This window comes from Phascolarctos cinereus, unplaced genomic scaffold, assembly GCF_003287225.1.
Source record: "Phascolarctos cinereus isolate Bilbo 61053 unplaced genomic scaffold, phaCin_HiC Scaffold_4;HRSCAF=312, whole genome shotgun sequence".
NCBI classification, from domain to species: Eukaryota; Metazoa; Chordata; class Mammalia; order Diprotodontia; family Phascolarctidae; genus Phascolarctos; species Phascolarctos cinereus.
Genome location: NW_027555847.1, coordinates 89,143,072 through 89,214,763, shown reverse-complemented (window position 1 = coordinate 89,214,763; position 71,692 = coordinate 89,143,072). Strand labels below are relative to the sequence as shown.

Below are 71,692 nucleotides of genomic sequence, written 5' to 3'. Positions count from 1 at the left end.
GCTTCCCGCTCATGTCGCCGCAGGACCTCATCAACTACGTGCAGGCGGTGGACTTCATGCGCGCCGACAACACGTGCGTCAACCTGCTGCTGGAGGCCAGCAACTACCAGATGATGCCCTACATGCAGCCCGTCATGCAGTCGGAGCGCACGGCCATCCGCTCGGACAGCACGCACCTGGTGACGCTGGGAGGCGTGCTGCGGCAGCAGCTGGTGGTCAGCAAGGAGCTGAGGATGTACGACGAGAAGGCCAACGAGTGGAAGTCCCTGGCGCCCATGGACGCCCCTCGCTACCAGCACGGCATCGCCGTCATCGGCAACTTCCTGTACGTGGTGGGGGGCCAGAGCAACTACGACACCAAGGGCAAGACGGCCGTGGACACGGTGTTCCGCTTCGACCCGCGCTCCAACAAGTGGATCCTGGTGGCGCCCCTCAACGAGAAGCGCACCTTCTTCCACCTGAGCGCCCTCAAGGGCCACCTGTACGCCGTGGGGGGCCGCAACGCGGCCGGGGAGCTGGCCACCGTGGAGTGCTACAGCCCGCGGATGAACGAGTGGAGCTACGTGGCCAAGATGAGCGAGCCCCACTACGGCCACGCGGGCACCGTCTACGGGGGGCTCATGTATATTTCGGGGGGCATCACTCATGACACTTTCCAGAAGGAGCTCATGTGTTTCGACCCGGACACGGACAAGTGGACTCAGAAGGCTCCCATGACCACCGTCAGAGGGCTGCACTGCATGTGTACTGTTGGAGAAAAGCTTTACGTGATCGGAGGAAACCACTTCAGGGGAACCAGCGACTATGATGATGTTCTCAGCTGTGAATACTATCTGCCGGCCCTGGACCAGTGGACCCCCATCGCTGCCATGCTGAGGGGCCAGAGCGATGTGGGCGTGGCGGTGTTCGAGGATAAGATCTATGTGGTGGGGGGATACTCTTGGAATAACCGCTGTATGGTCGAGATAGTCCAGAAATATGATCCCGAGAAGGATGAGTGGCACAAAGTGTTCGACCTGCCCGAGTCACTCGGCGGCATCCGGGCTTGTACCCTCACCGTTTTTCCTCCCGAGGAAAACACGGGGTCCCCTTCCCGAGAGTCGCCTCTCTCTGCCCCTTAAACCAGTGCTGTGGATTCACTTCACGTGGCTCCTCTCTGGGTCTGGGGGAGGTTGGGGGGTCGGGGGAGGGGGGGAGATGCTCCGTTATTGTCCCTTGTTCTTTAGTAGTTCTTAGCTTAGCTTACGGTAGTTGCGACAGTGACTGAAAATGACGTCATTTGTGATGTTCGTGTGTTGTAGAATGCTTCTCTGTGGTTAACAAAAGCATCCTGAATGTCTCTTCACCAGAGATGAATGTTTAACCAATGCAAAAAGCAAGGTGTTGTCTCTAGCAGATGTTTCGTTGCTGTGCATCCCTACTTTGTGTGACCGGGTGTTGGGTGGGAGGCTTGTAGGTGGGCCGGCTTATGGGAGGAAGCCCAGTGAGTCACCTTGCCATTGGGATGTAGTTTATGTGTGACCCTGTCCTGTGTGCTTCCAGGGGGGACCTCTTCCCTTTTGTTTTGTCACTGCTAGTTGTTCAAAGGAGGCACTTTGGGATGAGCTGCTTCCCTCTGTTCATTGGCTACTTCGGCCATCTCTCTCAGCCCACCTGACTAGGTGCGATACATTCCAAGCAGAGGAAGTTGCTTAGACAAGAAAATGTCATTGCAGAAATACTGTGAAAGGCAAGGCCTTATATCTCTGCCCAGGGCCTGCCATCATTTGGTATTGTTTTTGGTTTGTTCCTTTTCTCATGTAGGCTCATACAAGAGAAATAGTAAGTTTTAAGAAGTTGATAGTTACAACAAATATGAAATTTTAAAAAATCCTTTCCCAACCAACAATTTTCATTTACAGCAACAAGTAATTAAAGGATTAATTATTAATGAATTTGGGGAGGTGGGGCAAAGAGCAAGTTCAGCCTGATATACTAGATTTGACCTAGCCCGCATGTCAACAAGTACCAATGTCCCCATGAATTCTGTCTGTTCTCCTTGACTATTAATGTAACTTAAATGTCATGTCGTCTTCAGAGTTGCTGTTACTTAGCACAAGATGCACCTTCATCAAGAAAGTGTCTTTGTTTCATGAATTAAGAGTTTCATGTTTTATCTTTTGTTCAATAAAAGTTTTAACAGAAAAAAGTATGCCTCTTTCTGCATCGGGTTTGTCACTTCTCTTCCCAGGCTTAGGTAGCTGGCTTCATCACAAATCCTCTGGAATCATAACTGGTCATTTTACTGATCAGTATTAATGTGTTTTTAAAAGTTGTTTGTCTTTACAATGTTGTTAGGTATGAATTTTCTCCTGGTTCTCCTCACTTTACTGTATATCAATTCATGTAAGTATTCCCAGGTTTCTCTGACAGTGTCTCTCATTATTTCTTACAATATAATAGTATTCTGTTACAATCATATACCATACTCTTTCAGCCATTCCTCAATTAATGGTCACCTCTTTAGGTTCCAGTTCTTTGCCACTAGAAAAATGTTATTGTAAGTATTTTTATACATATGAATCCTTTTCCTCTTTCTTTGATCTCATTGGAATATAGGTCTAATAGAGGTTTGAATGGTCAAAGGTTATGCACAGTTTAGGTACTTTGGGGTCATAGTACCAATGGTTTCCAGAATGGCTACACCATTTTACAGCTCCACCAAATAGTGCACTATGTACCTATTTTCCCAAAGCACCTCCACCATTTGTCATTTTCCTTTTTTTGGTCATCTGTTCCTATCTAACAGGTGTGACATAGAACCTCAGAGTTTCTTTAATTTCTCTCAGTAATGGCAATTTTGAGCTCCACCTCCACCTCCACATGGTTTTTTTCTTCCCTTGAGAACTGCCTGTTATAACCTTTGGCCATAAATTGACAGCTTATAAATTGGAGGGGTGGCATTTATTTTTGTAAATTTTATTCATTTCTTATACAGCTTTGAAATGAGACTTTATCAGAGAAAATTCCTACAAAGATTTCCCCCCCAGATAACTATTTTACTTCTAATCTTAGCTGACTTGGTCTTGATTGTACAAAAACTTTTTAATTTTATGCAATGCATTTTATCTTATTTTATCTTCTTTATCCTTTGTTTGGTCAAGACCTTTCCCTCTATCCATAGGTCAGAAAGAAAATTGCTTCCTTGTTCTATGAGGTGACCTTTATTTTTAAGTCATATAGACAATTTGGATAATTCTAGTATATATTATGAGGTGGTGTTCTAAATTTAACTCTGCTAGGCTGCTGTACAATTTTCCCCAGCAGTTTTTGTCCATTAGTGAATCCTCATCTATGTAGCTGGCTTATTTGAATTCACCAAACACTAAACTACTGCATTTCTTTCCTTCTGTATGCTTTGAACCTAATTCATTCCACTGATTGATCTTTCTTTCTCTTTAAACCATTACCAAATTGTTTGGATGATTTCCTTCCTTATTACTGCTTATTTTCATATTTTGTATTATTTCCCTTAAGATTCTAGATATTATTTTTAGTTCTATAATGTAATGCTTTGGTAATTTGATTGTTTTAGCACTAAATAAACAATTTAGGTAAGATTGTCATTTTCATTATATTGGCACGGCTCGACAATGAGCAATGCATAGTTCTGCAATTATTAAAGTGTGTCTTTATTTCCTTAAAGAATATTTTGTAGTCGTATTCACATAGTTCCTGCGTATATCTTTCTAGGTAGACTAGCAAATATTTTATAAATTTAAGTAGTTATTTTAAATAGAATTTCTCTTTTTTTCCTTGCCTGCTGGATTTTGTTGGTAGTATGCTGAAATGTTGATCATTTATGTGGATTGATTTTATATGGTGCAACTGTGCCAATGTTATTGTTTCCTTTAATTTTTTAAAGTTAATTCTGTAGGGTTCTCCAAGTAAATCAATATATAATGTGTAAAAAGTGATCATTTTGTATCCTTTTTACCTGTGTTTAGTCCTTCTGTTTCTCTTTCGTGTCTTCTTGCTGAAGCAAATATAATGAATGGTAGTGGCAGCAATGGTGGAGAGCCTTGCTTTATCTGTGATCTTCATCCATTTTCCTCAGATTATTTTTTTAAAGATTATTTTCATATGTCAGGTGTCCATTGGGACCTTTTCCTGGGCATGTGGCATAAGATGCTGGTCTGTACCTTTTCTGTGCCAAATAGCTATCCCATGTACTTTACATACTTAGGTTTATCAGTCTATATCAGTGAGGAGAATAGGGAAAAGGTAGCAAGGTCAGATGGCCTGACCTTCAAAGAAGAAGGAAGTGTTGGATAAAGGTGGGCAAGGGATGTTGTAGAAGTAGCCATGGAAAAGAAGGAAATATGGCCACTGCTTCTTCTGGGTCTGTGGAGAGAATGATAGGAGTGATAGGGGTGAAACACACAGCATTTTTTATAGAGATGTCCCATGCAGAGACTTATTTGAAATTCCAAAAAATTGAACTTTTTAGAGTAACTGCTTTATGGCAAATCTTTCCTTTTTTAGGGTAACTCCTTAAAGCTCCTACCTGTGAAGCTATACCCAAGTGTGAGGTTTTCAGTTTGCCTCTAGTGAATTCAGTCTTACTAAATGCAGGCCAATGGGTGGGGAGCCTGTGGTCTTGAGGCCGCATATGGCCTTCTAGGTCCTCCAGGGTGGCCTTTCAACTGAGTCTAAGTTTTACAGAACAAATCCTTTTATTAAGATTTGTTCTGTGAAGTTTGAATTCAGTCAAAGGGCTGAACTTGAGGACCTAGAGGGCCACATGTGGCCTAGAAGCCACAGGTTCCCCACGCCTGGAGCCTGTCATGATCTTTTGATGACATGATCTGTAATGATCGACAGAGTCTTTCTCCATTGTCTAGTATGTTAGCTAGCCTTCCAGGTTTGTTTCATTTTCAATATGGATGAGCACGCCATGTATACTTTTATTCAAATCATTGAAAAACATATGAAATACACAGAGGGCCGACATAGGTCACTAAGGTAGTCTACTGGAGACTTCCTGTCAAGCTGACATTGAACCCTTAACAGCATGCTTTGATTGTCCTGTCATCCAACCAGCTCTGAAAATTATATAATCATTTAGTCTATGTCTCTCCATTTTATCCACAAAAATAACATGAGGTATTAGCAGCTTTGCCAAAAATCTGCCAAAGACATGGTATTTTAAGAAGTAATAACCTTTGATTTTCCAACTTCAGAAAGATTGGAATAAGTAAGGGACCATAGAGAGCATTGGATAAAAGGTCTTCATTTGAGAGAGAAGTCAAAGGAGTTGCCCTGCCCTCAAGTGGAAGTAACTTATACAAGATGGCGGAACCAGCAGGGGTTAGGCCCCTGGGTAGGGTTGGAGGGGGCTGTGAGAAGGCAGGTGAGTGCCTGGTAGAGAGTCAGAGAGATGTCTTCACCTTGCATTCTGGCTGAATGATTCAGAGGACAGATGGCAGGTCTTTGGTTTGGGAGCTGGAGGTTCACTTGGTTGGGAGGGATGCAGGCTCCTGCTTCCTGCATCTGTCTGGTTGCCAAGGGCAACAGGAGCTGACCTGTGGTGCAGCTGAATTCTTGGTCAACCACTGTCTTGAGTCCTGTCTCCCAGCACCTAAACCATTGCAGAAAGTCAGTCTGGGCTGTTTCTGCAGGAACATAGTTCCAAATGGACACTCCAAATCTCAAGTCATGCCCAGCTTTTTTGTACTCAGAGTCTTGGGTCACTTGGGAAGAGGAGACAGAAACACTGGTGTCCTTCCTCTTAGTGCCAGGACTTCTTTCTGATTGGAGGAAGCACAATATGTCCAGGAAAAGTGTCATCTCCTGTGTCCCTGGATTATTCAGTGTTCCCTTGCCCCTTTCAACTCAAAGACACGGGATTCCTATCAGTACCTCTGGGGTGGTGGTAGTAATATTTGGGGAAGGTTACCCACCACCAACCCAACCGCTCTCCCCCACCCCCCAGGAACTTTCTGTTGAGACTGGAGGGATGGGAGCAGATGGAGTGAGGATTTGAGTTGTAGGGAGTTGGAGTGGGATTTACTTATGTGGGCATAATACGATTGCCTCTGGGCTGGGAAGTGCCTGGTAGGGCCTCTTGGGAGAATGTGGGCCTTTTCCTATTGGAGAAGATGAAAGGGTGTTTCCCTTGGGAATGGAAAGAATGGGATGAAAATCAATTGTGATCAGAGACTATTTGAGGGATGAGGGAAGGACAGAAAAAAAGTAGCAGTTTATGAAAGGGTCTCACCAAAGCCAGCAGACTGAGAATTCTATGAGGGCAGGACTTTTGCCTTAGGTGTATGTTTTTTCAGGATCTGCCCTACCTTCAGTATGCTGCACAGGGTGGACTGTGAAGTTTCTTTTTGACCACTCAGTTGGAAGGAGTGAAAGAAGGTTTAGAAGATACCCCAGGTATTTTTCACAACTTCAATCTGGCTACTATTGACCTAATTGCTTTGAAGAACTTTGATGTGTTTGAGAGTAAAGGAGTAGAAGTAGTAACCTCATGTAGTGTAAATGAGGAGAGTTCTATGATCAGTCCCTAAGATAGACCCTCGATGGATGCATTTGGGAAAAGTAGATGACTCAGGATGGGCCCCTTGGAAGAGGAGTTAATACTTCTTGCTGAAGGCTCTCTGGATTAAATGGATTCCATTTTGGCTGAGGCAAGAAGGAAGACAGAAAGAGGTAAATGGGTTTCAAGTGGGTATCAGGCTTGCCAAACATGCCCTATAGTACCCTAAGCCTTAGCTATGAGAGTTCCTTAAAGATATAGGAGTGATTTAGAATGATAGAATTAAAAGTTGGAAGGTACATCAGAGAACCTCTCCTTTTAGAGATAAGAAGTATCCTGATTTGCTCTAAGGTCAGTCACATAGTTGTAAATAGGAAAACAGGGAATTTGGACTCTTCTGATTCAAAATTCAGAAATCTTTTCACTACAACTGTCTTCCTGCTGATCTGTCTCATTAGCTCCTCAATGAGGAGCCTGGTCCTGAGGCCAGGAAGAACCGCAGGAGCCTAGGGGGCATACCAGAGGCCTAGTGGCCCCCCAGGCCAAGACCTTGCTCCACAATGCCAGATTATTTTCTGTCAGAAAGTAGAGAAGGTGGTTGGGGAGAGATTCATTAGGTAAATATACAAGTTTGGACACCTTGATTTTGAGGGGCTAGTGGGATAGCCAGGAGGAGATGTTCATTAGGCAGATGGATATTCAAGACTTTTTTTCAGAGAAGGTGGGACTGGAGATTTAGATTTAGGAGACATCTTTTCTTTAATTAATTCATTCTGATTTATCGCTTCCATATGCTTTTGTGTTTAAAATTTTTCTCCTCCTTCCTCCCCACCACCCTCCCCAAGACAGTGCCCAATCTGATATAGGCTATATAGGCTATATATACATTCTTATTAAACATATTTTCAGATTAGTGATGTTGTAAGTAAAAATTAGAACCAATAGGAGCAACCACCAGAAAGAGGAAACAAAAGTCAACAGAAGAGAAAAAAATATAGCAAATAGTATGCTTCAATCTGCATTCAAACTCCATAGTACTTTCTTTGGATGTGGATAGAGTTTTCCATCATAAGGCCTTTGGAGATGTCTTAGATCCTTGTATTGCTGGGAAGGGTTAAGTTTATCAATATTAGTCATCGTACAACGTGGCTGTTATCACATACAACGTTCTCTTGGTTCTGCTCACTTCACTCAGCGTCAGACCATGCAAGTCTTTCCAGGTTTTTCTGAAGTTGTCCTGTTCATCATTTCTTATAGCATAATAGTATTACATTACATTCATATACCATAACTTGCTCAGCCATTCCCCAATTGATGGGCATCCTCTCAATTTCCACTTCTTTGCCACCACAAAAAGAGCTGCTATGAATATTTTTGTACATGTGGGTCCTTTTCCCATTTGTACGATCTCTTTGGGATATAGCCCTAGAAGTGCTATTGCTGGGTCAAAGGGTATGCACATTTTTATAGCCCTTTGGGCATAGTTAGGAGACATCTTAAAGGTAGAAAAATAAAAGTAAAGGTCTGATGTTAGAGAAGAGGGCCCTTTGAGAGCAGCAGCTGAGGCAGGAAGGGAGTATTACCCAGATGTGTGGACTAATGAGACAAGCCCAGTAAAATGTTAGGGATGTAAGGGATTCCAGAATGGAGGGGAAGGCAGAATTGAAATGGCCATATCAGGGGGTCAGAAGTTCAGGCTCTGTGGAATGGATAATTTGGAAGGTCTACCACTCTCTGGGTAGCTGAGGAAGATCTTATCTAGGGACTTGAATTTACCCAGCTGTGAATCCAGGGACTTAGTAAAATCATGGAAGTAGAATCTTAAAGTCTCTGAGGGTGGTGTTGGAGAAAATGGGATGAAGAATTCTGTGAATCAGCTGGCAGAGTTCTTGAGCATTATGTCCTGGAAGTCGACTGCTGTCAGTGAGAAGGCTAGAGAGAAGGGAGCGATATTAGATACCATGGCAATGCAAGGAGGAAAAGTCATTAAAGGAAGTTGGCAAAGGAAGGGTCTAGAAGTGGAGATAGGAAGCACAGAATATGCCCAACCCTGCTTTTGGACCTGTTGGAAGACTAGTGAGGAGGAGGGGAGAGACACAGCAACCAGAGTTGGAAAAATAGCAGATGCACTCAATCCTTCATAGAGTATGTCTGAGACATCAGTGTGGTAGATGCCTGAGAATTTTCAGCACCCCTGCCTTGTGGACAAGGAAGCTGAGGTTCTGAGCAGGGATGCAACTGTCAGAACTGCCTCTGAAAGGTAACATGATTAGTGACATTAGACACCCAAGGACAGGAGGCTGTGGGGACTGAGAGGTCACTAAGGGCTGCTGCAGCATATGGGAAAGCTTTTGGGGAGATGAAGAACCCTGACTGCAAAGGGGACCACAAAAGCATGGAGCACAGTAGTTCACTTTGGCTGAGGGGAAGCAGAAGTAGCTCGGGGGTGTGGAGATGCTTCTGACTGGACTTTGGGCTTGTCTGCTGACTCCCTCTGCCCCTCATCTGATAGATATTGAAGCAGCTTAGGATCATAGGATTAAGTGTTCAAGAGAATTTGGGAGAATTTCTATTCCAAACCTCTTTAGCCAAGGAAACCAATGCCCTTAGAGGTGGTCATGTTCTCAAAGTCACCTTAATGTGTCAAAGCAGCAGAGTAGAGTTTAGGTCTTCTATACCAGGCTACCTCCTGAGCTGGCCCCCTTACTAAGGAGGCTGAACCTTAATTCAGTGAGGGAGATTTTGGGAGACACTGTAGAATAGATTCTTGCGTCACCTCCCAGATTCCTCTCCCCCACCCCTTTTTCCTCTCTCCCCATCCTAGACTCCTAGTTTCATCCTTCAATCAGTTTTCTTCTACCTTCAGGCTCATCACCTCAAAACTCTCCACAACCATGATCTTAACTCTGATACATTCTTGGTGACTCAGCAATTTGGGGTTTGATTTTTCTTTTTCAGAATCATGTATCTGACTTTCTAGTTCTATAGGAATCTTCAAGTTCTTTTTCAGGTGTCCAGTCTTTAATCTTAGCTGATGACGTCAGGGAGAGAATCTAGGTCCTGGAGCCTGCCCTTTAATGTTATGGTTGGGAAAGGATCCCAGAAGCCAGAACCCACCCTTCAGGCTCTGTGTTCTTACCTATCAGATGCTAATTCGTCTACAAAGGTGATCAAAGTGAATCCTAAGGTTCCTAAGACTGTGTTCTGGCCTCGCAGGTGTGCATGTCCTTGTCAGGGTGACCAAAAAATGGAAACAGTAGAAGGGAAGTTGATCTTCCATTTAGGGGGTTGAGGGGGACTGTGTTTCACTTTAGCCAGGAAATGGGCTGAACATTTTAGGGACTCAGAAAATTGAATCCTTTGTTGATGAAGGAAAAGAGGTACAGAGAAATGCAGGAATCTGAGTTTTTTCTTGCTCTTTTTTCCAGCTCAGGAGGGCAGGATTTTTTTTTTCTTTTTTCCCCCAGCCTGTGAGATCTCTGATACTTACTTGGTAGCAATAACCCTGAGGGAAGGACTTTCCTTTCCCCCTCTTCTGTCTCCTAGTGATAGTGTGCTTCCTGGTCTCAGGACTTGGGTCTCCTGTTAGGATTTCCTCATTTTTTCATTTATAAAGCACCTAGTATGTGCCTGGATCTATGCTAAGCACTGAGGATACCAAGGGGAAAAAAAAGGCAAAAAGCAGTCCTGCTCTCAGAGAACTCACAGTCTAACAGGAGACAATATGCAAACAAGTCTGTACAGAGAAGATCTAGACAGGATCAGTTAGGAGTACCCTCAGAAGGAAGGCACCGAGATTCAGGAGGGGAAAGGCTTCTTGCAGAAGAGGAGATTTGAAGGAGGCCAGGGCAGCTAAAAGGTAGAGATGAGGAGAGGGAGTGTTCCAGGCATGGGGCAGAGCCAGTGAAAAGGTAGAGGAGATGGAGTATGGGTGGTGTTTTAGAGTTGGAGCTGGAGCTCTGGGTCCAGTGGCAAGATTTAGATCAGGACAACTGGAGATGGCCCCTGTGTATCCTGAGATGTGTTAGGGCAGTGCATGACTGCTGATTGGATGTGGCGGGTAGGAGAGAGTGAATAGTAGAGAATGAAGTCTAGCTTGCAGGCCTGGTAGACTGGGAGAATTGTAGTATTCTCTCTAGTAAGAGGAAAATTAGGAAAGAGAGGAGGGTTTGGAGGGAGAACAATGAGTTCAGTCTTGGACATACTGAGATAGCACATCCAATTGGAGATGTCTAAAAGCCACATAAGATCAATCTTGTGTTTCTACTTAACTGTCATTCAAATGTTTGAATACAACAAGTGTTTTTTGGTCTCTAATTCAACAAGCATTGATTAAGTGTGCCTCTATATGCTAAGCACTGAGGATACAAAAACAAACTAAAGTAGTCTCTGCCCTAAAGTAGTTTGCAGTCTACTGAACAGCTTTAAGAAACTTCCATAGATAATAGCTAGCATTTATATAGCCCTTTAGGGTTTGCAAAGCACTTTAGAAATATATCCTGTGAGGCAGGTGTTATTATTCTCCCCATTTCACAGGTAAAGAAATGCTAGCATTCCCAAGCCCTAGATCACAGAGCAAGTGAACGTCCGAGTGCAGATTTGAACTCTGGGCTCCCTGACTCCAGACCCAATGCTCCATCCACTGTACCACCTAGCCCGTGGAACAAAAGCAGTAGAAATGATTTGAGGTCACATGTTCAGGAACTTAAGGGACCTAATGACACTGGGCTGTGGGAGAGCAGAGGAGGGGAGACATCACTGAGTCTGGAGAACATGTGAAGATTTGGGGGGAAATGGTGGCTTTTGGAGTGCTAAGGATGTGGAAGATCAGTTCACTGAACAGCAATATTTTACATGGGGATGACCCTTTATTTGAAAAATTTCAAAGGGGGAGAACACAAAAGATTATAGATTAAGAGCAATTGAGAACCTCAAGAGTCATTTAGAATTTCCTCATTAGAGAGAAAAGGAAACTGAGGCCTTTAAAAAAGGGGGGGAGTGTTAAAGTCAAGGTCACAAAGTCTTTAAATGGCCTAAGCAAGCCAATATAGAACCAGACTTTTTTGGGGGGAAGCAATTGATGTCAAGTGACTTGCCCAGGGTGATATAGTTAGTAAATGTCTGAGGCTAGATTTGAACTCAGATCCTCTTGACTCCAGGGCCAGTGCGCCAGCCACTTTGCCACCTAGCTGCTCCAAGAATAAACTTTTCAGGAGCTGATTAAAAGTCAAAGACCAGTCTTCTGGAATACAAGCGTGGCTTGGGTGAGTGCCTGGGTGACCTGGAGGCCAATCTTTGACTTGCTAAATCTAGGACCACCTTTATGGGAGGTACCTGGCCTCCTGCCTCCTCGATCTCACGAATAATATTGACTGCCTCCTGGAGCCGTCTTTTTGATGCTTCCTGGAACTCCTTGTTGATCGCGGCGCTTGGGAGGTAACCTGTGGCCCAGCTGATTTCTTCATCAGCTACTGATGTTGGTCCTGTCTCCCAGGGCCTCAACCATAGCACAGGATTAACATATTCTGGCCCTATAGAAGCATAGTTCCAGATGGATACTCCGAATCTCAAATGGGTATCCAGCTTTTTGTACTTAGAGTTTTGGGTCACCTGGGAAGGGGAGAAGAGACATAGGATCACCACTTTCTCTTAGTCCCAGAACTTCTTCCTAGTTGAGAAAACACCATATTTATCCCGGAAAAGTGTCACCTCCCTGAGTCCCAAGATTATGGGTGCTCCCCTGCCCTCCCAATTCAAGACACCAGGGATTCCTATCAATATCCTCTGGGGTGGTGGTGGTGGTAAAGTGGTGTGTGGGTAAAGCTACCCACTGCCCCCTTCTCCCCTCCATGGGAATTTATTGTGGAGGCTGGAGGGATCAGAGAAGAGAGGGTGGGGATTTAGCTAGAGGGTGGGAAGTTGATCAGAGGGTGGGGAATTGGGTGGAACATCCTTACCTGAGTTGGGAAGTGCCTGGCGGGATTTTCCTGCTGGAGAGCATGAATGGGTGGTTCACCTGTGGATGGATATAGAGCAGGTAGTGAAAGAGATTTATTGAGATGGGGGGGGGGAATGGGAAACCAACCCCCAAAAAAGGGAGCCTATAAAAGTGTCCCAACAAAAACAGCAGAATGCTAACTCTATGAATAAGGCTTTTGTCTTAGGTAAAGATTGTGCGTTTTCCAGGGCCCCAAAATTCTCCCTCCCACCTCCTTTATTGCTTTCTCCCTCCTTTCCTCCTTTCCTTCCTTCCTTTCTTTCTCTCCTTCCTTCCTTTCCTTCCCTCCCTCCTTCCTTTTTTCCCTCCCTCCTTCCTTCCTTCCCTCCCTCCTCCCTTCCCCTCTCTCTCTCTCTCTCTCTCTCTCTCTCTCTCTCTCTCTCTCTCCCCTGCAATGAATAGACTCTTAATATAAGCTTGATATTTCTTTTTGACTCCTCTGTGGAGGTTGGAAGGGTGTGGTTAAGAAAGTAGTATATGTCTCAGTTTAGGGAAACAGATACCACAGATCATTTTTCAGCCAAACATCAATCTAACCATTGTTGTGCCTAATATCTTTGAAGATCTCAACAAAGAATTTGGATGTTTGGGGGTAGAATAGTAATCACAATCCCTCCCTGTGGTATAATTGAGAAAACTCAGTGACCAGTTCCTTCGTTGAGTGCTTGAGGTGCAGATGCAAGCAAGATGGGGAAAATGGGCTCAGGGATCCCCTTGGGAGGGAGGTTGGTGATTTTTACCTGAAGAAAGCAGTAAAGGTTGGAGGCCACAGAGTGTTCCAGTTTGAAACGAGAAGGAGCTGGTCACTTTCTCTTTCCTAGACTCCCAGTTTCTGGATACTTCCTCGGTTTCCATCTGAGGAGAAGAGAAGATTACAGATGGTTCTGAGTGGGTCATAGGTTTTTAGATTGTCACTTTCTTCTATGAAAGTAAGTTACAGAGATGAGAATGGTTTCAGATAATGGGATGAAAAGTTGGCAGATACTTGAGAATCTCATCCAATCCCCTCATTTTAGAGATGAAGAAAAATGAGGCCCTACCAAATGAGATGATTGACACTGGTCACAAAGGAAGTTGTAAATTGCAGAACAGGGAGTTTGGAATCTTCAGATTCCAAATTTAGATAATTTCCATTTCCCCAGGCTACTAGCCCTCCTCAGCCCAGCAAACCCCTCCCCTCTGAAGGATTGGATGAGGATTTTTAGACCAGGGAAATCAGCAGATATCTGGGGGGTCTCATGGGAGACCTAGGGATAGCCCAGGCACCCCCAGATTCATTTCTGCCCACCAGTTTCTAGTTTTTTCCCCATCCAAGTCCAAAACCTTCATCCCTCAATAGCCATTCTTCTGTCTCCATATCAAGTATTCTCATTCCCTTGAAACTTCGACTTACTTGTAGGGGCAATGAGCCCAACCTTCACCAACTTTAGTATATTGTCAGAGTTCCCGGCTGCCTCGGGCTGCTAGGTCTTCAGGGATCTCCAAGTGTTTTGTCAGAGCTTCAGTCTGAGCTCTCAGATACCCAGTGTAGCCTTCAGCCTGCTGGCTTTGGGAAATGGATCCTGGTGCCTAGATAATGTCTTTAATATCCTGAATTAGAGGGTGGAGTCTCAGAGCTTTTTGTTAGCCCCCAGCCTCTGAGATGTCACTTAGTAGGTGTTAACTCTTTCACAAAGTCAACAGAGCATGAATGACATGTCCTTATAATACCTCTGAATGCACACCTCTCAGGCACTACATTCTTAACTCGAGCTTGAATTCCCCTGTTAAGTGACTTGGGTAGTAAGAACCTGGATTACTTATCCCTGAGCAATGAATTCTCACCCGGCAGTCTCCAGCTCCCAATCACAGTTACCTGAATGAGTAATAACCCACCATCTGTGACCTGGGGACTAAGAGAGGGCAAAGGGAGTTGATCTTTCCTTGAAAGGTCTTTGGAGAGGACGTGTTTGACTACAGCTAGGGAAGGGGGCAGGATGTTTGATGAACATCCAAGAGTGGGGGTTTCTAGGACTGAAGGAGAAGGGGTACAGAGAACCACTGGGACTCAGCATGCCTCTCCTTTGTTCAGAATAGGAAGTGGAACATCTTACTGGATTAACAGACTTCTTAAAATCTAGTGTAACCAACATCTCCCTACCTGGAGAAACTAAGGCGCCTGTTCCTGGGGAGTTGCCATAACCTGGAGTGGATGGAGAGAAATTGTGGATCATGGACATTCTATAACTATTCAATAACCATGTGGCAAATAGGAAACTCTTAGACTGACTCCAAAGGCTTCTTCGATGCATCTTGCCTCCGTCCTTCAGGCTGCTCTTGTTGATTGGTCTGTGGCTGATAAGGTCCCTAAAGGTCAAGAGAGCAAGCTACAGGAATCCAGGTGTCATTATCCAGGCCAGGTTTTACATACAACCCAGCACTGACACCCTGAGTGACATTAGAAAGTGACTCCCTGGACCCACACCAGGAGTAGCTGAAATTAGGATTCATCCAAATATCAGGCCCCATCTAAACATGAACTTGATAATACCCAATGTCATATAGAAACCGAACTAAGGATGTGTGCCTAGGGTGGTGGGGAGAATGTTTGGACTTGAGGGATAGGTGTATCTTTGTGGAAAATGTTGTCGTTTCCTGCCCTAGTCACTTGTATGCAGGTCAAATCTGGGATCTTGGGCTAGAAAGATGACTTTTTCAATTTCCCCATCACTATCAGTGAGGTATTCTTCTTAGAACCTTGGAGCAATTGCAGGGCTCTACTGCATCCTCCTGCTCCACTATACTGGCTGGTCTTCCTTTCTCTGCATTCATTTATTTGTGCAAACACTTAAAAATAAGATAAAAGATAAAATTATCTCTTTTTATACCTTGTTTGGTAAAGAACTCTTCCCTTATCCATTGTTACATAGAGTATCTCCTTCCCTCTTCCTCTAATTGGTTAATGATACAACCTTTCATATCTAGAGTTTCTTGTGGTATATGATATGAGCTGTTGGTCTAAATCTGATTTTTGCCAGACTCTTATCTTCTTTTCCTGCTTACCCAGCAGTATTTGTTGAAAAGTGAAGGCTTATCCTAGGAGATGGAATCCTTGGGTTCACTATGCTAGCATGTTCCCAATGGGATTTTTTGGGGGTCTTGTGTACCCAACTTGTTCCTTTGATGAAGTTTTGTGCTTTTTAATAAGTACCAGGTAATTTTTGATGGTTTTTGCTTTGTAGTAAGAAGCCTGAAACTCATAACTCCGTAGATAGTACCCTCTACCCATGGGGTCCCACCTTCTCTCTGATTGGAGGGGGTAGAGGGTAGATAATAGCAAGCTGCATTCCTGGCTTCACTTCTGGACTTCATTAAAAATCTTATTATCTTACACACATACTCAGTACTTCCTAGCCCATCAGAGCTCCTCCCTCTCTCTGAATGGAATGGATGGAGGGTGGGTATTGAAGAGCTCCTCCCAAGTATTTAATGTAATCATTTCCCACCAGCTACACTCCTCTGGACTTCATCATGATCCACCTCAACCCTCACCCCATTTTCAGTTTTTTTGGTGTGTTTTTCTTTCCAGTTTATTTTTTCTCCCATGCCAATATAATAAAATGACACTACCTAAATTAATTTACAGGTTAAGTTCCATACCAATCAAACTGCCAAAGGATTATATTACAACCCATTTATTTAGGACCTACTATATGCCAGGAATTGTGCTAAGCATTCTACAAATATGATCTTATTATATCCTCACAACAACTCTGAAAGGTAAGTGCTATTATTGTCCCCATTTTACAGTTGGGAAAGCTGAGGCAGATAGCAGTTAAGTGACTTGCCCAGGGTCACATAGCTAATAACTGTGGTTGGGTCTTCCTAATTCCAGGCCCAGTGCTCTATTCACTGTGCCAACTAGCTGCCTCAAAAACAATTTATTACTCTACAAGCATTCTGCTTGGACAGAGACCAAAAAAAGGAAAAATTCTCTCTCTTCTACCCCCTCCCCAACTAAATGAAATATTCTCAGACTGAAACAGTGTTTACTTTTAAAAATTTTTTTATTTTAACCTAAATGCCAAAAAAAGAGCATTTCTATATACATAGCAGAGCACAAAAAGAAAATTATATATGAAACCTTGAATGTTTATTTCCTATAGTTTATTTTTAAAGCACATACAGGCACATCTCAGAGATACTGCAGGTTTGGTTCCAGACCACCACAATAAAGCAAATATTGCAATAAAATGAGTCACGAATTTATTTCGGCTTCCCAGTGCATGTAAAAATTATATTTATACTGTACTGTAGTCTATTAAGTGTGCAATAGTATTACATCTTAAAAATGTACATATCTTAATTCAAAAATACTTTATTGCTAAAAAATAAATGCTAGCCATCATCTGAGCCTTCAGTGAGTTGTAATCTTTTTTTTTTTTGGGCTAGGCAATGAGGTTAAGTGACTTGCCCAGGATCACACAGCTAGTAAGTGATACGTGTCTGAGGTCACATTTGAACTCAGGTCCTCCTGAATCCAGGACTATGCTGTATCCATTGCACCAACTAGCTGCCCCTGAGTCGTAATCTTTTTGCTGGTGAAGGGTCTTTTCTCGATGTTGATGGCTGCTGACTGATCAGGGTGATCAGTTGCTGAAGGTTGCTGCGGTGGGGGTGGGGTTGCTGAGTGTATGGCAACTTCTTAAAATAAGACAACAATGAAACTGGTGAGTTGCTGCTGTCCAGTCATTCAAGTCATGTTCGACTGTCCATGACCCCATGGACTACACAGCACACCAGGCTCTTCTATCCTCCACTATCTCCTGAAATCTGTCTAAGCTCCTGTTCATTGATTGCTTCCATGACATTATCTATTTGTCTCATCCTCTGCTTTCCCCTTTTCCTTTTGCCTTCAATCTTTCCCAACATCAGGGTCTTTTCTAATCAGTACTATCTTCTCTCATTATGTGACCAAGGTATTTAAGCTTCAGTATTTGACCTTCCAGTGAATGGCCTGATTTAATTTGTTTAAGTATTGACTGATTTGATCTTATTGCTATCCAAGAGACTCTCAAAAATCTTCTTCACCACAATTTGAAAGCATCAGTTCTGTGGTGCTCAGCTTTTCTTATACTCCAATTATCCTTTTTTTTAAAAAAAAAAAAACCAAACAAACAAAACTGAGGCAATGAGGTTAAGTGACTTGCCCAGGTCACACAGACAGTAAGTGCCAAGTGTCTAAGGCCAGATTTGAACTCAGGTCCTCCTGACTTCAGGGCTGGTGCTCTATCCACTGTGCCACTTAGCTGCCCCTTATGCCCTAATTCTCACAGCTATACATTGCTACTGGAAAAATCGTAGTTTTGACTATATATGGACCTTCCCTGGCAAGGTGATGTCTGCCTTTTTAGTGTGCCATCCAGACTGCCATAGCTTTCCTTCCAACAAGCAAGCATCTTTTAATTTCATGACTATAGTCACCATCTACAGTGATCTTTAGTCCTCAGAATACAAAATCCAACACCGCTTCCATTTCTTCTCTATTTGCCAGAAAGTGATGGGACCAGTTGTCAAGATCTTAGGTTTTTGTTTTGTTTTGTTTTTTATGTTAAGCTTCAAGCCAACTTTTGCCCTCTCCTCTTTCACCCTCATCAGAAGGCTTCTTAATTCCTCTTCACTTTCTGCCATCAGAGTGGTATTGTCTACATGTCTGAGATTGTTGATACTTCTCCTGGCAATCTTAATTCTGACTTTTGATTCATCCAGTCAGGCATTTTGCATGATGTACTCTGCATGTTAGTTAAATAAATAAGGTAATAATATACAGCCTTGTCGTACTTCTTTCCCAATCTTAAACCAATCAGTTGCTCCTTGTTCATTTCTAGTTGCTACTTCTTGACCCATATACAGGTTCCTCAGGATAATGAGTAAGGTGATCTGGTATTCCCATCTTTTTCAGGACTTGCCACATTTTATTGTGATGCACACAGTCAATGGCTTTAATGTAGTCAATGAATTGGAAGTAGATATTTTTCTGGAACTCCTTTGCTTTCTTCATAATACAGCAAATGTTGGCAATTTAGTCTGTACTTCCTCTGCCTCTTTGAAAACCAGCCTGCTCTCCTAGTAATTCTTGGTTCACATATTGCTGAAGCCTAGCTTGCAGAATCAAGCATAACTTTGTTGGCATGTGGAATGAGTACAATCGTTCAGTAATTTGAACATTCTTTGGCATTGCCTTTCTTTAGGATTGGGTTGTAAACTGCTCTTTTCCAATTCAGTGGCCACTGTTGAGTTTTCCAAATTTGCTGGCATATTGAGTGCAGTACTTTAACAGTGTCATCTGTTAGGATTTTAAATAGCTCAGCTGGAATTCCTTCTTTTCCACTAGCCCTGTTGTTAGCAATACTTCCTAAGGCCCACTTGACTTCATTCTCTAGGATGTCTGGCTCCAGATCAGTAACCACACCATTATGGTTATCAGTGATATTAAGATCTTCCTTATAAAGTTCTTTTTCATATTCTTGCCACCTCCTCTTAATTTCTTCTGCTTCCATTAACATCCTCATATTTTTGTCTTTTATCACACCCATTTTTTTGCATGAAAGGTTCCTTCGATCTAGCTAATTTTCTTAAGAGATTGCTTGTCTTTCCCATTTTATTGTTTTCTTCTATTTCTTTGCATTGCTTATTTATGAAAACCTTTAGATCTCTCCTTGCTATTCTAGGGAATTCTGCATTCAATTAGCTATATCTTTCCCTTTCTCCTTTCCCTTTCCCTTTCCAACTTTCCTCAGCTATTTGTAAAACCTCATCAGACAGCCATTTTGTTTTCTTGCTCTTTTTCTTTGGAATGTTTTTTTGTGGCTGCCTTCTGTAGAGTACTGTGAACCTAATTCCATAGTTCTTCAGGCACTCTAACTATCAGATCTAATCCCTTAAATCTACTCATCACATCTACTTCATATTCATAAGGGATGTTATTTAGGTCATACCTACTCGGTCTGATGATTTTTCCCTACTTTGTTCAATTTAAGTCTGAATTTTGCAATAAGAAGCTCATGGTCTAAACCACAGTCAGCTCCAGGTCTTGTTTTAACTGACTGTATAGAGCTTTTCCACCTTTGGATGCAAAGTATATAATCAATCTGATTTTATCATTAATAGGGCAGTTAAAAAGAGTTTACATACTCAGAGGGCAAGGGTATGAGTGGATTATATCGGACCGATGTCCAAAAAAAAAAAATGAAGAGATGAGAAAAGAGGGATGTACTAGAGAAGGAGGAAGGGAGAGGTAGAATGGGGAAAATTTTCTCACATAAAAGAGTTATTCAAGAAAGAGCTTTTACAATGAAAGGGGAAATAGAGGTGTGGCTAGGTAATGGGGTTAAGTGACTTGCCCAGGGTCACACAGCTAATAAGTGTTATGTGTCTGAGGCCAGATTTGAACTCAGGTCCTCCTGAATCCAAGAAAGCAATATGGCTGAAAAATGACCTAGAAGATTTCTATCCTTGTGGCCAGTGTGGGAGGGTCATGCTGCCTTCAGATCCTACCAGGATTAGTCTCCACCTGCTCCAATCTTCCTAGGAGTCTACAGAGTAGAAGAAGATTGGGGCCACTAGGTGGTGCAGTGGATAGAGCACTGGCCCTGGAGTGAGGAGGAGTGAGTTCGAATCTGACTTCAGATACTTGATGATTATTAGCAGTGTGACCCTGGACAGGTCACTTAACCCCATTGCCTGGCCAAAAAAACAAACCAAACACACACACACACACACACACACACACACACACACACACACACACAAAACAGAGTAGAAGAGGATTCCTCTCTCTATAAGGTCTTCAAGTCTATCTTATAGCCAAGTCTTGGGTTAGGAAACAGTTGGAACTCTCCCTCCTCTTACCTATTTCTGTTTCTGTTGTCCCACTCCCCCTCCGAGGCAAAATAGAAGTCAAGAATCTGAAGAAAGGTGGTGAAAATAAGATGGAAAAAAAAACTCCATCTGGAGAAGCAAAGTCTCCTCCCTGGATACTTCTGGTACGAAAACCCGATCCTTTTCCCAAACCCTTCCTTCTTCCAGACTCCTATTCTCCCATTCTGGATCCACCTTCTCATCAATGGCTGTTCTTAGGGACTGGTTACCATCTAAACTCATTACCACTCCAGGGGCTTAAGGTGAATACTCCCTTGTCCCCCAAAGAGGCAAACAACCAAAGTTCATTGACCCTGCGTAGAGCCTTCTTTAAAATAAATCCATGATTTAGGTAAAGACACAACTGGCATCCTTATCCAATTTACAAATGATTCAACACTAGGACAGCCAGTTCATACACTGGCTGACAAGAATGAAGATTCAACTCTTGTGCTATAAGAAATGATGAGCAAGCGGATTTCAGAAAAATCTGGAAAGACTTGCATCAACTGATGCTGAGTGAAGTGAGCAGAACCAGGAGAACATTGTATACAGTAACAGCAACATTGTGCTATGAACAACTAGATTGGCTTAGCCCTTCTCAACAATGCTATGATCCAAGACAATTCCAAAAAGACTCATGATGGAAAATGATCCACATCTAGAGAAAGAACTGGTGAAGGTCTGAATGCAGATCAGAGCCCACCATTTTTACTTTCTTTGTTTTTTTCTGTTTAGTTTTTTTCTCTTGTTTTGTTTCTTCTTTCACAACATGACTAATGTGAAAATATGTTTTATATGATTGCACATGTATAACCTATATGAGATTGCTTGCCATCTTGGGGAGGGAGGGAGGAAGAGAGAAAAATTTGGAACTCAAAGTCTTATAAAAAATGAATGTCAAAAATTTTCTTTATGTGTACTTGGAAAAAATAAAATACTATTTACATTTTAAAAAGAGTCGAGATTTAAAAAGGTCTCCAGTAGATGGGCTAAATCTAGGTTGGGCTAAATCTAATGATGTGAAATTTAATAGTCATATATGTAAGTCATCAATGAGGGATATAACAATTGAGTTCACAAGGTCAAGACAGGAGAAGAAAGGAAAGATTGAAGTCTGAATGAGAAAGAATTGGGATACGTGTGTCCCTATGGCCAGTATGAGAATGTTTTAGTGAGAGTTGCCTTCAGGTTATATGTAGGATGAGTTCCCAACTGTTCTGAGCATCCTATAAGTTTCCATTATGAAACATGCTTTTTTCTGTAGCAACCATAGAAGGCCTGGCCTGTGAGCCATCCTCACCCTTTTAACGCATTCCCAAGCCCACTGAAGGGTGCAAAAGAAGCACTGATGAAACAGGTCTTGAACTTATAGAGGTCATAGTCTCCTAGCTTTGCTGGATGGCCCCTTTCATAGGCTGATTTTTTTCTTCCCCCTACACTATTCTCTGACCTCATATTTTCCTAACCAGTTATTCTCCCCATCCATAGGTAAAATGCTCCTTGATCTATTCAGAGGGGAAAAAGCCCAGATCCCCCCCAGCTGGTCCCACCACATGCTTCCCAGCCCAGAAAGAGACAAATTATGCCTAAGTAAATAAATCTCGCCTTTCACCCCTCCTTAAGTTTTGCTCTGTTCCCTCAGGTCACCCCACTAAGGCCTTAGAGTGGATGTATAATCTGTAGCCTTCCCCACAAATTGGATCTTGGGCACCCCTCCCTGGGACTATTGGTAAGGATCCCTAACTGGTTTGGGGAACTCAAGAGCAGTGGCACAAAAGAATCTGACACTATGCCAGGATAAATCTGATCCTTCCTTCCACTAAGAGGAAATGTTGGGGTTTGGAGAGAGAATATATGTCCCTCCCTGAGCCTTCTGACCCCTGTCTCCTTGCTCCTTCACAGATATTGCAAGTTTCTAAGAACAAGGAACTGGACTCCCAGTTGGGGTTAGGAGTGTCCATCTGGAACCAGGCACTCCAGAGGCCTCTGTACCAGCTCAGACTACCATTGTGTTATACTCTCGGCACTGAAAAAAAAATCAGGGTTCAAGCAAGGAACTCAAGAGAGCTCTGGCTGGTCTAGGGGATCAGCCTTTGCCTGACTTGGGGCTCAGACCAAGGGCCAGGGGCCTGTATCCCTCCCAACCAGATAGACCTACAGACCCTAAACCAAAGATATGCCTCCTGGCTATGTAGGTGCTCAGCCTGGACCCAACCCAAGGGCAGGTGAAGACTGACCTATAAACCTACATCAGCCCCCTCACCCAACTGTCTCCTAAGAGGTCTGGCCCAATGCTGGTTGCCTCTGCCCAGTACTGACTATGGGACCCTGACTTAGTCATGTACCATTTGTAGGTCTCTGTTTGCTTCTCTCTAAAATAAGGGGCAAAGTAGAAAATTGGGGAAAATATTTTATAGACAATAAAGGCCTCATATCTTAAATATATAGAGTACTTTGTCAAATTTATAAGAATATGAGTCATTCCCCAGTTGATAAATGATCCAGGGATATGAATAGGCAGTTTCTTAAAGAAGAAATCAAATCTATAGTCAAATAAAAGTGCTCTAAATCATTATTGATTAGAGAAATGCAAATTAAAACAACTTTGAGATACCATCTCACACCTATCAGATTGGCTTAAATGATAAAAGGGAAAAATGACAAATGTTGTAAGTAATGTGGAAAAATTGGAATGTGTACAATGTTGGTGGAACTGTGAATGGATCCAAATATTTTGGAGAGAAATCTGGAATTATGTCCAAAGAGTTAGGTCTGTTTCCCAAGGAGATCTGGGAAAAAGGGAAAAGTCTATATATTCTAAAATATTTATAGCAGTTTTCTTTGTGGTAGTAAAGAACTGGAAATTGAGGGGATGTTTATCAATTGGGGAATGGCTAAATAAGTTGTAGTTTATGATTGTGATAGAATAGTATTACGCTGTAAGAAATGAGCAGGTTGGTTTTAGAAAAACATGGAAAGACTTGCATGAAATAATGGAGAGTGAAATGAGCAGAACCAGGAGAATATTGCATACAGTAATAGCAATATTATTTGAAGAGTAGCTGTGAATGACAGCTATTGTGAGCAAGAGGAATGTTCAAATCAACTACAAAGGATTTTTGAAACAAAATGCTATCCACCTCCAGAGAAAGAACTGATATATAGAAGTATGTATTGTCTGGTTTCACGTATACATGTGTCAAATATTGACCTTCTCTAGTGGAGGGCTAGGTGGGAGGGAGGGAGGGAGACTGCTTGGAACTCAAACTGTAACAAAGAAAAAAAATCAGATAAGCTCTCAATAAAAAGAAAATAAAATAAGAGGTTTCTACTAAGTGATCCTCAAGCTCTCAAACCACTCTGAATCTATAATCCTCTGTATGTCCATATTTGAAAATTATAAAATGAATGGATATCCTCTTTGGTAAATATTGTGTGTTGGTGAATTCATAAGAGACTCTTGACTCCATCTTCACGCCATCCAGCTCCCAACGTTTATAACGACCTAGCCTTTCTCCATGCTCCATCTTACAGGAACATCTCCCTCCTAGAAGACCCCAAAACTTTTTCAACTTTCCTATTACTGTCCAGGCTCAGTGCCTGGCACATGATGGGTGCTTAATAAATAGTGATCAACTCACTAACAGGCATCACATATGCCATCTGGACTTCCCATTGTAACTCACCCCATAGAGCCAATCTGTTGCTAAATCTTGTACTTTTCCCCTTCAACACACCACTACTCCGTGTCATCTTTTATGCAAAATCTCTTGTTTTGATTTTGCCTAAATTTCCCATGTACGTCCCTGTTCAGTGCCCCAGAGAAACCATATAAAAATAATTTTTAAAAGGGAAAGAGAAAAAAAATCACTGAAATTGATCTGCGACTTTAAAAAACATCTGAAAAAATATAAGTAATTTATTAGACTTGTGACCTGGAGTTCCGTCTGGACAACAGTATGGAAAGAGGCTGCCTTCTCATATTTCTTCTTTGAGGCCATGCTCATTCTTTGTAATTTTGAAATATTCATTTTTCTATTATGTTGTGGTTGCTGTATTTTGCACTGTACTGTCCTTACACCTGGACAAGTGGACCCCTGCCCAGGGCCCAGTGCTTTGGAGAAAAGCAGGTGAAGCTTTTCTGAGCCCCCAGTGACTTGACCTGCAGTCATTCAGAGACCCACCACCAAACTTCAGTTTTAGAACTGGCTATGTCCTTGACCTGACCATGGAAATTCATGCCCCTGGTGCCAATTGGGTGGCTGAGAGAGGAGAATCCTAGATATCCTGGAACCCTGCGGGTTTTGGTTTGGACCCTGGGGGATGGCTACAGGAGCTGCCACCAGGGTCCTCACCAACTTCCACCACCTTTGAAGGGCTCTGCCTCAGGGAAGGAGCTCTTCACTTACACTTGACCCATTTCCCCCCAAGATTTCCTGTTGGGAGTGGAGGTGAGAGGTGGGAAGATTCTTGCACTCCCCTTGACAAGAACCATAGAAATGCTCACCTGCTGGGATCCTAACCTGGCAGCTGGGAGCCCTACCCACCAGCTGAGGGACAACTGAGATACCACCACCACCCAACTGGGACTGCCCTGCCCTTCTCCGCCCCCACCCAGCAGCAGCTTGAAGTCCCACCCACCCCACTGGACACTTCCAAGAATGTTCCAATGATTGGATGAAAAACAAATAGAGAAGTACCTCTTCTCTATCTATTATTCTAAATCTTCATCCGTAAAACAGTACACATCATATGAATTTCACAATATATTTTTAAATCAAATTGTTTTTTATAGACAGGAGCCACCATAAAATATATTTGCCTTGCCCTCACACTCACACTAGGGAAAGTCCTGATTTTCTATTAATATTATTGTAGTCATTGTGTGGGGCCAGCAGGTGGCGCAGTGGATAGAGTGCCTGTCTTGAAGTCTGGGAAACTCACCTTCCTAAGTTCAAACCTAGCTTTAGACACTTACAAGCTGTGTGACCTTGGGCAAGTCACTTAACCCCGTTTCCCTCAGTTTCCTCATCTGTAAAGTGAGCTGGAAAAGGATATGGCAAACCACTCCGCCCTCTTTGCCAAGAAAACCCCAAAGAGGGCCAAAAAGAATCGCACATGACTAAGGAACAAAAGTCATTGCAAATATTGTTTTGTTATTTCTGCATTCTCAATCAGCTCATGTAAACCTTTCTCTGCTCCCAATTATTCAACATATTCATCATTTCTTATAGCACAGTAATATTTCATTATACTCATGTACCACAATTTGTTTAGACATTCTCCAATCAATGAGCATCTTGCCTTGTTTTCAGTTCTTTGCTCACACCAAAAGGGAAGCTATATAGGAACTTTATCATGACTTTCTTAGCAAACTTCCATGGATCAATTTGCAGAATAGGGTAGAATCAGAAAACATGTATGAACCATCTTCTATGTTCCAAGCAGTTTGTATGAGGAAGATCATGGGGTTTTATTGGGTTGCAATCTCCAAGTAATTAGGGCAGTGGAAAGGGCAGCTCAGAGAAGCACTAGACTCCTCTAGGCCCTCACCACCCCTCTAGGACTGCCCTGCCCCTCCCCTCCCCCTAGCAGCAGCTTGAAGTCCCACTCACCACACCTGGGCTCTTCCAAGAATCTCCTATGCCCTGATTGGACAATCAACAAACACAGAAGTGCTCTCCACCCTCCAGGGTCCTGGGATTCTGGAGACAGGAATCAACCTCTTTTCTCCCTGGGCACCATTTTTAGGGCACACAGGTGTTGCTCTACTAGAGAATCACTTTGAGGATGCCTGAAGACGGACAGAATATCAGGGATCTCAGGGGTTAATAGTCCCACATTTTCCTGAGTGTTGTCAGCTGTTCTGAGCACTCCATCTTACTGAGGACCTGGATAAGCTGGAGAGCTCCCAGAGGAGAACCAGGATGAGGAGAAGCCTCAAGGTCTTTCCATGGAGACAGTGTGTTGGAAGGATTCAAGATGTTTTTAGCCTGGAGAAGAGAAGACTGAGGGAGAACATGATATAGCTGTCTTTCAGTGAGTGTAGGGCTGTCATGTGGAAGGCCCCACAGCCTAGGGTTTTGATGGCTTCTGAAGTCCTGATAAGTTCACTCTTGGTCTTTTATACCTCTATCAGATCCCCTCAAGAGACTCAATTTCTTTATCTTTAGGGCCAGGATGATCATATTTATCAGGCAAATCCTGGGCAAGTGCCTACAAGGAGCACCCTCTGTAAAGGGCTACATGCTTACATCAAGGGGAGCTGCTGAGTCTCAAACCTCCCAACATCAACACTCCCTCCTACAAAGCCAGGAAGGGCTCTGGGCCCATTCCTTCTGTTTGTAGGCACTTCCACAGCTTCCCTTTAGCATCTTTGAATCAAGCGAGCAATGGGCATTTCAGTGTCATCGATGTTGCAGGCACTGTGCTAAAAAAAACTCAAATCCAGACACTGCCTGAAGCAGACATTTCTTTGCTCAGTCACTAATGGTTTATTGGTATTTTGGTGGGAAAAGCCCATCCTCAGAGTTGCTAAAATGTTAGGGTGCACCTCAGTCATTCAGGGCCCAGTTCATCCATAAAGCCAGTCTTCTGAGAGGGGAAAGGACATGTAGAGAAGGAGCTTTCTGAGGGCAGCCATGTTCCCAACACAAGGCATCCTCCATGAGAGATTTCTTATAGAGTCATCAAAGGAGAGGAGATTTTTGGAGCAAATGAGACAGGAGGCAGTGAGCCAAGGACCTTTTCAAGCTGGAAGATTGCCTTTTGTCCTTCACTCAGAAAAAGCCCTGCTTTTCAGGGTTCTGTCAAGTGTCCTGCCCATTCCACAGCTGGAGTCAAACAGCTGCCCATCCTCTGGCTTACAGTTTGTGGGGTACCTATTAATCACTCAGATGACTGGGAACTGGAGATGGCCAGGTCTACTCTAGGCTCTGACTTCTCAGGTCCTTGCAACACAGGAATTCACTCTTGTCAGGTGAGAATTTAGTTAGTACCTGAGAAGTGTATATTCAGAAGTTGTCTTCATGTTAGTCAGCTTTGGAAAGGAATTAACACCTGCTAGGTGTGGACTCTAGGTGGGGCAGCTGGGTGGCCAAGTGGGTTGAGTGCTGGGCCTGGAGTCAGAAAGATTCATCTTCCTGAGTTCAAATCTGGCTTGAGATACTTCCTGGCTCTGTGACCCTGGGCAAGTCACTTAACTCTGTTTGACTCAGTTTCCTCATGTGTAAAATAAGCTGAAGGAGGAAATGGCAAATCACTCCAGTACCTTTGCAAAGAAAAGCCCAAATGTGGTTTTGAATGAAACCACTGAATGACAACAACAAATTGTTTTCTTCTGTTAGATTTTGTGCCTCCTTCTCCCTTTGGCCAATTATGCTCTTTAAGGAGTGGTTTTCTTCAGTGTACTTTTTTGTCCCAGTTGGCCAATTGTATTTTTAAGGATTTGTTTTCTACAATTAATTTTTGTCCTTGCTCTTCCAAGCTATTGACCCTGTCTTGCATATCTCTCACTTCTTTTCCCAATTTTTCTTCTACCTCTCTTATTGGACTTTTGCTTATTTCCTGGTCTTTAAAGAGATTGAGCTCTCCTGCTGGGGAGCAGGGGGCACTGACCCAAGCTTCCTGTGTTGGGAGCCCAGGGCTTGGTCACTGGCTGTGTGTGCTGGGGCCTCTGATGCCGGCAGTTGGAGGCTGTAGGCTTCTGGCAGCTTCCCTGGTGCTGGGCTGGAATCAGCAAGGCTGGAACTCTAGGGGTAGGATTGGGTCATGTGGCCCCTGCAGGCTGCCTGCTCACCTGGGCCTTGCCTTCCTTTCACTTTCTTCAGCTCCTTTCAGATGGATGTTTACATGCTTTGGGATGTTTCTCCACCTGGGGGAATCCTTAGAGCACTTCCCACAGTTTTGCTCAGGCACTGGGAGATTGGTTGCAGTATAATGCTGAGGCATGTGGTGGTTTTTGAGCAGCTTCCACTGGTTCCCCTGCCCTCACTGAGGTATTCAGGGGTCCAGGTGTTGGTGTTTGCCTGCTCTACCACCTGGGTTTCAGGATGTCCTCCTCCTGTGCTCAGGTGGGGCTTTCCCCTAGCTTGCTGGGATATCTCCCATTCTGTACTGCTCCCTAGGGCAAGAGGGGCCTTTCCCATTAATCCCTCAAGCTACCTGGGCTACCAGACTGCTGCATCTCATCTTTTTGCTGGTTCAGCTATTCCAGGATTTTTCCTAAGGCGATATTTTCTAGGCTTTCAGAGGTTAATAAGGGATGGTGAGAGCTACTTACTTCTTACTCCACTATCTTGGCTCCCAGGAAACTAGAACTCAAAACAACAACAAGGTGAGAACTCAGAGCTGGCCATTCCCACCTAGACTCTGAAGCTCCACCCCCTAACCCTTGGTATAAAAGACCAACTCAGGGCACAGGATTCGTTCCCTCCAGGCAACAGGCTGAAGATTACAGTGAGCATCAGAGAGCTAAGACTGGAGAAGACTCTTAGAGATGAGTGAACATCTGGAAGCCCCACGTTCTGACAACACAGTGGAGCTCCCTGGACCCACTACCCCCCCAGTAAGTCAAGGCTTCAGGGGAATGGGTTTTTTGTGGTTGAATTAGAGGGACCAGAGGTGTCTGAGGGATGATGGAGGGAGACTTGGATGGAGACATAGAGAGAAACTGAGAGATCAAAAAGAATCTGAGAGTGGGGAGCAAGGTCTTAGCCTGGGCTGACATTAGGCCTTTGGTGTGTCCCTTGAGTTTGTATTGTTCCCCCGGATTACTGCTCTGGATCCTCTTTATGCTGGAAGAAGTGGGGGAGGGGAGAGAGGAAGGAGGCCCTAAGGGGGCCTCCAAGGCTGGAGCCTGGGATAATAGAAAGTCCCTGCTCTGCCATTTTCCACTGTCTGTGTGACCTTGGGCAAATCACCCCACCTCTGAAGGTCTCAGCTACATCATCACGGAGAGGACCAGAGCAAGGATCTCTAAGGTTTCTTCCCATTTTTCATTCTGTAATTATGAATGGCTTCGATATCTGTAGTCTTTTTCACAGCCAAGTGTGGGGGGAAGGGAAGCAGCTGAGAAGCCCAGGAACCAGTCAGAACCACAACCAAACCACTTATCTCTGGTGTCTCTCTTTCCCCTTAGAAGTAATGAATCCTGAGATTCTCATCTTGAAAGACCAGCCAGAAATCGTCTTCTGTCATCTCTCAGACCCTCTGGACCAGTTGTGCCCCTCAGGTAAGAAACACCAACCCTTCTTCCAAGAGCCCCACCCTCAGCCTACCTTTCCCCCCTTCTGCATCCATCTGCACCTCAGAGGTCCACCCCAGGGCTGCTTAGGAAGCTGTCCTCATTTATACTACTGGAGCTTACTATGTCTACCCCTTTACTCAGATACCCAAAGTTCCTGTTAAGGGTCTACAATGACACCTGGTCAACCTTGGCTGGAGTGAAAAAATATCTGAGGACTTTGTGTCACTGTGGTCATTGTGGGGGAGACCCTTGGACGGAGAAAGAGGCCTTCAGATTATCCCCAGAGTAAGGCTGTACCTTCTGCTGGCTGACGTTCCTGACACTCATTCATAGACTGTTGTTTCCTCTGCTCCCCACCCAAGCCTCTGCCCTCACTCCATCTTCACCCTATTTCAAAGCTATGTCTGGCCATGGGGTGGGCAGCTTGTAAGCCCAGAGTCCAGCCAGAACCACATACAAACCTTTCAACCTTCTCTTCTCTCCATTTCCCTTCAGAAACAGAGAATCCTGAAATTCTTGTCTTGGAAGACCAGCCAGAAACCTTCATCTGTTATGCTGAAGCTCCCTCACACCTCCAGGGCCAGATGCACCCCTCAGGTAAGAAACCCAATCCCTCTCCCAGGAGACCCACCTTGAACCTCCCTTTCCCTAGTGGGCTTCCATCTGCACCTCAGAGGTGCTGACAATCTGCTGACAAGCCCAAAGTCCTACCAGAACCACATCCAAACCACTTACCTCTTGGGGTCTCCATTTCCCTGCAGAAACAGTGAATCCTGAGATTCTCGTGTTCCAGAACCAGCCAGACACCTTCCTTTATCATGCTGAAACTCTCTCAGACCTCCAGGGCCAGATCAACCTCTCTCCCAGGAGATCCCCCTTGAACCTCCCTTTCCCCACTGGGCTTTCATCTATACCTCAGAGGCTCACCCCAGGCCCAAAGTCCTACCAGGACCACATCCAAACCACTTACTTCTTGCTGTCTCTCTTCTTCCTAGCAAGGCAAATACAACTCAACAGCCTGGCCAGAAGCTGGGAGAATCAGGAAGAGCCAGAGGTGGGCTTTATCTACAGCCAGACAGCTAAAAGCTTTTACCAGATGCCCCAGGTGTTTCCTCCAGGTAAGAAACCCTTGTCCCTCCCCCAGAGATGCCACCTGGGTCTCCCTAGTCCCATTCTGCATCCATTTGTGCCCCAGGTACACAATTTCAGAGATGGGTCACAGCTCCCCTCATTCATAAGCAGGAGCTTTTGATCTACTCCTTTCTACACAGGTACACATTCTTCCTTCAGAGGTCTTCAATGACACCAGACTAGAGGGACCTGCATCTGAAAAAAGACCGGGGGTATTTTTGTCCCTGGGATTAATGGGGATCCTAGTATCCTGGGCAGAGATACTTTTCAGCATCCCCTGAGCCTCAGCTCCCACCTACTTGGAGCTGCACTGCAGAGGAACATGCCTCTTCCTATAGGGACCCTCCCTATAAGACCTCCTGCCTTTGCCACCCCCAACCAAATTCAGGGGTCAAAAAGAAACATGAGCTTGGATTCAGAGACTCTTCTGTTCCCAGCCCTGAAGGCTGCTGTTCACCAAAGAAAAAAAAAAAGACTCTGTCCTCATATAGTTCATAAGTCTTCGGGATTTGTTGGGACCATTTCACAGACTGCTTTTTTTTAGTGGGGGAGGTCTTTCTATCCCACTGCCCCGTGCCAGTCTCTGACCTCAGTATATCCTCACTCTGATCTCTCCATCCACAGGTGAAGCATTCTTTCAGCTACTCCATATAATGCCCTTCCTCCAACTGGCCACATCAGGCACTTCCCAGCCAGGAGAGGCACAGCTCACACTCCGGTAAGTATATTCTTGAAAAATCCACCACCACCAGATCCCTTCCTCCCCACTCCCTGTCCCATACCCTTCCTAAGCTGTGATTCCTGGAGTTCCCATTGCAAGACTGTATAGAATGAGAGTTCCTAACTTAGGGTCTGTGAACTTTTTAAAAAATGATTTTTACCTGGAAAGACTTGCATGAACTGATGCAAAGTAAAATGAGCAGATCCAGGAGAACATTGTACCCTGTAACAGCAATATTGTACAATGATCAAATGTAAATGACTTAGTTATTCCCCCCCACATAAAGATCCAAGACAATTCTGCATAATGTACGATAAAAAATGCTATCTCCCTCCAAAGAAGGAATTGATGGAGTCTGAATGCAGCTCAAAGCACACTATTTTTACTTTATTTTTTGTGTGTATCTCTTGTCTGTGTTTTCTTTCACAACGTGACTAATAGGGAAATATGTTTTGCATGACTACATATGTATAACCTGTATCGAATTGCTTTCCATCTCAGGGAGGAGGAAAGGGAGTGAAGGAGAGAGAACATTTGAAACTTCAAATTAAAAATTAATTTTAGAAATTGTTTTTTCATGTAATTGGAAAATTTTTAATGAAAAAATTATATTTTAATAACTATTTCAAAAGAATTGATTTCTTCTGTAATCCTCTATATTATGTGTGTGGAAGGATCTTTACCAGACTTTACCAGGCTGCCAAATGGGTCCATGAGAAAAAAAAGTTAAGAACCCCTCCTGGAGAATAGGTGGATGTTAGCCCCTGTGCTCTCTGTCCCATAGGAAGTGATAGCAATCCTTGGTGTTTTAAATTGCAATGGGGACACACCGGAATCTTTCAGTTTACCAGGACCAATGTGGTGCTTCCTTCCTCAAGGAGGAAGTGTTGGGACTAGGAGGGAAGACACATGTCCCTCCCTGGTCCTCTGATTCCTTCTTTCTTTTCTTCCCTTCACAGATGCTGCAGGATTCTGAGAATAAGAAACTGGACTTGAGCCAGCAGGTCTTCCAGAACGCGCACTGAAGATTTGCCTCCTTAATACAAAGTCAAAGGTGGCCCTTCCACAAGCTCCCCTCCACTGCCAGGAGAAGACTCGTGTATAACCTTTGAGCAGCCCTTCCCCAGCTGAGCCTGAGGAGGCCTGGCCCCAATGCTGACTTCCTCTGCCCATCACTATGGGACCCCACTTTGTCACTTCCTCTTCCTAGGCCTCTGTTTCCCAGCTCTCTAAAATGAGAGGCTTCCACTCAATGTTCCTTGAGCTCCCAAACTGCTGTCAACCTCTGATTCTTTGTATGCCCCCATTTGAACATTTATAATAAATAGATTGTCCTCATGGCAAATGTGTTTGTTTGGTGAATTGATAAGAGTTGCTTGACTACATCTCCACGCTGTCTCCTTAGTGCTTGGAGTAGCTCAAAAGCCTTGCCACATGCTCCATTCCACAGGGGGCTTCTCTCTCCTATGAATCCCCAAAGCCTGACATCCTTGGGACCCTTAAGGCCTTGATGATGTTACCTTTGGGCTGTGGTTCTATTAGTCACACCCTCCATCAGAACCTTAGTTTCCTAATTTGTAAGGCCAGGGGTGATGAGAATTCTCATGAAACTGCCACACTGGTTTCTTGTGAAACATGCTCTCTAAAGGACTGAGCGCTTATATCAATGGGACCTTGTTACCTTTTCCAGCTCTGGCTGCTGCTTCTCAGGCCTCCTACCTGCACCAGTCATCACATAGGCCCAGTAGCAACAGTGGGCATTTTCCTTGCTTTCCTATCTTCCCTCACTTGAAAGTCATCCTATCTGCCCTTGCCTTCTTCTCCTGGATGTAGACTCATCATCCTTGGAGCCAACCACTCATGGAACCTAGTTTTTGTACTTCCTCTTCTCTCCTTGCCCTCTTAATCTGCTATCATCCTCAGACATTTTCATATCTACTTTCCAACCCCTCAACTCACAGCTGGGCAAACACCACACACCCCTCTCCTTTCTTCCACCACCCGTAGTTGTACCCACACATTACTTGTCAAAAATAACCCACCTCCAACAAATCCCCCACAAGCAAGGGCTGGAAACATTGGAATTCCATAACCTGAGAATGTAAACTACTTTGGAAAGAGCTCCTGATATGACAAGATCTACAGGGAAAACAGGAAGCTGTTTCACACGGAATAGATATAGAGCAGCATCTTATTCCACACACCCACAAGAAGTTCTAAATGTATACTTGACATATATGAAAGGCCTGTGTTTTTTTTAAATTGGAGGGAAATGGTGGAAGATCAGGGATCAATGAAGGATGTCCATTATCCATTACTATTTTATATAGTGTTAGAAATGCTCGCTATAATGATGAGAAAGGAAAAAGAAATTGAGGGAATAAGCACAGACAGAAAAGAAACGATCACTTTGTACAGGTGCTGTGAGAATTCGCTTTGAGAATCCAAGAGCTAAAAAAAATTTAATTGAAACAATTTCAGCAAAGCTACAGAATAAATTTAAGTAATTCATTCATATCAGCATTTAGAGAGAAGGGAAACAGAGGAAGTGACTAAATGGGGGTCCCATAATCCCAGCATCTCTGTCTATTAACCAGCAAAACCCAGCAGGAAGAAGTAGAGAAATTGTATTTAAAATAACTACTGAATGTATAAAATACTTGGGAATCTCCCTACCAAGACACACACAGGAACTCTATATATACAACTACAAAATACTTTTTATGGAAATGAAAACAGATCTAACTAATTGGAGAAATATTTATTCCTCACATGTAGGGCAAGCAAATAGGATAAAATGTTAATGCTACTTGAATTAAATTATTTATTCAGTGCCATAACAAACTACTGGAGGATTATTTTATAGCACTAGAAAAAAAATGAAATTCATCTGCAAAAACAAAAAGCCAAGAATCTTAAGGGAAATAATGAGGAAAAACAGGAAGATGAGGGGTCTAGAAGTACCACCTCTATTCTACCCAACCATAATCCTCAAAATTATTTGGTATTAGTTTAAAAATTAAGAGGTCTATCAGTGGAATGGATTAAGTATACAATATACAGAAACAGACCTAGTAACCCTAGTGTTCAATAAACACAAAGACCCCAACTATTAGGGGAATGACTCACAACTGCACAAAGACTGCTGGGATAACTAGACAGCAACATGGCAGAAGTTAGGTTTAGAGTAATATCTCCAGTGACATTCCAAACAATATATGATTCATCCTAAACAAATCAGGGAAGCAAGAGGAATCTCCCTCTTTGATATATGCCTAGGGGGAGAGTTTGTAACCAAACAAGGAACAGAGAGGACTGCAGAAAATGGACATTTTTGATTACTTTTTTTAAAATATTGCACAAACAGAACAAATGGAGCTAAGAGAGAGAAAGTTAACTAGGAAAAAAATCTTTGCAGCAAAATTCTATGATAAAGGACTCATTTAAAAAATCTATATGTATATATATATTATACATATGGAAGGGATTGCAATTTATATAAATAGTAGTCATCCCTCAATTACTAAATGAATAAAGGATATTAACACACTCTTTTCAATGGAAAAAAATCATAAATATATCAACAATGCTATATATATATATATGTATATATATATATTTATATATATATACCCCCATACACATATATGTATGTATCTATATGTAGACAGAGAGAAATGGAAATCAAAGCAGCTCTGAGGTTCTAGCTCATATCCATCAGATTGCCAAAGTTGACAAAAAAAAGGAAAATTATGAATGTTAGAGATTCGTGAGTATAACCGGCACATTGGTGGAGCTGGGCCAAGCACTCTGGAAAGCAATCTGGAACTGTGACCTCAAAGTACCTAACTGCGAAAACCCTCTGACCCTTCCATGACTCTACTAGGCAGACATCCTAAAGAGGAAAATGACTCATATCTACAAAAATATTAACCACAGCTCTTTTTGTAGATGAAAAGAATTGGAATCCAAAGTGGGAGGGGGAAGGCTTATCAATTGGATAATGGCTGAGCAAATAATGGTATATTAACATAATGGAATATTATTGTGATGCATGACAAAAGGGATGGTTTCAGAGAAATCTGGGAAGATTTGTATGAATGATGCCAACTGAGGTGAACAGAACCAGGAAAACAATTTATCCAATAACATGGTTAAAAAAAAAACAAACCACCCAAGCTACTTTGAAAGACTCATGAACGCTGCTCAATGCAATAACCAGTCATAATTCTAGAGGACTAATAGTGAAATAAGCTACACAACTCTTGGAAAAGAGGCAATAAATTCAAGATTCCCAGCGATACACAGTTTTTGACATGTAAAGTTTTATTGAACAAAAAATAAAAAATGGAATTCAGAGTTCACAAAGCAAAGTAGTTCTGCTGAAAGTGAATCTTGTGCTATGTAACCTTATTAACATCAACTATGGAGAAGGCATGGAATGTGTGAGTTACCTTAACAGCCAAGGAAAACAGGGATAATTTATGGGGACTGAAAGAAAATGGGGCCAGGTAAAATCTAGACACATTGAACATGCTTCCAGCTCTTATTCCCCTAAATTCAGTAGAGCTAGACTGAATTCCATAGATTCACAGCTGGTATTATTGGAAATTGTTTCTTGGGAAAAGCTTTTTTAAAAAAAAAATTTCCTATTCCATTGAAGTACCATCGAATTTTTAAAATTAAGTATTTTTATGACTGTGCCTAAATAAAAAAAAAAATCAGAAGCCATAACACCAATAATCAAAACCCAGAAAATGGGCATAGGGATGAGGTCATGCATTTTTTTCTGGCATTATTATTTCTGCAATGACATTTTCTTGTCTAAGCAACTTCCTCTGCTTGGAATGTATCTCACCTAGTCAGGTGGGCTGAGAGAGATGGCCGAAGTAGCCAATGAACAGAGGGAAGCAGCTCATCCCAAAGTGCCTCCTTTGAACAACTAGCAGTGACAAAACAAAAGGGAAGAGGTCCCCCCTGGAAGCACACAGGACAGGGTCACACATAAACTACATCCCAATGGCAAGGTGACTCACTGGGCTTCCTCCCATAAGCCGGCCCACCTACAAGCCTCCCACCCAACACCCGGTCACACAAAGTAGGGATGCACAGCAACGAAACATCTGCTAGAGACAACACCTTGCTTTTTGCATTGGTTAAACATTCATCTCTGGTGAAGAGACATTCAGGATGCTTTTGTTAACCACAGAGAAGCATTCTACAACACACGAACATCACAAATGACGTCATTTTCAGTCACTGTCGCAACTACCGTAAGCTAAGCTAAGAACTACTAAAGAACAAGGGACAATAACGGAGCATCTCCCCCTCCCCCGACCCCCCAACCTCCCCCAGACCCAGAGAGGAGCCACGTGAAGTGAATCCACAGCACTGGTTTAAGGGGCAGAGAGAGGCGACTCTCGGGAAGGGGACCCCGTGTTTTCCTCGGGAGGAAAAACGGTGAGGGTACAAGCCCGGATGCCGCCGAGTGACTCGGGCAGGTCGAACACTTTGTGCCACTCATCCTTCTCGGGATCATATTTCTGGACTATCTCGACCATACAGCGGTTATTCCAAGAGTATCCCCCCACCACATAGATCTTATCCTCGAACACCGCCACGCCCACATCGCTCTGGCCCCTCAGCATGGCAGCGATGGGGGTCCACTGGTCCAGGGCCGGCAGATAGTATTCACAGCTGAGAACATCATCATAGTCGCTGGTTCCCCTGAAGTGGTTTCCTCCGATCACGTAAAGCTTTTCTCCAACAGTACACATGCAGTGCAGCCCTCTGACGGTGGTCATGGGAGCCTTCTGAGTCCACTTGTCCGTGTCCGGGTCGAAACACATGAGCTCCTTCTGGAAAGTGTCATGAGTGATGCCCCCCGAAATATACATGAGCCCCCCGTAGACGGTGCCCGCGTGGCCGTAGTGGGGCTCGCTCATCTTGGCCACGTAGCTCCACTCGTTCATCCGCGGGCTGTAGCACTCCACGGTGGCCAGCTCCCCGGCCGCGTTGCGGCCCCCACGGCGTACAGGTGGCCCTTGAGGGCGCTCAGGTGGAAGAAGGTGCGCTTCTCGTTGAGGGGCGCCACCAGGATCCACTTGTTGGAGCGCGGGTCGAAGCGGAACACCGTGTCCACGGCCGTCTTGCCCTTGGTGTCGTAGTTGCTCTGGCCCCCCACCACGTACAGGAAGTTGCCGATGACGGCGATGCCGTGCTGGTAGCGAGGGGCGTCCATGGGCGCCAGGGACTTCCACTCGTTGGCCTTCTCGTCGTACATCCTCAGCTCCTTGCTGACCACCAGCTGCTGCCGCAGCACGCCTCCCAGCGTCACCAGGTGCGTGCTGTCCGAGCGGATGGCCGTGCGCTCCGACTGCATGACGGGCTGCATGTAGGGCATCATCTGGTAGTTGCTGGCCTCCAGCAGCAGGTTGACGCACGTGTTGTCGGCGCGCATGAAGTCCACCGCCTGCACGTAGTTGATGAGGTCCTGCGGCGACATGAGCGGGAAGCGGATGTTCTTCATCAGCTTGGGCGCCAGCTCCATGCGCGGCTCCTCGTGGCGCAGCCAGCGGCACGCGGCCTTGAAGAGCTCCAGCTCGCCGCAGTGCTTCAGGCTGTTGCTGGCCAGCGCCGCGGCCAGCCGCTCGAAGGGCAGCTTCTCGAACTCGCCGCTGTGCAGCAGCGCGGGGAAGTTGCGCAGGATGAAGTTGTTCACGTACTTGTCCACCTCCGTCAGGTTGTACGTGTTGGCCAGCCGCCCCACCTCCACGCAGTTCTCCAGGGACACGCCCGAGATGAGGAAGACCTTGCAGAAGTCCAGGGCCGGCAGCACCTGCAGGAAGCTGGCCGCCTCCAGCGTGTCCTGCAGGTTGTCCATGGTCAGCGACAGCTTGGCCGTGTAGATGAAGTCGATGATCTTCTTCAGGCCCACCTTGTTCACGCCGTGCAGCTTGATGCACTTGAGATCCTGCTCTTTCATGCCCCCCGTGAACATGGCCTTGAAGTAGTCGCTGGCCGAGGCCATCATGGCCCGGTGCACGGGGAACGCTTCATCGCCGTCGCCGGGGACCAGGCTCACGTCGCACAGCAAGCCCTCGCCGCGCAGCTGGTCGAAGCCCCGCAGCACCACCGAGCTGTGCGTGTTGCTGCGGAAGAACCGGGTCGTGCCGGCCTTGGACGACTGCAAGTGGGCGGACACGCCCATCTCGCCGCCGCCGCCGCCGCCGCCGCCGCCGCTCCCCAGAGACGCCTTCACGTGAGCCTCCTCGTCGGGCCCCAGGCACCGCTCACCGATGGCCGCCAGGAGCTCCCCTCCGGGGCCGCAATGGTCCATCCCCCCGTGCCGCTGCCCTCGTCCGCGGAGAGCCCGGGACGGACGCTGCTGACGCTGCCGCCGCCGCCGCCGCCGCTGCCGCTGCTGCTGCTCCGGGGCTCAGCTCGGCTCCTCTGCGGGCGGGGGAGGAGGAGCAGGAGAGGGGAGGGGAGGGGGCTGCGCGGCTCGCGCGCCCGCGGGCTCGGTTTGGGGGGCGCGCCGGGGGGGGCGCGCTGGCGGGCTCGCGGCCTCCTTCCGAGGCCCCCGCCTTCCGCGGCCCGGGCTAGGCCGCTGAGCAGCTCCGGCCGCCGCTCCGGGCCCTCCGCCGGCCTCGGGATCCGCGTGTCCTAGCCTGCAGGGCGGTCCCTGGGGGTCTTCAGGCCCCGCCGGAGCTCGGCCCTCGGAGCCCGGGCCTTCCTCCTCGGGCAGAGATCCGGCCGCTAGGCCCCCAGCCTGGGAGCCGCTGGTGCAGCTGGAGCCGACTCTGCGGCCGCCGGGGCCCCGGCCCCGGCCGCTGCTGCTGCTGCTGCTGCTGCCGGGGCTGCGGCTGCGGCTGCTGCTGTTGCTGGGGCTGCTGGGGCTGTTGCTGGGGCTCCTGCTGCTGCCGCCTCTGCCGCCGCCGCCGTTGCAACTGCAGAGACGTACATTTCTGGACTGGGAGAACGTGGAAATTTGTTTTGCTTGACTATGCACATCGGTTACCGGGGGGGAGGGTCGTTGTGTTTTAATGGGGGGGGCAGGTAGGAAAGAGAAAAAATAAGTGCTTGATCACTGAAAAATAAAATGTTTTGTTTTTTTTAAAGAAAAAACGGATGGAGGTCGCTTTCGTAGTTATGCATAAGAGAAAGAGTGATTTTTCTCCTCTTAAAAACTGTATCCGTATCTTTTTTTTACCTCCCTTACATTCCCCAAGGCATCCCTTCCCCCCATCTACCTCTCAGACAGCCTTTGTTTTTACAAAGGATGAAAAGAAAGAGCAAATATTTCAGCAAAACTAGCCAATAGACCCACCAATTCAGACCGGATATGGAGTGTTCAGAACACACCCATCATCCTCCCCCTCTGCAAAAAGGTGACAGAAGAGCATCTTCCTACCCCTTCTTTGCAACTAAGCTTGTTTGGTCTAATTGCCCAGCATTCTGGTGATTTTGATTTTGAGTTTTTGGTATTTACTGCGCATATCCATTTCCCCTTTGTTGCAAGCATTTTGTGTGAATACCGTTCAAACTGACCTGAAACTGACAAAATGAGCAAATTATTTGGTGTAGCTGCTTTGAAAACGCTTGGCTATCCTTATCGTTCCCTTCCATTACCTGAAGCCTCCAATCTACTGACCAAACTAATCAGAAAATCTTTTGGTAAATATATTTAACATTTTTCTGAGTGTAATCAGACCTATAGTCAAGGACAGATACAGATCTTAGAAGAATTTCTTAATCCAATAAATGCATAGACAGGTTAAAGAAAAGGTAGTGGTTTGTCTAATGAAAAAGGACAGCACTGAAAACCACTAGCATTTATTCAGGGTTTATCACATGTAAGGTAGTGTGCTAATTGCTGTGGATGTGAAGCAGCTCTGCAGCATTTGAGGGTGATGTCATCCCCACCAGGAAGAGACTGTAAGGCCTGTTTCCAGAGAAGCATGGTGATGTGTAACAAGAGTGACCAGATCCCTGATTTGGAGTATTCACAGACATTGTCTAACTGTTTCCAGTCTGCTTACCATATGAGGAAGAGAAGGATTGTACTGATTGACTGCAAAGGCAGAATTGGGGTCCATTCAAAAGACAAGTAGCTAAAGAGAGGCCTAGTGCTCAGTCCTGTCTGGCTGGTTTGAGAGAGAGAGAGAGAGAGACCTCAGGCTTTTGTATCTGCACTAGGATTATGGGGCATGGCTTTGCTATTGCTTCTATCTCTGTTGTGTCTAACAGTGGGGTGGAGATGACTCACTGGAATGGGAGCTTGAAGTGTCCCCGTTAGAGAAAGCCACTCTACTGGCTCTCAGGAGTACCCCTAGAATCTTCGGAGGGGTGGATGGAGCTAGCAGCAGGCAGAATGAGCCCAGAGTATCCCTCCACAGGTCAGGGAAGATGTGACCAAGTGTCAAAAGCTGCGGAGAGGTCAAGAGGGTTAAGGGTCGAGAATGATTAGATTTGGCAATTAGAAGATAAGGAAAAGGAGCTAACAAGGATGGAGGAGACCAGTGAGTAGGTGTTTATGGTCAGAAGGGAAGGAGCTAGAATATCAGGAGGGATTGAAGATAAGAGAGAGAGATAGTGGGGGCAGTCTGCTAGATAAAACTAAAGGAGAGGAAGCTGAGAGTGCATGTAGTGGCACTGGCCTCAGCAACTCTTCTGTTAGGGGAGTGAAAGAGCAGATGGTGGGGAAGATATGTGAGTGATAAGAGATGAAGAGGAAAAGAGGGTGCTATGGGTGAATGTCCTCATTTTTTTTCAGTCAACTGTGACAAAAAGTATTGAGCAAAGGAGCTTGGAAAAGAGGGTACCTAGAAAGGCTTGAGTATAAGTGAGAAGATTTGGAACTGATAGTTCAGAGACTCAGATGAAGAACAGGGGTCAGGGTGATAAAGAGGCAGAATATAATGGATTCTTTCTCCATTTCCTTACTCCTGAATCTCCGGCAGAACTTAAGAGAACCTGGGGGGGGGCTTATTTTCTTTTACTTCTTTTCATTTCACAAGCATTTGTCCCTTTTACCATCACCCACCACTGGGGGGAAAAACCCCTTGTAACAAATATGCATAGTCAAGTAAAACCAATTCTTAAGTCGACTGTGTTGGAAAATGCACATCTTGTTCTGCATAGTTAGTCCTTTGCCTCTCCATCAGGAGGTGGGTAACATCTTTCATCATGAACCCTCTACAATCATGGTGGGTCAGATTATGGTTAGGTGAATCAGAATTCCTAGGTCTTTTAAAGTTGTCTTTATAATATTTTTGTTATTATATAACTGCTCACTTTTCTGTATTAGTTTAGTACGAATTTTCCCAGGTTTCTCTGAAAGTGTCCCTTTCGTTATTTCTTATGGAACAATAAAATAAGATTACATTCATATCCTATAATTTGTCCAGCCATTCCCCAACTGGTTGGCAGCTTCTTGTCAAAAAAAAAAAAAGAATTCTTATAAATATCTTTGTACATATGGGTCTTTTCCCTTTATTTTCCCCGTTTCTCTGGTATAGAGGACTAGTAGCATTGCTGGGTGCAAAGGGTATGCACAGTTTAGGTTTTTTTGGTGTCTTTGTTTTTGTTTTTTTTTTGCTCTTTGGTGAGGCAGTTGGGGTTAAATGACTTACCCAGGTCACACCAATAATAAGTATCAAGTGTCTGAGGCTGGATTTGAACTCAGGTCCTCCTGACTCCAAGGCCGGAGCTCTATCCACTGCTCTATCCACGTAGCTATACCCCCACAGTTTAGTTTTTTTAGGGGGCTTTCCAGAATATTGGGACCAATTCAGAGCACCAGTTCGCTAACAGTTCACTGCTAAGCCTATCCTTTACTCCACCCTCAGCTCCCACCATCATCAAAGTCCTCTGATATTTGTCATTCTCTCTCTCTTTTTTTTAATCTGTGCTAGTCTAAGAAGTAAGAGCCATAACCTCAGATTTGCTTTAATTTTCATTTGTCTACTTAATAGGGATTTGGGTCTTTTTTCATATGATGACTATTTTTTCCCTTGAGAACAACCTGTGTATATCCTTTGACTATTTATAAATTGGAGAATGGATCTTATTCTTATACATTTGAACAAATTCCTTGTATATGTAACAATGACCTCCCTGGGTCCCACTTCCTGAAGGTCAGGTATGTTACATTTCACTCCAGGTCCTTTTATAACCACTTAACAGGTTAGTTTTTATAAAGGAATATTTACTTCAGAGGTATAGCAAGTACAAATATATAAATATTACACACACACACACACACACACACACACACACACACACAGAGGCATAATCCCTTTAATACCACTTTAGTCTCTAGGAAAGGAAGGGGTATTAAGTTCACAGCTTAATTCGATTCCTGTAGAGCTTGGTTCCACCAAGTTCCAAGTCCAAAGCCACCCTGGGCTTACATCTTTTGGTACACTGCATTCTTAGTGTATACCTGCTGGACTGACAGCAGCATCCAGCCCCTACTCCTGCCTCCAAAGTCACCGTGGCTCATTGCTCTTCGTCCAGAGATTCCATTGCCTACACCTAGAACCAAAAAGGACAGATAAAATGGACCGAAACCCCAAGCCCATTTGGAGGCCACAGGGCCCCACCCAGCTTAGTCCCTGGTACTCGTTCTGTGAGTGAAAAGGACCTTCATACCCTGGATGCAGCCCAAGAGAGATGCTATGTCCCAGTTTGGTCACTTTAAAGATGCAGCCTGTTCTGGCTCTGAAACCAATAGCAAGAGGCTGCTCCAGCCCTCATGGTACAGGATATCTTCTCCCAGAAACAGATCTGTAGTGTCTTCAGGTGGGTGCCTCCGGCCTAGGCGGTAGTGTGCTACTAACTGTTTAAGAGCTAGCTCTCTGAAATAAATGCATGTGTGCATATATGTATATGTGTATACTACATATATGTATATGTGCACATATATTTTTGTTGTTAATTATAAATTATGTAAAGGATGTATGGCACACAGTTTACAAATAATAATAAAATATATACTTTTTATTATAAATTCCATATAGCCAATTGATTCTCACAGAATACTTTCATTGATTTTTGCCAACCTTTTGTATCTTTAGCCAATCTAGAGTTGTGGCGTGAAAGAAATGGAGTTGCTTCCCAATTAACCAAACTCCTTTCCTAATAAAGTTATTGACATTAAATTTGGTATGTGATTTAGAGTCAAATTATTTTTCACCCTCGTACAAATTATAGTAATTAAACTTAAACTTCTTTGAGCTTCAGGACTGCCAATTAAAATAGTGCTACCTCTTCAGCCTTTTGTATAGTTGTAGAGATTGGAACATTGTTTGATTCAACATTCTTACCTTTAAAATGCTAACAATTGTTCAAATTAGTTTCATGTTTTAAAATTTCACCAAAATGATACAATTTTTTCACCAGCTATCTATGGTTAAGTTAGTTTTTCATAAGGCCAAGAAGATGGTTTTAATAAATCAAAATAAGTAAAAACACCTTCTTCAAAGCAGCTAGGTGGTGAAGTAGATAAGAGTGCCAGGCCTAGAATCAGGAAGAACTGAATTCAAATTCAGCCAAAGGCACTTATTAGCTATGATCCTAGGGAAGTCTTTCTCAGCCTCAGTTTTCTCATCTGTAAAATGAGGATAATAATAATAACCTGTGAAATAAGCACCTACCTCCCAAGGGTTGTTGTGAGGATCAAATGAAATAATAATTGTAAAGCTCTTAGCACACTGCCTGGCACATAGTAAACACTATGGAAATGTTAGTTATTATTATTATCATTGTTTCTGTATGATAAATGACATAAGTCCATGTGTTGAACTATATTTTCTAGCAATGAATTCCTAGGAAGAACACTAGTCATTTTTATTAACTAGAATGTCTTAAAATGTATCTGACTTAATCACATCTTCATCTTGAGATTCATGCTTTCCAGTACCAATCTTTAAATTTTCCAAAGCTCTTATGGTTCATTTGCTTAATTTGGTGGTTTCTGAATGTTTGTGATCTTGGCTACAATGCAGTTGAAAGTAATAAAAATTCTTCAAGAGTGCCAATCCTTAAAGCAGGGTCATGCAAGAAATTAACCTCCTCTATTGTCTTTGCTGAGCCAGGGTAAAAAGAGGAGGGAGGAAAATGTAGATACAGTGCAGGATATGCAGGCAGACAGCTATAGCAGGTTGCAAAATAATGCTGCTCATTTTTTTTTAAGGCAATTGGGGTTAAGTGACTTGCCCAGGGTCACATAGCTAGTAAGTGTCAAGTGTTTGGTCTGAGGCCATTTGAACTCAGGTCCTCTTCACTTCAGGGCTGGTGCTGTATCCACTGTGCCGGCTAGCTGCCCCCAATGCCGCTCATCTTGGTCCCAGACTTGACCAATTTTAGTAATTTCAATTTCAGGTTCTTTAGCCACAGTTTCTACCTCAGTTTGAGTTTTATTAGATTGGTGACAAATGGTGATAACAACTTTGTGCCTACTCCAGACCTTTTTTCCCCAGCACTATATCAGCAGCATCAGAACACAATGAAATTAAGTTCAATTATAAAGTGTTCATTATTAGAACCACGATCATTTAAAGCAGACAATAATGTATTGGAAATATACTCCTCTATGGCTGACACCAATTCTCTTAATGCAACAAGTAATATTACTGGTGTAGGAGCTGATTAAAGTTCAAATTGGTTCCATTTAACAACCTGCTTAAAGAATTCCTGAAAATTTAACAATTGGCTCTCTAAAGACTGTCCTGGCCAACTCCAGCACACCACTGTTTGTAATTCTTATGGGGCCCAACCCCAATGAAACACTAAGGCTGATGAAGTCTGCTTCAAGGATACATTCTTGAGCTATGCATGGTAACCCATTAACCATGACTGCATTGGCAACTGAGAGAGGAATCTAGTTAACACAGAGGCCCATTCACCCCCTAGAGCAATTCCCCTGGTCCCATCACATTCCTAGGTCACCTGTACAGGTCACATCCCTAGGGACACAACAGACATACTCTTGGGGACTAGTCTTCATTGCCCTCCTGCCTGCACAGAAGCAACTCCAGTATGTTCTTGAAGCAAAAGACAGTCATGCCGGCTGTTGCGATTGGACATCCCATTGTCAAAGGTCATTGTCAAAAGCCCTTGAGACTTACTTATTTGGGGGGGGGGAGGGTTGGATATTCAGATTATATCTCTACTGATGACAAGACTCCATGTTGTACCATCTGTGCCCAGCAATTGGCCTAAGAATAAGGCGTCGTATGGTATGCACATGCTCCATACCACCCCTCTCAGGCAGCTGGGATAGTTGAACAATGGAATGGACAGTTAAAATCCCAGCTCAATGACCATACTTCCATCAACCTGTGGAAGGGATCACTAGGTCACCTTCCTTTGCGTTGTTCTTCTGAAACTTCACATGCCTCAAAAGGAGTCCCCTCCCTTAGCCCATCTGTTGAAAACACACTTAGCAGCGATCGACAAAGAGGGATCTCAACTGACTTCAATAGTGACTTATCTCTCGGGGTCAAGGTGGGGGGATTAGAAGCAGCCACCCAGCTGAACGCTCCCAACAAATTTAAATTTTGGAATGGCAGAGCCAACAAATAGATCAGGGTGAGACATTTTTCTGACCCAAGACAAGTGAGGAGGTCAGCAGGAGAGGTATGTGTCATCAGGGTGGGCACCAGCCTGGGCAGCAGCAGTAGGCCTTGGAGGTTGGAGGCCTTAGAGAAGCTTTAGGAGTTCTCAGCCCAGAGATGGTAATGGAGTTGGGCAAATGATCAGAAAGAGATTACAGGGGATCTTTTGCTGGCACTAGGTGTAGCTAGCACTGATTGGCACCTCTATTGCCCATACACAGTTCTGGGTCCCCGTTCCAAAGCACAGAGGAACACTTGTAGTCTGTCACAAGTGTGGGGAAGGCGGGGTGAGCCTGGTCTCAGCCTTTAAGGCAGAAAGGAGCACTAGCACTTGTAGCTTTGGGGGAGCAGGGGCCCCTTGGTAGAGACCAGAGCACAGGACAGCAGTGACTACTCCTTTTCCAGAATAACATCACCTTGGAAGCACCAAAAACTTGCATACCTCCAGAACTAGCTCTAAAAACAGAAGCATGAAAAAGCCTGAAGATTGGGACGGTACCTCTCCACCCCCAGGTGAGTAGAGCCCAACTTTAACATAAAATTCAAAGTCAAGAAATAGGTTAGAAAATTAGCAAAAGGCAAATAATAATAATTTGACCATATAAAGCTATTATGTTGGCAGGGAAGACCAAGACACAAATCCAGAAGAAAGCAACGTGAAAACAACTACAACCAATGTCTCAAAGAAGAATGCTAATTGGACCCAAGCCCAACAAGAATTCCTGGAAGAGTTAAAGAAAGAGATGAGTGGTAGAGGAAGATTTGAGCAAAGAAATTAGTGATGAAAGAAAATTATGAAAAAAAAATAAGTAACTGCTTGGTAAAAGAGGCACCAAAAATACTGAAGAAAATAAGACCTTAAAAAACTGCATTGGCCTAATAGTGAGGCACAAAAATTCACTGAAGAAAAGAAAAAAGCAAAATAGACCAAATGGAAAAGGAGGTACAAAAGCTCACTGAAGAAAATAATTCCTTAAAAATTAGAATTGGGCAAGTGGAAGCTAATGACTCCATGAGACATCAAAAAACAATAAAACAAAGTAAAAAAGAATGAAAAAATAGAAGAAAATGTAAAATATCTCATTAGAAAACAGATCAAAGAGAAATAATTTAAAAATTATTGTACTACCTGAAAGCCATGATCAAAGAAAGAGCCTAGACTTCATATTTTAAGGAGTGATAATGGAAAACTGCCCTGACATGTTAGATCCAGAGGGTAAAATAAAAATTGAAAGAATTCACTGATCACCTCCTGAAAGAGATCCCAAAATTAAAACTCCTGGAATATTATATCCAAAAGCAAAGGCTCTCAGGTCGAGTAGAAAATATGGCCAGCAAACATAAACAATTCAAATATCATGGAGCTATAATCAGGTCACACAAGATTTAGTGACTTCCACATTAAAGAGTGGAGGGCTTGGAATATGATATTCTTGAAGGTGAAGGAGCTAGAGTTACAACCAAGAATGACCTACCCAGGAAAACTAAGTAAAATCCTTCAGGGGAAAAAATAGATATTTAATGAAATAGAGGACTTTCAAGCATTCCTGATGAAAAACCTGAACGAAATATGAAGTCTGATGTTCAAACACAAGACTCAAGAGAAGCATAAAAAGGTAAACATGAAAGAAAAATCATAAGGAGCTCAATAAGGCGAACTGTTTATATTCCTTTAGGGGAAGATGATTCATGTAACTCCTAAGAACATTATCATTATTAGGGCAGTTGAAGGAGTTTACATAGACAGAGGGCATGAGTGTAAATTGATTATGTTGGAATGATCTCAAAAAAAAAAAGGAGGGGTGAGAAAGAAGGAAGCCCTGGAAGAAGGGGGAAAGACAGGTAGAATGGGGGGATTCTTCTCCCATAAAAGAGGTGTGCAAGAAAGAGTCAGGAAGGGAAAATGGTGGCAATGCTTGAAACTCACTCTCATCAGAATTAGTTCAAAAAGGGAAGAATATATATACAGTTGTGTATAGAAATCTATCTTGCTCAAGAGGGAAATTGGAGGGGAAGGGGATAAAAGAAAGGGGTATTGGTAAGAAGGAGAGTAGATTAAGGGATTCAGTGGTCAGAAGCAAAACAGACATTTAAGGAGGGACAGGATAGAGACGAAGGAAGAAACAAGAAAATGGGATAAAAGAAATACACGATTTGTAATCATAATTGTGAATGTAAATAGGATGAGCTCACCCATAAAACAGAAGTAGAAAGCAGAATGGATTACAAACCAGAATCCAGCAATATGTTGTTTATAAGAGACACACTTGAAACATAAAGACATACACAAAGTTAATATAAAGGGCTTAGAGCACAATCCAATATGCTTCAGCTGAAAGAAAAAAGACAAAGATAGCATTCATGATCTCAAACAAAGCAAAAGCAAAAATAGACCTACTTAAAAGAGATAATCAGGGAGACTACATTTTGCTAAAAGGTACCATAAACAATGAAATAATATCAAAAAATTTAAGGGCAAATTTTGCCAATAAAGTCTTCATTTCTCTATAAATATATAGGGAATTAAGTCAAATTTATAAAAAATAACAGCCATTCCCAATTGACAAAATGGTCAAAGAATATAAACAGGTAGTTTTCAGAAGAAGAAATAGAGTACCAGCCCTGAAGTCAGGAGGACCTGAGTTCAAATCCAGCCTCAGACCAAACACTTGACACTTACTAGCTGTGTGACCCTGGGCAAGTCACGTAACTCCAGTTGCCTTAAAAAAAAAAAGGAGAAGAAATCAAAGCTATCAATAGTAATATGAAAAATCATTCTAAATCAATATTGATTAGAGAAATGCAAAGTAAAACAACTCTGAGGTACCACTTCACACCTATCAGAAGTGGGATGAGGGGAAATGGGTAAACTAATTAATTATTGGTAGAGTAGGGAACTGGTCCATCCATTCTGGAGAACAATTTGGAACTATGCCCAAAGGGTGAGAAAGCTGTTCATACCCTTTGACCCAGCAATGCCACTACTACATCTATATCCCAAAGAAATTTTTTTTTAAAAAGGGAAAAGGACCTATTTGTACAAAAATATTTATAGCAGCTATTTTTTGTGGTGGCAAAAAATTAGAAATTGAGAGGATGCCCATTAATTGGAGAATGGCTGAACAAGTTATGGTATATGATTGTGATGGAGTAATATTGTGCTATAAGAAATTACAGGGGGAGGGGGAGGCAGCTAGGTGGCAGAGTGCATACAGCGCCGGCCCTGGATTCAGGAGGACCTGAGTTCAAATGCAACCTCAGACACATAACACTTAACTAGCTGTGTGACCCTGAGCAAGTCACTTAACCCCATTGCCTAGCCAAACAAACAAACAAAAAAATTACCAGGTGAGTGGTTTCAGCAAAACATGGCAAGACCATATAAATTGATGCAAAGTAAAAGAAAAATCAGGAGATCATTGTGCACAGTAACAGCAACGTTGCAATGATCATTAACCATGAAAGATGTGGCTACTCTGGTCAATAAATACAATGACCTAAAACAATTCCAAAGGACTCATGATGAAAAAATGCAATCTACCTCCACAGAGAAGACTGATAAACTCTGAATGCAAATAGAAGTAGAATTTCGTCTTTATTTGTTTTTTGCACTTTTTTGCAGTAAAGCTAACATGGTAATATGTTTTACATGATTTCACATGTGTAATTGATGTCATATTGCTTGCCTTCTCAGTGGGTGGGTAGAAGGAGTGGGAGAGGGGCAGCTAGGTGGCTCAGTGGATAGAGTATCAGCCCTAAAGTCAGGAAGACCTGAGTTCAAATCCGGCCTCAGACCAAACACTTGACACTTACTAGTTGTGTGACCCTGGGCAAGTCACTTAACCCCAATTGCCTAAAAAGTAAAAAAAAAAAAGAAAAGAAAAGAAAAAAAGGAGTGGGAGGGAAGGAGGAAGTGAATTTGAAACTCAAAATTTGAAAAGAATGTTAAAAACAAATAAATAAATGAAAGTTTTTAACAGTGATTGAAACAGCCACAACTGAACATTTCTTTTTCTTCCCATGTTAGGCCTTAGTAGGGCTTGGCTTGTCTCAGCCTGTCCCAGATAAGTTTCCTCTACCTCCTGTTAAGCTCCTATTTTTACCCTTTTGGGGAGAGAAAACAGCTGTCTCAGGTCACCCCATTCCCCTCCATTTTTCCTGCCCACAAAAGAGAAAGCCTAGTTAAGGTTATGTGACATAAATTTGTAGTGCATCCAATCAACACCAATTGCATGGTTTTCCCCAGCTTTGTTCGGTAGCATATATGTAGGCTCAAAGTCAGCGGACTGTGGGAGTGATCCAAGGCTGGGACTTGACAGGAAAAGATCTTTGATAGGATAAAGGAGAAAGGAACCCCAAAAAAAGAGGGCAGTGTAGAGTTGAGGGTTTAAAAAAAAAGTCTACACTACAGGCCTCCACTTTCTCTCCTGTCATTCCTCTTAACCTTCTAAGATTTGCCTTTCTGACCCTGGTCACTCAACTGAAACTTTCCTCTCCAAAGTTACCAGTGATCTCTTAATTGCTAAATGCAATGGTATGTTCTCAAGGTGACGTGCAGGATCACTTGCTCCTGGACACTCTCTTCTTTCTAGGTCACCGTGGCTCTGCCTTGGTGGTTCTTTTTCATCTTACTGACCTCCGTCTTTTGCTGGGTCTTCATCCATACTGCTAATCCCTTGGGTGTCTCCTAATGCTCTGTTCTGGGCTATCATCACTGTTTTCCTCTATGCTTATGAAGGCAGTGTTCTCATCGGCTCTCATGGGTTCAATTATCATCTTTGTACGTGATTCTCCAATCTATATATCTCACACTGTATGTCTCTACCAAACTCAAATTTCCTATTGCTCATTGCATGTTGACATTTAGAGCTGAATATTCCAGAGTCATCTTAAACTTAACATTTTTGTTATCTTTAGAAAATACTCCCTTCTTTTCACCTTTCCTGTTACTGTTCAGACTTAGTGTCTGGTGCACAGGGGGTGCTTAATAAAGAGAAATTGACTCATTGATAAGCATCACCATTTTCCAAATCAGCTAGACTAGCAAACTCAATGTCATTCTGGACTGCCCACTGTCACTTACTCCATATAGCCAATCTGTTGGTAAATCTTGTACCTTCTCCCTTCAAGATGTTATTATTCCTGGGGCACCTAGGTGGCTCAGTGAATAGAACACCGGCCCTGAAGTCAGGAGGACCTGAGTTCAAATCCAGCCTCAGACCAAATACTTGACATTTACTAGCTGTGTGACCCTGGGCAAGTCACTTAACCCCAATTGCCTAAAAGCAAAAACAACAAAAAAACCCCCAACACATTATTATTCCATGTGCTGGGCTCACTACACACAGAGAGACCACCCTATTTCACTTCATCACCTCTCAACTGAATGATTGCAATTGTCTTTTATATAAAATGTATATCTCGTTTCCACATTGCCTCAATTTCCCATGTATCTCCCCGTTCCATGCCCGAGAGAACCTATATAACAAATAATTTTTTAAAAAGGGAAGAGAAAAAAAATCACTGAAATTGATCTGTGACATTAAAAAACATCTGAAAAAATATAAGTAATTTATTGGACTTGTGACCGGGAGTCCCATCTGGACAAGAGAGTGGAAAGAGGCTGCCTTCTCATATTTCTTCTTTGAGGCCATGCTCATTCTTTGTAATTTTGAAATATTCATTTTTCTATTATGTTGTGGTTGCTGTATTTTCCACAGTACTGCCCTTACACCTGGACAAGTGGACCCCTGCCCAGGGCCCAGTGCTTTGGAGAAAAGCAGGTGAAGCTTTTCTGAGCCCCCAGTGACTTGACCTGCAGTCATTCAGAGACCCACCACCAAACTTCAGTTTTAGAACTGGCTATGTCCTTGACCTGACCATGGAAATTCATGCCCCTGGTGCCAATTGGGTGGCTGAGAGAGGAGAATCCTAGATATCCTGGAACCCTGCGGGTTTTGGTTTGGACCCTGGGGGATGGCTACAGGAGCTGCCACCAGGGTCCTCACCAACTTCCACCACCTTTGAAGGGCTCTGCCTCAGGGAAGGAGCTCTTCACTTACACTTGACCCATTTCCCACCAAGATTTCCTGTTGAGAGTGGAGGTGAGAGGTGGGAAGATTCCTGCACTCCCCTTGACAAGAACCATAGAAATGCTCACCTGCTGGGATCCTAACCTGGCAGCTGGGAGCCCTACCCACCAGCTGAGGGACAACTGAGATACCACCCACCACCCAACTGGGACTGCCCTGCCCTTCTCCGCCCCCCCACCCCAGCAGCAGCTTGAAGTCCCACCCACCCCACCTGGACACTTCCAAGAATGTTCCAATGATTGGATGAAAAACAAATAGAGAAGTACCTCTTCTCTATCTATTATTCTAAATCTTCATCCGTAAAACAGTACACATCATATGAATTTCACAATATATTTTTAAATCAAATTGTTTTTTATAGACAGGAGCCACCATAAAATATATTTGCCTTGCCCTCACACTCACACTAGGGAAAGTCCTGATTTTCTATTAATATTATTGTAGTCATTGTGTGGGGCCAGCAGGTGGCGCAGTGGATAGAGTGCCTGTCTTGAAGTCTGGGAAACTCATCTTCCTAAGTTCAAACCTAGCTTTAGACACTTACAAGCTGTGTGACCTTGGGCAAGTCACTTAACCCCGTTTCCCTCAGTTTCCTCATCTGTAAAGTGAGCTGGAAAAGGATATGGCAAACCACTCCGCCCTCTTTGCCAAGAAAACCCCAAAGAGGGCCAAAAAGAATCGCACATGACTAAGGAACAAAAGTCATTGCAAATATTGTTTTGTTATTTCTGCATTCTCAATCAGCTCATGTAAACCTTTCTCTGCTCCCAATTATTCAACATATTCATCATTTCTTATAGCACAGTAATATTTCATTATACTCATGTACCACAATTTGTTTAGACATTCTCCAATCAATGAGCATCTTGCCTTGTTTTCAGTTCTTTGCTCACACCAAAAGGGAAGCTATATAGGAACTTTATCATGACTTTCTTAGCAAACTTCCATGGATCAATTTGCAGAATAGGGTAGAATCAGAAAACATGTATGAACCATCTTCTATGTTCCAAGCAGTTTGTATGAGGAAGATCATGGGGTTTTATTGGGTTGCAATCTCCAAGTAATTAGGGCAGTGGAAAGGGCAGCTCAGAGAAGCACTAGACTCCTCTAGGCCCTCACCACCCCTCTAGGACTGCCCTGCCCCTCCCCTCCCCCTAGCAGCAGCTTGAAGTCCCACTCACCACACCTGGGCTCTTCCAAGAATCTCCTATGCCCTGATTGGACAATCAACAAACACAGAAGTGCTCTCCACCCTCCAGGGTCCTGGGATTCTGGAGACAGGAATCAACCTCTTTTCTCCCTGGGCACCATTTTTAGGGCACACAGGTGTTGCTCTACTAGAGAATCACTTTGAGGATGCCTGAAGACGGACAGAATATCAGGGATCTCAGGGGTTAATAGTCCCACCTTTTCCTGAGTGTTGTCAGCTGTTCTGAGCACTCCATCTTACTGAGGACGTGGATAAGCTGGAGAGCTCCCAGAGGAGAACCAGGATGAGGAGAAGCCTCAAGGTCTTTCCATGGAGACAGTGTGTTGGAAGGATTCAAGATGTTTTTAGCCTGGAGAAGAGAAGACTGAGGGAGAACATGATATAGCTGTCTTTCAGTGAGTGTAGGGCTGTCATGTGGAAGGCCCCACAGCCTAGGGTTTTGATGGCTTCTGAAGTCCTGATAAGTTCACTCTTGGTCTTTTATACCTCTATCAGATCCCCTCAAGAGACTCAATTTCTTTATTTTAGGCCAGGATGATCATATTTATCAGGCAAATCCTGGGCAAGTGCCTACAAGGAGCACCCTCTGTAAAGGGCTACATGCTTACATCAAGGGGAGCTGCTGAGTCTCAAACCTCCCAACATCAACACTCCCTCCTACAAAGCCAGGAAGGGCTCTGGGCCCATTCCTTCTGTTTGTAGGCACTTCCACAGCTTCCCTTTAGCATCTTTGAATCAAGCGAGCAATGGGCATTTCAGTGTCATCGATGTTGCAGGCACTGTGCTAAAAAAACTCAAATCCAGACACTGCCTGAAGCAGACATTTCTTTGCTCAGTCACTAATGGTTTATTGGTATTTTGGTGGGAAAAGCCCATCCTCAGAGTTGCTAAAATGTTAGGGTGCACCTCAGTCATTCAGGGCCCAGTTCATCCATAAAGCCAGTCTTCTGAGAGGGGAAAGGACATGTAGAGAAGGAGCTTTCTGAGGGCAGCCATGTTCCCAACACAAGGCATCCTCCATGAGAGATTTCTTATAGAGTCATCAAAGGAGAGGAGATTTTTGGAGCAAATGAGACAGGAGGCAGTGAGCCAAGGACCTTTTCAAGCTGGAAGATTGCCTTTTGTCCTTCACTCAGAAAAAGCCCTGCTTTTCAGGGTTCTGTCAAGTGTCCTGCCCATTCCACAGCTGGAGTCAAACAGCTGCCCATCCTCTGGCTTACAGTTTGTGGGGTACCTATTAATCACTCAGATGACTGGGAACTGGAGATGGCCAGGTCTACTCTAGGCTCTGACTCCTCAGGTCCTTGCAACACAGGAATTCACCCTTGTCAGGTGAGAATTTAGTTAGTACCTGAGAAGTGTATATTCAGAAGTTGTCTTCATGTTAGTCAGCTTTGGAAAGGAATTAACACCTGCTAGGTATGGACTCTAGGTGGGGCAGCTGGGTGGCCAAGTGGGTTGAGTGCTGGGCCTGGAGTCAGAAAGATTCATTTTCCTGAGTTTAAATCTGGCTTGAGATACTTCCTGGCTCTGTGACCCTGGGCAAGTCACTTAACTCTGTTTGACTCAGTTTCCTCATGTGTAAAATGAGCTGAAGGAGGAAATGGCAAATCACTCCAGTACCTTTGCAAAGAAAAGCCCAAATGTGGTTTTGAATGAAACCACTGAACGACAACAACAAATTGTTTTCTTCTGTTAGATTTTGTGCCTCCTTCTCCCTTTGGCCAATTATGCTCTTTAAGGAGTGGTTTTCTTCAGTGTACTTTTTTGTCCCAGTTGGCCAATTGTATTTTTAAGGATTTGTTTTCTACAATTAATTTTTGGCCTTGCTCTTCCAAGCTATTGACCCTGTCTTGCATATCTCTCACTTCTTTTCCCAATTTTTCTTCTACCTCTCTTATTGGACTTTTAAAATCCTTCCTGAGCTCTTCCAACAAGGCTTTTTGGGCTTCAGACCAGTTCATGTTCCCTTCTGAGGTTCTAGATGTGGGTTTGTTGACAATGTTGTCCTCTTCAGAATTTCTGCCTTGATTTTCGCTGTTCCCATAATAAGAATCTATCCTGTGTTTCTGTTTACTCATGGTCTTTGCTTATTTCCTGGTCTTTAAAGAGATTGAGCTCTCCTGCTGGGGAGCAGGGGGCACTGACCCAAGCTTCCTGTGTTGGGAGCCCAGGGCTTGGTCACTGGCTGTGTGCTGGGGCCTCTGATGCCGGCAGTTGGAGGCTGTAGGCTTCTGGCAGCTTCCCTGGTGCTGGGCTGGAATCAGCAAGGCTGGAACTCTAGGGGTAGGATTGGGTCATGTGGCCCCTGCAGGCTGCCTGCTCACCTGGGCCTTGCCTTCCTTTCACTTTCTTCAGCTCCTTTCAGATGGATGTTTACATGCTTTGGGATGTTTCTCCACCTGGGGGAATCCTTGGAGCACTTCCCACAGTTTTGCTCAGGCACTGGGAGATTGGTTGCGGTATAATGCTGAGGCATGTGGTGGTTTTTGAGCAGCTTCCACTGGTTCCCCTGCCCTCACTGAGGTATTCAGGGGTCCAGGTGTTGGTGTTTGCCTGCTCTACCACCTGGGTTTCAGGATGTCCTCCTCCTGTGCTCAGGTGGGGCTTTCCCCTAGCTTGCTGGGATATCTCCCATTCTGTACTGCTCCCCTTCCCCTAGGGCAAGAGGGGCCTTTCCCATTAATCCCTCAAGCCACCTGGGCTACCAGACTGCTGCATCTCATCTTTTTGCTGGTTCAGCTATTCCAGGATTTTTCCTAAGGCGATATTTTCTAGGCTTTCAGAGGTTAATAAGGGATGGTGAGAGCTACTTACTTCTTACTCCACTATCTTGGCTCCCAGGAAACTAGAACTCAAAACAACAACAAGGTGAGAACTCAGAGCTGGCCATTCCCACCTAGACTCTGAAGCTCCACCCCCTAACCCTTGGTATAAAAGACCAACTCAGGGCACAGGATTCGTTCCCTCCAGGCAACAGGCTGAAGATTACAGTGAGCATCAGAGAGCTAAGAGTGGAGAAGACTCTTAGAGATGAGTGAACATCTGGAAGCCCCACGTTCTGACAACACAGTGGAGCTCCCTGGACCCACTACCCCCCCAGTAAGTCAAGGCTTCAGGGGAATGGGTTTTTTGTGGTTGAATTAGAGGGACCAGAGGTGTCTGAGGGATGATGGAGGGAGACTTGGATGGAGACATAGAGAGAAACTGAGAGATCAAAGAGAATCTGAGAGTGGGGAGCAAGGTCTTAGCCTGGGCTGACATTAGGCCTTTGGTGTGTCCCTTGAGTTTGTATTGTTCCCCCTGGATTACTGCTCTGGATCCTCTTTATGCTGGAAGAAGTGGGGGAGGGGAGAGAGGAAGGAGGCCCTAAGGGGGCCTCCAAGGCTGGAGCCTGGGATAATAGAAAGTCCCTGCTCTGCCATTTTCCACTGTCTGTGTGACCTTGGGCAAATCACCCCACCTCTGAAGGTCTCAGCTACATCATCACGGAGAGGACCAGAGCAAGGATCTCTAAGGTTTCTTCCCATTTTTCATTCTGTAATTATGAATGGCTTCGATATCTGTAGTCTTTTTCACAGCCAAGTGTGGGGGGAAGGGAAGCAGCTGAGAAGCCCAGGAACCAGTCAGAACCACAACCAAACCACTTATCTCTGGTGTCTCTCTTTCCCCTTAGAAGTAATGAATCCTGAGATTCTCATCTTGGAAGACCAGCCAGAAATCATCTTCTGTCATCTCTCAGACCCTCTGGACCAGTTGTGCCCCTCAGGTAAGAAACACCAACCCTTCTTCCAAGAGCCCCACCCTCAGCCTCCCTTTCCCCCTTCTGCATCCATCTGCACCTCAAAGGTCCACCCCAGGGCTGCTTAGGAAGCTGTCCTCATTTATACTACTGGAGCTTACTATGTCTACCCCTTTACTCAGATACCCAAAGTTCCTGTTAAGGGTCTACAATGACACCTGTTCAACCTTGGCTGGAGTGAAAAAATATCTGAGGACTTTGTGTCACTGTGGTCATTGTGGGGGAGACCCTTGGACAGAGAAAGAGGCCTTCAGATTATCCCCAGAGAAAGGCCATACCTTCTGCTGGCTGACGTTCCTGACACTCATTCATAGACTGTTGTTTCCTCTGCTCCCCACCCAAGCCTCTGCCCTCACTCCATCTTCATCCTATCTTAAAGCTATGTTTGGCCATGAGGTGGGCAGCTGACAAGCCCAGGGTCCAGCCAGAACCACATCCAAACCTCTCAAAAAATTAAACATGGAATTTGGAGTTCACAGAGCAAAGTAGTTCTGCTGAAAGCAAATCTTGTGCTATGTAATCTTATTAACATTGACTATGGAGAAGGCATGGAATGTGTGAGTTACCTTAACAGCCAAGGAAAACAGGGATAATTTATGGGGACTGAAAGAAAATGGGGCCAGGTAAAATCTAGACACATTGAACATGCTTCCAGCTCTTATTCCCCTAAATTCAGTAGAGCTAGACTGAATTCCATAGATTCACAGCTGGTATTATTGGAAATTGCTTCTTGGAAAAAGCTTAAAAAAACCCATTTCCTATTCCATTGAAGTACCATCGAATTTTTAAAATTCAGTATTTTTATGACTGTACCTAGATTTTAAAAAAATCAGAGCTGTAACACCAATAGTCAAAGCCCAGAAACTGGGCGTAGGGATGAGGCCATGCATTTTTTTTCTGTTGGTTTTTTTTTAAATATAAATTAGATTATTTTTATTATATTAAATTAAAAAGCTTTTACACAAACAAAACCAATGCAACCAAGATTAGAAGGAAAGCAGAAGGCTGGGAAACAATATTTACAACAAGTGTCTCTGATAAAGGCCCCATTTTTCAAATATATAGAGAACTGAGTCAAATTTATAATAATAGAAGCCATTCCCAATTGATAAATGGCCAAAGCATATCAACAGGCAGTTTTCAAATAAAGAAATTGAAGCTGTCTATAGGCATATGAAGAAGTGCTCTAAATTACTTTTGAATAGAGAAATGCAAATTAAAACAATTCTGAGACACCACCGCACACCTATCAGATTGGCTAAGATGACAAAAAAAGGAAAATGATAAATGTTGAAGAGGATGTGGGAAAATCAGGACACTAATGCACTGTTGATGGAGTTGTACCATTCTGGAAAGCAATTTGGAACTATGACCAAAGAGGTATAAAACTGTGCATACCCTTTGATCCAGCAATACCACTACTAGGTCTCTATCCCAAAGAGATCATAAAAAAGGGGGAAAGGATCTACATGTGCAAAAATATTTCTAGCAGCCCTTTTCCTGGTGGCAAAATATTGGAAATTGAAGGGATGCCCAGCAATTGGGGAATGGTTGAACAAGCTGTGGCATATGAATGTAATGGCGTACAGTTGTGCAGTAAAAAATTATGAACAGGCTGATTTCAGAAAAACCTGGAAAGACTTGTATAAACTGATGCAAATTGAAATGAGCAGAACCAGGAAAACATCTTACACAGTATCAGCAGCACATTGAAGGGGCAGCTAGGTGGCTCATCGGCCCTGAAGTCAGGAGTACCTGAGTTCAAATCTGGCCTCAGACCAAACACTTGACACACTTACTAGCTATGTGACCCTGGGCAAGTCACTTAACCCCAATTGCCTTAAAAAAAAAAAGTCAGAACATTGTGTGATGATTAGCTGTGAATGACTCAGCTCTTCTCAGCAACACAATGATCCAAGATAAGTAGAAAGGACTCAAAAAGGAAAATGCTATCCACATCCAAATAAAGAATTGATGGACTATGAACACAGATTGAAGCATGCTTTTTTCACCTACTTTGTTCTTTTTCATGTTTTTTTTCCCTTTTGATCTGTTTCTTCTTTCACAACTGTGACTAATATGGAAATATGGTTTACATGATAGCACATATATAACCTGTATCAAATTGCCTACCATTTTAGGAAGAAGGGAGGGGAGCGAGGGAAAGAAAAACACTTGGAACTCAATATCTTCTAAAAATGAATGCTAAACATTGTTTTGACACATAATTGGGGAAAAAATAAAATATTTTTTTAACATAAATTTATTTATTTTTAGTTTTCAACATCTACTTCCACAAGATTTTGAATTCCAAATTTTCAGCCCATCTTGCCCCTCCCCCCACCCCAAGATGGCATGCATTCTGAAAACCCCTTCCCCTGGTCTGCAGTCCCTTCTATCTCTTCCCCCCTTCTTTTATCCCCTTCCCCTTCTATTTTCCTGTAGGGCAGGATAGATTTCTGTACCTCATTTCCTGTATTTCTTATTTCCCAGTTGCATGTGGAAACTTTTTTTTAAACATGTGTTCTTAAAACTTTGGTTTGCAAATTTTCTCCCTTCCTCCCACCCCACCCACCCTCATTGAAAAGGCAAGCAAGTCAATACAGGCCATACATGTGCAGTTATGCAAAACACTTCCATAGTAGACATGTCGTGCATTATTGTTTCTGCAGTGACATTTTCCTATCTAAGCAACTTTCTCTGCTTGGAATGTATCTCACCTAGTCAGGTGGGCTGAGAGAGATGGCCAAAATAGCCAATGGACAGAGGGAAGCAGCTCATCCCGAAGCACCTCCTTTGAACAACTAGCAGTGACAAAACAGAAGGGAAGAGGTCCCCCCGGAAGCACACAGGACAGGGTCACACGTAAACTACATCCCATTAGCCCCTGCTCAGGGCCCAGTGCTTTGGAGAAAAGCAGGTGCAGCTTTTCTGAGCCCCCAGCGACTTGACCTGCAGTCATTCAGAGACCCACCACCAAACTTCAGTTTTAGAACTAGCTATATCTTTGACCTGACCCTGGAAATCCATGACCCTGCTGCCCATCGGGTGACTGAGAGAGGAGACTCCTAGATATCCTGGCCACCCTGGGGGTTTTGGCTTGGACCCTGGGGGATGGCTACAGGAGCTGCCTCCAGGGTCCTCACTGACTTCTGCCACCTTTCAAGGGCTCTGCCTCAGAGAAGAGAAGGAGCTCTTCACTTACACTTGACCCATTTCCCACCAAGATTTCCTGTTGGAGTGGAGGTGAGAGGTGGGAAGATTCTGTACTCTGCTTGACAAGAACCATAGAAATGCCCACCTGCTGACCCCAGTCCTGGGATCCTGATTTGGCAGCTGGGAGCCCCACCCACCAGCAGAAGGAGAGCAGAGATTCCACCCACCACCCAGCTGGGACTGCCCTGCCCCTTCTGTCCCCCCAGCAGCAGCTTGAAGTCCCACCCACCCCACCTGGACACTTCCAAGAATCTTCCAGTGACCTGATTGGATGATAAACAAATACAGAAGTATCTCTTCCCTATCTATTATTCTAAATCTGCGTCCATAAATCAGTATACCTCACCTAAGCCCATGAATTTCACAATATATTTTTAAATCAAATTTTTTGTATAAACAGGAGCCACCATAAAATATATTTGCCTTGCCCTCACACTCACACTAGGTAAAGCCCCTACTTTTCATTAACATTATTATAGTAATTGTGCATATTTTTTAATGGTCTCTGTTTCCCTCACTCTGGATCAGTTCATATAAACTGTTTCCTGCTCCCATGTATTCAACATATTCATCATTTCTTACAGAACAGTAATATTACATTTTACCACAATTTATTTAGATATTCCCCAATCAATGGATGTGTATGTTGTTTCCAATTTTTTGCTGCCACAAAAAGGGAAGCTATAAATATTTTGGTGAATGTGAGAGGCTTGGGTTTGGGGTTTTTTATTTTTTTTAAACTGTTGGCCTCCATGGGACATATGGATAACAATAACCTGTATGAGTCAAACTATAGGGACATTATAATGACTTTCTTAGCAGAATTTCATAAATCAACTTGCAGAATGGTTGGAATGGAATGGAATAGAATTAGAAAACATTTATTAAGCACTTATTATGTGCCAAGCAGTTTATATAAGGAAGATCATAGGATTTAACTAGACCGCAAACTCTAAGTTAGATAGCAGTGTAAAATGATGGCCCACAGAACCACTGTGATTTGAGGTTGCCTAAAAGCCAACAGAATATCCTGGATTTCAAGGGGGTGATGTCCCATCTTACCCAGGGTATTGTCAGCAATTCTGGGTACAGCATTTTACTAAGGCCCTGGATAAGTTGGAAAGCTCCCAGAGGAAGAGATCCAGGATTGAGAAAGGCCTCAAGATCTTCCCATGAAGGCATTCTATGAAAGGACTCAAGATGTTTAGCCTGGAGAAGAGAAGACTGAGGGAGAGCATTATATGGCAGGGATTTTTAACGAATATTTATTTTTAACATTCATTTTTAAAATTTTTAAGTTCAGAATTCTCTCTCTTCCTTCAATCCCTCTCCCACCCATTGAGAAGGCAAGCAATATATCAGTTATACATTTGGAGTCGTGAAAAACATTTCCATATTAGCTATGTTGCAATAGAAAAAAATATGCTTCTATCTGCACTCAGAGTTCATCAGTTCTCTCTCTGAAGGTGGATAGAATTTTTCATCATGAGCCCTTTTGAATTGTCTTGGGCCATTATACCGATTAGAATAGCTAAGTCTTTCTTAGACAATCATCATTAGAATATTGCTGTAACCATATTCTGTATATATATATATATATATATATATATATATATATATATATATATATATATATATATATATATATATATACCTCTTCTGTGTCCCTGAGTGGAGAAGTTCATGAATTCAAAAGTGCAGTCTTTCTCTCAAAAGTTAGATGCCATAGTTCAGTTTTCCTATCAACCACTTATACAGAAAAATTCTGAGCTAAAGTTAATACTCTCATAAAACTAACACTACCTGCAAATCACTCTGTGCCAAGGAAGCTTGTTAACCTTCATAATAACTTCAGCTCCCAAGAAATTCCATGCCCACAAGCTGACCTGGTCCCATCCTTTGCTGTGCTTTGCCCAATTGAAAGTGCTCTTATATCATTCCCAGACATCAGTGAATCTGCTATCAATAGCCTAAAACATAGCTGGGTCCCATAAATCCATAAAAGCATTCCTCTAATACAAAGAGGGTTGGTTGTGATCCCACATGTGTGTATGCCCACTTTCCTTAATGTAACCAATCATGTTGCCCCCAACCCTATGATGTCATCAACCCTATAACCTATTACATTCTTTCTCCACCTACAAAGTCCTGTTCTTTGTTGTGTGTTCCCCAAAATTTATAAAAGGGGAGCTGTCCTCCTGCTCAGGGTCTTTTGGCTAACTGTGGCAGAACCACTGACCCATTGTATTGATAGGTAGTGCCCCTGTTAATAAAATGTTATCTTGCTCAGAATGTGCCTCCATCTACCTTTGTGGAATTTCACTCCTGACACTGCTATAAATCCCATTTGATCATAGTATATGATTCTGGTGATATATGGCTATAATCTCCTGGCTAATATTTCATTTAAAACTTTTGCATCAGTATTTATTAGGGAAATTGGCCTATACTATATAAATTATTTTTTAAAATGCATAAAGAAGGAATCCTACCAAATTCCTTTGAAAACTCAAATGTGATTCTGATACCTAAATCAGGGAGAACAAAAACAGGAAAAAAAATGTATTATTAAAAAAAAAATAAGTTGGGGGCAGCTGAGTGGCACAGTGGATAGAGCACCGGCCTTGGATTCAGGAGGACCAGAGTTCAAATCCAGTCTCAGACCCTGGCTGTGTGACCCTGGGCAAGTCACTAACCCCATTGCCTAGCCAAAAAATAAAATAAAATAATTTTTAAAAAAATAGATTGTAGCTACCAAGTTCCCTTCCCACCCTGAAATTCTGTGATTCTATATAAACACATAGGAGTCTAGTATCTCTTTCTCTAGAGGGAAAGTCTTCAAATCCTAGAGTCACCCCCTCAAAGAATCACACGAACCGACCCACAAGGCCACAGAGATGTCAGTGGCAGTAGTAAAGGAGAGGAATTTCTGGACCAAGTCTCCTAGGCATGGAGTTCCTGAACCAAGCAAGAGCAGGAAACAAGGAGCAGCAAGGAGACAGAGTAAAAATGTAGAACAACAAACCCAAACCTTGTTTTTACTGCTCCTGTGAGTAACGCAGACTCTTGGTCAGGGTGACTGGGATCAACCGTGGTAGTCTGATGGCTGTAGAAGGTCCTGGGGAGGGTGAGCATCATTATGGAGAGAAGAGTTGCATTGATTTTTTATAGACTTGGGAGTGAATCCTTTCTGCTTACTGGTGGATGAAATAAAACCTGTCCTATATTTAATGTACTGTCAACCCTAGTGCTCACAGTGGACACTGAGAAGGTTTAAAACGTTTTTTATAAAAATCCAGACACAATCTATATTTTTTGTTTTTTTATTTTTTCCCAATTACATGTACAAACAAATTTAATATTCTTTTTTCAAATTATGAGTTCCAAATTCTCTCTCTCCCTCCTTTCCACTCCGATTGAGAAGGCAAGCAATTTGACATAGGTTATGCATGTGTAGTCATGCAAAATACAAAAAGACATGCTGTGAAAGAAAATACAGACAAAAAAAAACAACAAGAAAAGTAAAGAAAGTAAAGAAAAAGTATATTTGATCTGCATTCAGGCTCTATCACTTCTTTCTCTGGAGATGAATAGAATTTTTCATCAAAAGTTCTTCAGGAATTGTCTTGGATCATTGTATTACTGAGAATAGCTTGTTTATTCACAGTACATCATTATACAATATTGCTATTACTGTGTACAATGTTCTGGTTCATTCACTTTGCATCAGTTCATGTAAAGTCTTTCCAGGTTTTTCTGAGAGCATCCTGCTCATCATTTCTTATAACACAATAGTATTCCATCAGAATCACATACCATAACTTGTTCAGCCATTCCCCAATTGATGGGCACCTTCTCAATGTCCAGTTCTCTGCCACCACAAAAAGAGCTGCTATAAATATTTTTGTATATATAGGTCCTCTTCCTTTTTATTTTTTATTTCTTTCAGGTACAATCCTAGTAGTGGCATGCATGGTTTTATAGTCTTTTGGTCATAGTTCCAAATTGCTCTTCAGAATGGTTATCAGCATACAACTTCACCAACAATGCATTAATGTTTTAATTTTCCCACATCCCCTCCAATATTTGTCATTTTCCTTTTTTGTCATATTAGCCAATGTGATAGGTGTGTGGTTGTAGTTCAGAGTTGTTTTAATTTGCATTTCTCTAATCAATAGTGATTTAGAGCATTTTTTATATGACTATAGATAGCTTTGATAACTTTGAAAACTACCTGTTCACATCCTTTGACTATCAATTGAGGAATGGCTCTTAGTTCTATAAATTTGACTCATTTTTCTATATATTTGAGAAATTAGGTCTTTACCAATTTTTTTCACAAAAAAATGATTACCAAATATGTTTTCTCCATCCTATTTTCCCCATTTATCTTACTCTCTTTCCTTTCATCCTGATCATTCTCAAAAGTGTTTTGCTTCTGATTTTTACCTTCCCCAATCTGTCTTCCCTTCGATCAATGCCCCCTTTTCTTATACCCCTTCCCCTCCTACTTTCCTGTACAGTAAGATAAATTTCTACAGCCAATTGAGTGTGTATGTTATTCCCTCTTTGAGGCAATTCCAATGAGAGTTAAGTTCACATGCCTTCCACCTTCCTTTCCCCCATCTTCCCCTCCACTGTAAAATTTCTTTCAGGATAATTTACCCCATTCTACTTTTCCCTTTCCCCTTCTCCCAGTGCATTCTTCTTTCTCACTCCTTAATTTTTTTTTTTTAGATAATCACCCCATCATATTCAACTCACACCTGTGTTTTCTGTCTATATATACTCCTTCTAACTGCCCTAATAATGAGAAAGTTTTTAGGAGTTACAAGTATCATTTTCCCATGTAGGAATATAAATAGTTTAACCATATTGAATCCCTTATGATTTCTCTTTCTGTTTACCTTTTTATGCTTCTTTTGAGTCTTGTATGTGAAAGTCAAAATTTCTATTCAGCTCTAGTCTTTTCATCAGCAGAGTTTGAAAGTCTTCTATTTTATTGAATATCCATTTTTTCCCCTGAAGGATTATACTCAGTTTTGCTAAATGAGTGACTCTTGGTTGTAATCCTAGCTCCTTTGCCCTCTGGAATATCATATTACAAGTCCTCCAATCCTTTAATGTGGAAATTGCTAAATCTTGTGTTATCCTACTGTAGCTCCACAATATTTGAATTATTTCTTTTTGGCTTCTTGTAATATTTTCTCCTTGACCTGGGAGCTCTGAAATTTAGTTCTAATATTCCTGAGAGTTTTTGTTTTAGGTCTCTTTCAGAAGGTGATCAGTGGATTCTTTCAATTTCTATTTTATCTTCTGATTTTGGAATATCAGGGTAGTTTTCATTGATAATTTCTCGAAAGATGATGTCTAGTCTCTTTTCTTTTTATTATGGCTTTCAAGTAGTTCTGTAATTCTTAAATTATCTCTCCTTGATCTATTTTCCAGGTCAGTTGTTTTTCCAATGAGATATTTCATATTGCTTTCTATTTTTTCATTCTTTTGGCTTTGCTTTATTGTTTCTTGATTTCTTATAAAGTCATTAGCTTCCACTTGCTCAATTCTAATTTTTAAGGAATTATTTTCTTCAGGGAGCTTTTGTGTCTTCTTTTCCATTTGGCCAACTCTACTTTTTAAGGAGTTCTTTTCTTCAGTGGAGTTTTATACCCCTTTTTCCATTTGGCCAATTCTGCTTTTCAAGGCATTCTTCTCTTCATTGGATTTTTTGCCTCCTTTATCATTTGGCCTATTCTGGTTTTTAGGGTTGTTGTTTTTTTCTTAAAGGTTGTTTTCTTCAGTATTTTTTTTTGTGCCTCCTTTACCAAGCTGTTGACTCTTTTTTCATGATTTTCTTGCATCACTCTAATTTCTCTTCCCAAATTTTTCCTCTACCTCCTTTTTGAGCTCTTCCATGGCCTGAGGCCAATTCATACCTTTCTTTGAGGCTTTGGATGTAGGAGTTTTGACTTTATTATTTTCTTCTGAGTTTGTGTTCTGATCTTCCCTGTCACCATAGTAACTTTCTTTTTCTATCAGAACCTTTTTTTTGCTGTTTGCTCATTTTCCAGCCTATTTCTTGACTTTTAACTCTATGCTAAAGTAAGGCTCTGCTTCTGGAGTAGAGAAGGCATTGTCCTGAGCTTCAGATATTTTGTGCGGTTGTTTTCAGAGGTAATTATGGGGACCCGTAAGTTTTCTCTTTTTCCAAGGTGGTATGTGTTCACTATTCTCCTGTACTGTACACTGGTCTGTGAGCAACCATAAGCACCCTTTTCTGCCCTGGAACGGTGACCAGGGTCTCCCCTCCCCTGTGTCCCCAAGATCTGGTGTGCTAGTACTCCTCCATGCCCTGGGACTGAGACTCAGGATTTCAACCCAGATCCAAGTATAGGCAACGCAACAGAGTCCTGCCCCTGGTACCAGCAAAGAGACCCCTGTAATCTCCTTCCAATCGTTGTCCAACCCCCTTGCCATCTGTGGGCTGAGAACTCTGGAAACCATCACTGCTGCCAGTGATTCAGTCACCCCATGGGCCCGCCCTCGGTTTGCTGGGGCCCAGGTCTGTGCTGGACTGAGTTCCACTCTCACCCTGGTGCAACAAACCTTTCCTGCTGACCTTCTAAGTTGTCTTGGGCTTGGAAAATTGTTTCTCCCCATCCTTTTGTGGGTTCTGCCACTCCAGGATTTGTTTTGAGACATTATTTAAAGGTATTTGAAGTGGTTAGGGGAGAGCTCAGGCAAGTCTCTGCCTTTTCTCCACCATCTTGGCTTCACTTCCTGATTCTTTTACACATAACCTATATTCTGATGCTCCAAGGAAAAGCCTAGATGGTAGAATGAGGGATGCATGAGAAGTTCTCCCACCCAAGATTGAACCTCATCCCTGTACACCCAGAGTTTTGGTTCTGTACCATGGGTTTACACACACATGTACGATAAGGTCATTCCCCTACGTAAAGATCTTCAGTGGCTATTTCCTGCCAAATGAAGTTCAAACTTCTTAGCACTCCACAATCTGGTTCCAACTAATCCTTTCAACATTATCTCCTATTTCTTCCCTCCATTCACTCCAAACTCCACTCAGATTGTACTGCTATCTGCCCCTGAATATGCCATCTGTTTTGGAGCTCTGTGCGGCTTTCTAGGGCTTAGGAGGCCCCCACCTTCCTCTTTTCCTCGGCTGTATCTCTATCTAGGGAAGTGCTGAACAGTTCTCCAGCCATTTGTTAAACTCACGTGTGAATACGGAATCAACTGGTGCAACAAATCAGGGCTTGATTCATTGTTTTGTTAATTGTCTAGAATTAAGAAAGTGTTGGGGAAAATGTTAGTAATGTAGAGTAAACTTACAAGTGTATTCCAAGTACATTTTGGGGCAGGATCCCTGTTGTTAGACATTTACCAGTACGCCAGCTGTCTCTATCTATCCTCTTCAAGCCCGGCTCAGGTTTTACCTTCTCCAGGAAGTCTTCTTATCTGATCTCTGGCCAATATATTGGAATTCTCTCATAGCATTCTTTTTTGTTGTTCTAGATCTATGATTTCATAAATGTAAGGAATCTCCAGAGTGAAAGTTACCCCCAACCAATCCAGAACTCATCTCTATTTATAGTCTTAGAGAACGGAGTTAACTGCTTGGAGCAATAAGAGATTGAATGATCTGACTGTGGTCACACGGTTAGGTGTCTGAGTCGGGACTTGAACTCTGCACTTTCTGACTCCAAAACTGTCCTTTTATCCACTGGCCATACTGTCTTTCATGATAATAATAGTAAGCATTTATACAGCACTTTAAGGATTACAAAATGCTCTCTGTATGTTAACTGATTTGATCTTCACAACAAACCTAGTGGCAACTAGGTGGTCCAGTGGGTGGAGCATTGGTCCAGGAGTCTGAAAGACATGAGTTCAAATTCAGCCTCAGCCACTTCTGAACTATGTGACCTGGGGCAAGTCACTTAACCTCTTTCAGCTTCAGTTTCCTCAAATGGGGATAATAATAGCACCTATCTCCCCAGGCTGTGATGAGGCTCAATGAGATATGTGTAAAGCGCTTTGCCCAGTGCCTGACGCATAGTAGGCACTTAATAAATGCTTGTTTACTTCCCAGACAATGTTATTATCCTCATTTTACCCATGAGGAAACTGAGGCTGAAGGTGGTTAAGTGATTGTATGAGACAAGATTTCAACTCAGATCTCCCCAACTCCAAGTCCCGTACCACCAGTATTTTCATGCACTTACCAAGCATTATTGGATATTTCATAGTGTTGTGTGGTTGTCAGTATTTATGTCTTGGTGCCTGCTAGACTGAATTCCATGATGACAGGGGCTATGTCTTACATAGCTCTCACATCTCTTCCATCTTTAGCATGAATTTCTATATAGATACACTAGTTACTTGCTACAAAAATGGGAAGTTTCAGGGATCAAGACCTGTTCTGCCTATAAAAAGTGCCTTCTTCCCTTCTCTGTTCCCTTCCTGCCCTGCCCCCCACCCCTACCCCCAGCCCAGATCCTGAGCTCTAATTTTTCCTTGCTCTCTCCAGGCTCAAAGAGCAGGGTAGAAGGAGGGAAAGCGGTTGGGGAGGAGGGATGGGAAGATTACTGAGATGATAGGAGTTTCAGATGAAGGAGGGAGGGCCCTAAAGACAGACAGACATCAGAAGCAGGCCAATTAGTTGGGGCCAGGCCAGAGAGGGGATGGGTTAATAAATGCTTGTTTCGGGGCAGCTAGGTGGCACAGTGGATAGAGCACTGTCTGTGAAGTCAGGAGGATCTGAGTTCAAATCCAGCCTCAGACCAAACAATTGATACTTACTAGCTTTGTGACCCTGGGCAAGTCACTTAACCCCAACTGCCTAAAAATAAAATAAAATAAAATAAATAAAAAATAAAATAAATGCTTGTTTCCCCAACGCTGGGATGGAAGGGATTACTCTGGAACCTGAGACTCCTGGAGGTCTTTTAAAAGGGAAAAGCAGGCCTCCTGAGAGAGCCTGCTGAGCTTGCAGCTCTTGGCTGGGAGGGACAGTAAGTACAAAGGGAGGCAGGAGACCAGGGGTTACGCTCTATAGGCAGAGGGGCCCTTTATTTGGTTGGCAGAGGCTGAGGAGGGGGACTGGTTTGCCTGCTGCCGAAGGTGGCCCTCGATGTGGTTTAGGACAGCATCCAGCATATGCAGTACATTGCAGAGCAGGGCATGGTCGGAAGGCGGTGAGCCCGACTTCGGGGGCAAAAGGAGCTCTGGTGGCACAATCGACTGTTCTCGGGTGGTCTGGAGGGGGGAGAAATGGGAGGGTCAGAAAAGAGAAAGGCCGACAGATGGAGGAGTCATGGGGGAGAGAGGAGAGTTAAGGGATCTGTGGATGGAAAGCACCTTGGAGACCATCTAATCCAATGCCTTTATTTTACAGATGAGGAAACTGAGGCTTATAAAGGTTAAGTAGCTCATAGTCACATGGCTAGTTAGCGCCAGAAGTAGGATTTGAACTCAGATCTTTCTGACTCCAAGTCCAGTACTCTCTCCACTTCGCTGCTCTAAGACAACTAAGGGGTGTGTGAAACGGACAGAGCAGGAAAAAAGATTCAAGTGATGGGTTGGGAGTGGGAGAAAAGCAGAGTCATGGGGGGAGCCAGGATCTTACCCACACTCACCAGGATTCGGGAGAAGATGATTTGGCGTCTTTGGTAGACAAAGTGGGTAGCCACTATCAACACAGTGACTGTGACAGCCGTCAGGGGGTAGATACTGCCCATGGTGCTCAGGCCCATCCATCGGCCAGGGCAGGCCATGCCCCCCCCACAGCTCACCAGACCTGGTGGCTGGCATCCCCAGGGCTGCAAGTCCAGCCCCACCTGGTACCAGACAGGCCGGCTCAAAGCCTGGCTTGGGGGTGGCACCCACAGGGTCAGCAGTAGGAACAGGAGCAGACATAGAGGCCCAGACCCCATCACCAACAATGCCCTATACCCTAGCCCTCCCAGCCCTCCCCTTAGAACCCTCTGCCCATCACCTAGCAACAGGCAAACATCCCCTCCCCCTCCCCTTCCCCATCCTCTCTCAGCATCTATGACCTTAGCCATCTTGTCCAAAGACCACTTGAGAAGAATCGTGATAAATCCCCTTTCCCTAGTGCTCCAAAGCTCTCTTCGTCACAGTCCTGTGAGGTGAGTCATGAAAGTATTAGTAACCCCATTTTACAGATGAGGAGACTGAGGACCAAGGTGCAGTGATCCAGGGGATGGAATCTCCGGCCGCTGCACCAACCTGCTGAGAAGCTTCTCCATGTGTTCTGATCTAAATTTCTCTCACTATCACCTTGTTATGTCCTCAGTTGCTCAAAGAATGACCCTTCCCATGGTTAGACAATTCCCTTCCCCATTAGCTAATGTCCAGGGAAATCCCCCAATGACTATTCTCCAACCTCCACTGCCTCCCCAGAGGCTCCCTCAGCCCTTCCCACTGACTGCTACCCCAGGTCACCCTTTCTGTTGACCACCCCTCCGTCATGAATCAACCCCCTTCCTGACTATTTTACTGGCCTCTTGCCAGAATCTGTTTGCATAGCCCCCCAGTTAACCATTTCCCTGCCCACTAAATGTTCCAGTGGCCCTCTACTGTGGATCGCTTTTCCAACCAATCCCCCCCCACTGACCTTCCTCTATCCTCCCACAAACCATTTCCATAACTGTAATGGACACATTAAGTCCATTGCTAGACTTAATCTCAAAGGTCTCTTTCAGCTCTAAGTCCGTCGTTCCAATGATCCTAAGTAGAAGTCGATGCCAAACAGGGTCAGACCCCAGAGCCACCACCGCCTTTACTCCCTACTTCATCCTGAGCCAAGAGAATGTGGACACACCCCAACAAGACCCCTGGGCTTCTTTCATATTCCCCGGTCAGCGACAATGCTGTTTGTCCATGTCCCTGAAACACTAACCTCCAACACAAAAACTCCACAGGGTCACAGGTCACTAGGGACACAAGGGAAGACTCCAGGGCATGAGTCTGAGTATCCAGGGGCCAGGAGAGACACCCTGGTCCCCAGCACCTTGTGGCGGCACCAAAGAGGACATAGGTGGTCATTCTCTAGCATTAATCAATCAATCAACGAGTACTTAAACAGTTAGATACCTGTTCTGTTCCAGGCACTGAGCTAGGCACTGGGGTGCAAATACCAAGGAGCTTATATTATAATGAGAGAGACAGAGGAGGAACTGCGTT

The 71,692-nt window shown here is 43.6% G+C and overlaps 2 protein-coding genes, 1 long non-coding RNA gene and 2 pseudogenes across 3 annotated transcripts in view; 2 read left to right on the top strand and 3 right to left on the bottom strand.

Moving 5' to 3' along the window:
* Positions 1-1,177, top strand: part of LOC110217078 (kelch-like protein 13) — a 2,019-nt gene extending 842 nt beyond the window's left edge. The window contains exon 1 of the mRNA XM_020999237.2: positions 1-1,177. This exon is cut by the window's left edge and continues 842 nt beyond it. Within this exon, the coding sequence (XP_020854896.1) occupies positions 1-1,121 (1,121 nt within the window). The 3' untranslated portion in view covers positions 1,122-1,177.
* Positions 1,178-28,769: 27,592 nt separating this feature from the next.
* LOC144456626 (uncharacterized) lies at positions 28,770-30,264 on the top strand. The gene is made up of 3 exons (XR_013485624.1): positions 28,770-28,992; positions 29,566-29,658; positions 30,169-30,264. It is a non-coding gene; the product is annotated as an uncharacterized LOC144456626 (long non-coding RNA).
* Positions 30,265-36,870: 6,606 nt separating this feature from the next.
* On the bottom strand, positions 36,871-38,961 carry LOC110217069 (kelch-like protein 13; annotated as a pseudogene).
* Positions 38,962-43,488: 4,527 nt separating this feature from the next.
* On the bottom strand, positions 43,489-50,810 carry LOC144456503 (E3 SUMO-protein ligase KIAA1586-like; annotated as a pseudogene).
* An 18,703-nt stretch (positions 50,811-69,513) lies between these two features.
* Positions 69,514-70,551, bottom strand: TMEM89 (transmembrane protein 89). The gene is made up of 2 exons (XM_020999258.1): positions 70,123-70,551; positions 69,514-69,742 (listed from the first exon to the last, which is right to left on the bottom strand). The coding sequence occupies exons 1-2, from the start codon at positions 70,549-70,551 to the stop codon at positions 69,530-69,532; spliced, it is 642 nt and encodes a 213-aa protein (XP_020854917.1). The 3' UTR covers positions 69,514-69,529.
* Positions 70,552-71,692: the final 1,141 nt, after the last annotated feature.

Coding starts and splice junctions, on each gene's coding strand:
- TMEM89 (XM_020999258.1), bottom strand. CDS start 70,551: ATGGCTAAGGTCATAGATGCTGAGAGAGGATGGGGAAGGGGAGGGGGA. Junction 69,743..70,122: donor TCATCTTCTCCCGAATCCTG/GTGAGTGTGGGT, acceptor TCCCCCCTCCAG/ACCACCCGAGAACAGTCGAT.